The sequence below is a fragment of the Thunnus albacares genome, chromosome 21 (genome assembly GCF_914725855.1).
Source record: "Thunnus albacares chromosome 21, fThuAlb1.1, whole genome shotgun sequence".
NCBI classification, from domain to species: domain Eukaryota; kingdom Metazoa; phylum Chordata; class Actinopteri; order Scombriformes; family Scombridae; genus Thunnus; species Thunnus albacares.
Genome location: NC_058126.1, coordinates 12362084 through 12433528, shown reverse-complemented (window position 1 = coordinate 12433528; position 71445 = coordinate 12362084). Strand labels below are relative to the sequence as shown.

At 40.3% G+C, this 71445-nt stretch overlaps 5 protein-coding genes across 7 annotated transcripts in view; 2 read left to right on the top strand and 3 right to left on the bottom strand.

The window, feature by feature from the left end:
* Window positions 1-12242: 12242 nt before the first annotated feature.
* On the top strand, window positions 12243-15647 carry slc35g2b (solute carrier family 35 member G2b). Its single transcript, XM_044339908.1, has 2 exons — window positions 12243-12651; window positions 13854-15647. Exon 2 carries the CDS (start codon window positions 13882-13884, stop codon window positions 15130-15132), a length of 1251 nt encoding a protein of 416 aa, XP_044195843.1. The 5' UTR covers window positions 12243-12651; window positions 13854-13881; the 3' UTR covers window positions 15133-15647.
* A 2739-nt stretch (window positions 15648-18386) lies between these two features.
* On the top strand, window positions 18387-43809 carry nck1b (NCK adaptor protein 1b). 2 transcript variants are annotated; one of them, XM_044339389.1, is made up of 5 exons: window positions 18387-18669; window positions 31349-31401; window positions 31870-32110; window positions 42518-43272; window positions 43370-43809. In XM_044339389.1, the coding sequence occupies exons 3-5, from the start codon at window positions 31885-31887 to the stop codon at window positions 43568-43570; spliced, it is 1182 nt and encodes a 393-aa protein (XP_044195324.1). In that variant the 5' UTR covers window positions 18387-18669; window positions 31349-31401; window positions 31870-31884; the 3' UTR covers window positions 43571-43809. The 2 variants fall into 2 exon arrangements, with proteins under 2 accessions (XP_044195324.1, XP_044195325.1); XM_044339390.1 differs by lacking the exons at window positions 18387-18669; window positions 31349-31401; window positions 31870-32110 and adding an exon at window positions 35145-35266.
* Window positions 43810-47920: 4111 nt separating this feature from the next.
* On the bottom strand, window positions 47921-52757 carry bdh1 (3-hydroxybutyrate dehydrogenase, type 1). The gene is made up of 5 exons (XM_044339391.1): window positions 52097-52757; window positions 50777-50887; window positions 50348-50489; window positions 50116-50268; window positions 47921-49199 (listed from the first exon to the last, which is right to left on the bottom strand). The coding sequence occupies exons 1-5, from the start codon at window positions 52307-52309 to the stop codon at window positions 48733-48735; spliced, it is 1086 nt and encodes a 361-aa protein (XP_044195326.1). The 5' UTR covers window positions 52310-52757; the 3' UTR covers window positions 47921-48732.
* A 488-nt stretch (window positions 52758-53245) lies between these two features.
* LOC122972163 (glycogenin-1-like) lies at window positions 53246-68289 on the bottom strand. Of its 2 annotated transcripts, XM_044338964.1 has the most exons (8): window positions 68161-68289; window positions 66023-66158; window positions 65721-65895; window positions 65453-65615; window positions 57490-57616; window positions 55150-55366; window positions 54491-54565; window positions 53246-54207 (listed from the first exon to the last, which is right to left on the bottom strand). In XM_044338964.1, exons 1-8 carry the CDS (start codon window positions 68165-68167, stop codon window positions 54058-54060), a joined length of 1050 nt encoding a protein of 349 aa, XP_044194899.1. In that variant the 5' UTR covers window positions 68168-68289; the 3' UTR covers window positions 53246-54057. The 2 variants fall into 2 exon arrangements, with proteins under 2 accessions (XP_044194899.1, XP_044194900.1); XM_044338965.1 differs by lacking the exon at window positions 54491-54565.
* A 1949-nt stretch (window positions 68290-70238) lies between these two features.
* cpb1 (carboxypeptidase B1 (tissue)) overlaps window positions 70239-71445 on the bottom strand; it is a 5689-nt gene continuing 4482 nt past the window's right edge. The window contains exons 10-11 of the mRNA XM_044338954.1: window positions 70893-70977; window positions 70239-70607 (exon numbers count right to left, since the gene is read on the bottom strand). Coding sequence (XP_044194889.1) covers window positions 70420-70607; window positions 70893-70977 — 273 coding nt within the window. The 3' untranslated portion in view covers window positions 70239-70419. The remainder of the gene's footprint in view (window positions 70608-70892; window positions 70978-71445) is intronic.

Sequence of the window (71445 nt, the reverse complement as noted above, 5' to 3'; positions counted from 1 at the left end):
TTCCCTGAAAGTCAAAAGTCAGGGCTTCAGCCTGCTCTGAACACTCAGTTTGCAAATTTACTTCTACTTCGCCTTCGGGCATCCGTTCCACAGCCTTTGTTGCTAAAGTTGATGCTAAGGTTGTTCACGTTAGCTACTTGCATATATCGGATTGGATTCTGGCTGGAACATGTACAGATATATTTGTGAAGTTTATATTTTGAGTAAAGAACAGCAAAAAGAAGCAAAACCTGACATTTTTTTAAGTAGCCTCCCGAGCTGCTGGAAGTCTGCCAAGGGGAATCTTCTGTAATCTAACCAATCACATCAGACGGCTCATCGGGAGGGGGGGCCTTAAAGAGACAGGAGCTAAAACTGTCTGTTTCAGACAGAGGCTGAACTGAGGGGCTGCATAAAGAGCCAGTATAAGATAAATAAGGAGTTTTTTCAACTATTATTCATCACATAAAAATATAGACTTGGAAATGTGCATGTTATGTCCTTTTTAATCACATTAATTCAAAGAAAGAGAGCTTCTGGCTATTGCAGTAAAAAGCTCAAATATTAAAGGTCTCTTAGTGGGTCAACAGGAGCATTATCTGCTTTTATAGCTCTATTATTATCACTATTTATTATTATTATTATCTGTATTATTCATTTATTTGTGGAGATATACAGTAGGGGTGTGTGGGGTGTTTAAAAGTTAAAAATGTTATAAGAAATGTTAGAGAGAAAACCTCTTGATATAAGTATGAATAATAAAAAAGAAGCAGAAAACAGTCAGAGACAATAGCACAGAGGGATGGCTCATTTGTTCAGGTTGATGACAGCTCAGTGGGCCGGCGTTTTCTGTTGTTTTGGATGTGCACCTCCTCCGGATGTGACCTAACCATATCAGTCCTCATCTGAACATATAATTGCCTAGTGTCTATTCTCTGCTTTTGTCATTATGCTGCCTTGTTGCACATGGTCAGTGAGCCTCCCTCTATAATTTGTGCATCCTTGCTCATCGCCCATCTCCTCATGGTCCATCTGTTTGCACAAAGGAGGTGTTCGGGTTTGTTCTGTGTGCCAATGCTGACCGGTTCCATCTGGTCACAAGGCAGTAAAGATAATGGCCACCGAGAGAGGTAGCTGGTCAATAAAAGCTATAGCTTGTTCTGCGGGTCGATGAGGTTTTCTGCTTGGACGCGTGGGAACAATGACAAACTACAGTGTGCCGTGGTGGCCCTTCAGTGACTGGTTGTAAGCCTGCAGGGGGAAAATGCATGACTGGAGGGCTCCAGTGTCAATTTATTCAGGCTTATATAATGTACAGATATTGATAAATTCTTTCCTGTGACACCTTTATCTCAAACTGCAGCTTGAAATTCACTTGACAAATTCCCAAGACATCCAGGAGGGAATCAATTAGGCACAGGAAAGTTACTGGGACTCTCTAAAATTCACCCATTTTTAGGCACATAAGCTCTCCCAAGAGTGTTATATAACACACTGAAACTTTTCTTAATGAAAATTTCTCTGTGCATGAAAACCCTAATTCTTTATTAGGCTACTAAAATTTACTCAGTATGATTTATGTCCTTCCTCTCATGACATTATTCACTGATTAAAATGCATCAGCGCACAGAGCTATTATAATCTGTTTCAGCTTGACATAGTGGTGACATTTGTGGCTGTATTTTATACTATCAGCATCCCTGACAAGACATATGTCACACGTTCATGTTATGCCTGATTGAAACATTACTCTTTACACTGGATCTATTATCTCATGTCCTTTACCTCCTCTTCTAATTTGCAGTATCTGATTCTTGTCAACCTTTTCAGCACAAAAGCAAAATTAGCTTAGCAACAGGTTTTATGTCATGGCAACCGTGTTTGCAGAGATAAATGCAATGGGGTGATTGCTGCTCAAGTCAATATTCTGTGGTATCCAGCGACAGAGAGTGTTTGAAGAAAATGTTCCCTTCAAACCAAAATCAAAACAAACTGCCCTGTATGGATTAGTTCACTGAGAGAACATGGTGAGGGGCCATTTCAAAGAAGCACTCTGAGAGTATAATGGAAAATGCAGGAAGTCTTGCTGAATTTAAAAGCTGAATTGCAAATACATGTAGTCAGGGGTAATGGAGAAATGGCATACTTGAGTGCTCTCTACATTTCAGGAGAGGAAAAAATCAGGAGCTAATAGAAAGGGAGGTAGAGTTGTTCTGATTGACACATTTAAAGGATCAACTCAGCACTATTCAGTATTTTTCTTATTGTCAATAAATCCCATGAAGGTCAAAACCAATAATACATGCATGTACTTTCTGACTTCCTCACTGTGGTCCATCAACCTCAAACCCATTACTTCCTGCTAAATCTTTAAAAACAAGTCACAAATGTGCAGGCTTTATAATGTTTCTTTTTTTTTGATGGCTCCATAATTTCTCCAATAACTACACTCTGGTCATCTGTGTGCCAGAAGCTACTGATGCATTTATAGCACTCTGCCACACAGAGAGAGACAGCTAGACAGCTAAAGCAAGTTAGCTAATGAGATAGCCACAGCTAGCGAAAGATAAAACTAAATATATTTCTTTTTCTATGGGATTAGATTTGTTTCATAATAACTGAACAAAATCTCCCAAGAATCAAACAAAATGAAAATAATTGAAAGTATATAAAAATCATTTGAAACCAAAAAATTACCTCAAAGGCAAAACTGACAATAAAACTATACAAAACATTTGATTATAGTATTTTTCACATTTCTCTCACTGTCTTTTCTTTTGGTTTCAAATCACTTTTTATTCACCTTCAATTCATTTTTTGTTTGATTCTTGGAAGATTTTGTTCAATTATTATGAAACAAATCTGATCCCATAATTTTCTTGAACTGTCTTCAATTGAAAAATAAACGTTTTGATGAACTGACATCCTGGTAATTCAGTTAGTTATTGAATATAACTACATTAAACGAATCAGACACCTAGCAAAAATTTAATCCCTATGAACTATGAACTGTAAATAATATAAGAATTTTTTAAAGAAACTGGTTAAAATGGACAAAAGTTGATATATTTTCCCTTGTATTCTTCGAGTGCAGTATCTGCACTTTTAGATATTGTATATGTTAACTGGCAGTAGGTTTATGGGTAAAATAATCAGCATTGCAAGATTTGTATCTGTTAATCAGTGTCACTGCAGTGCAACAGTGTAGCTCATTTATGTGTTTTTTAATAGTTTTTGGACAACAAAGGTAAAATGGAATAAGTTATATCAAGCTTTGTCTACACTGGTTATACTTGTAGTAGGATCAATTTATTGACAATAACAAAAATATAGACAATCACAGGCCTTATCCTTTAAATCTAGCAATTGCAAGTTTTTATATAACTTTAGAAACACAATGTTTATACTCAATAATCTGGTTCTGGCTATTCCTGCCCATAAAACAGCTTGTCTTTGAAGTCTGAGCTACATCAACATATATTCTCATTTTATGGAGTGGTGATATCATTAAATGTAAACACTGTGATGAATGGGAGGATTTTGATTTAAGTCTCTGCTACACATGGGAGCTCCCGTGAATCCATTATCACCCCTAATAAATCACTTTGCTCTCTGACCTTCTTCACTCCCGCTACTCCATCTTTAGACAACACTACTCTGATGCAAATGATGATTCATTCCCTATTAAATAATGGCTCAAGCTACACTAATAATATGGCCCCGTATTACAAATTAATTACTGTGTGTGTCACAGTGCTGTCGGAAAAGTGATAGGCTGGTTTGGGAAAGAGGACATTACATGTCACAACATCCTCCATCTCTGCTCTCTCTCTCTCTCTCTGCTGCCCCACATCTGGTACTGAATATGATAAATGTATCAGATACTAGCACAGCTTGTTTTGTAGCAGACTACGCAAAGGACTTTGAAGGACACATTCATTCTCAGGTGCTGCAGTCAATCTGATTTTCATTTACTGTTGTTTGAGATTGATTTTATTCAAACTCCTTGGTGGTGGTGGTGTATTTCTCAGTGAACTTTCTGTCAGACAGTTAACAGAATATACTATTGATCCATTTTCCTCTTTCGTGGGTTTGTACAAGGACAAGAGTATAGTGATACTCACTTCTGATACCAAATAAACCTTGGTTATAAGCATTCTCATTGTTGATGAGATTAAGTTTCTGACCGAGTTTCCTTATAAGATGAAGTGAATTCAGACAGAACAGAAAATAGAAAGGCAGCATGAAAACATCAGTGATAGGAGCCAAATCTTATTCTAGGTAGTACAAATTAAGTTATAAATTGAATAATTTTCTTATTTCAATGAGAAATTCACCTCTCACTCAACCAGCATTTATAGCAGGAGTAATGTCCTTCAGGTGTCTGTAACTTTTTTAAATTGAACAAAAAGTTTATTATTTACTGCAATGACTTCTGCTCTTCCAACAGTCAAAACAAATTAGCATGATAGACTAAAAAGATAAAATGTTAAAATGTAGTCCCAGGCAGTCTGAATTGTCTGAGCATCTCTCCCCCTTTAGATAAAGCAAGCAGGCAGAAACATTTCACTTAAAACTGCAAATCATAATCTGTGACTAAAGAACTGGCTGCAGTCTGGTGTGTGAAGTGTTCTCATCAAATGTGTTTGCATATCATTCACATCAGTTTCACAGTTTTTTCTTTCAAGTCAAAAAATCAAATGAATGCGAGCGAAACAGAACAACAGTGAGCCAGGGAAAAACAGACGGATATTTAGTCAAATTACAGAGATCTGATATGCTTGTCTGTGTAAAAGAAGACGAGTAAAAAGCCACAGTTTTATGTACTTAGTTATGCATTAAGTGAAATATCTGGTTGCCATTGCAACCAAGGGAGACGAAGAGAGAGCAGAAAAAACACATTCAATATTCATTTTCAGGAAAAGAGGAACAGTCAAGACAGTTTCTACAGTAATTAGAAGTATTGGACACATACACCCTTTCCTGAGCCAGTTGCTGACCTCGTAATCAATACCACTACTGATGTTGTTTAAACTGCAGGTGTGAGTTGGCGACTTACTGTACACCATACAGCCTTTGCAGTACCAACTGTCATGACACACTTTCATCAGTGTTGTTGTTCTGTGTCTCTACAGGAAACTAGAGCCTGCAGTGCTTTCTCGCAGAGTGAAAGTGTGATTTATGCAGTCACAGTTTAGTTAATTTTACACCTCATAATTTGACTGAAGCACCCATCACTCTCTATAACTGCATGATGGATGCATCCTGACTTTAAAACATGCATTATCTGCTGCACTGTGGTGAAAATAAACACACCACAGCTTCCTGCAATGTTTGCATACTGCCTACAGTCTTTATCATGTGTCTATATTGGAGAACAGACAGTACTTTCAACAAAACAGCATCCATGGCAGTGAAATGACCCATTAAGCAGCTGCATGATTGTAAATCTCATGAATTGTGCACAGCGTTTATTTATGAATCTGAATTAGAGGAGATGTCATGTTTTAATGGATGGACAGATGCAAAGAAAAGGGCATTCTCATCAGCGGAGGCATCTAGTCAAATGCATTATGGATCAGCACACACACACACTCTCACAAAGGCTGCTGTATCAGGCCTCGCAGGCCGCTCAGTGGCAGAACTCTGAAAGGGTTGAGGCATAGGCTAATCAAAACCAGAAATGGCCATGTCTTAATCACAGACTCTGACGTAAGGTTAAACCACCTTGGGCAAAACTGGGGGTTTCTGTTCCAGATGGGGGTTTTTTTCTGATGTTATTTTATTTTCAGAAAAAGAAAAGGAGGACATGTTTGTGTTCAAGTAAGGAAATCATTTCATTCTCATCTGACAGTTTTTCTGTGATTTTGGATGTCACCTCATAATAGATTTTATTTTATTTTGTCTAAATAAGGGTATCCACTAAAACAAAACAGAAATATGAGCTCTTTTGAAAAGTCACTGAGGTACAGCACCCATGCTGACACACTCATATGCTTGACTTGCCTTATGTGTATCCATGGAGAAAACTGAAGACATATCCTCCACATATACTCCGATATGATGCTTTCAAGCGGTAGAGTTAGGTTTGTCAAGCTTGCTCACAACAGCAAACAACACAGCTTGCTGTCGTTCCAGGCCTCTGCATCACTTCAAAATGTCACTGAGCCTGACATCTGAACAGACCCCTTTCAACTCAAATCTCAGACAAACCAGTGGTGACGGCAGTGTGCTACAGCAGCTCACACAGTACAGATTGTCACCTGTCAGAGAAATGTGTCTTCTGATCTGCTTCCCTATGGCTGGAATTTGAAGCTTGCTGATCGGTGTGTTCTACGTTTAACTGTTGCGTCTTAAGACCCTCAAGCATAATTTTCAGTCTTACCTCACCACAATGTCTCCCATGCATGTCTATCCCATATAATCCAATCTCAATCTGTTTGATTCAAGGGCATTTATAGCTCTATAACTAAATCCAGGCACGTTTCTGAAATCCCTAAAGCATAAAATGGTGGAGTGTGAAGGTGACAGGTTAACTAATTAACTGCAATTGAGTTTGTTAAAAACACTGTATTTTCCCCAGACAGCTGTTCAGGAGCTATCTGGTCTATTAAAATAACATTACATGGATTGAATTTGTGAAGTGTCCAGGTGATTGGTGGGCAATCTATTAATATTAGTTTAGTGCTTTGAAGAGAAAAAGCATCACAGGATACATGTACTGTACAGGCAAAACAGAAATATACAATATATGCATTGGGTATTGGACAATGTTTCCACTCATGTATTTTTATGCACAAATTAACAGGTGGATGGAAACGGATTTAAAGTTTAAAGGTACAACCACAAGCTGTTTTCAAGACAACTAAAAGTAATGAAAGGCCAAACCACATTTCTCCCAAATTGTGCTCTGATTCAAAATTCCCTTAGAAAAGGAATGATGAGCTTTACTGACTATTGAGTTATGAGGTGTTCTCACAGAACACGGCGAAATCTCACAGCAACCCAGCTAAAAAAAGAAGAACAAAAATTAACAGCTGCTGGAGCTTCAGCATCCAATTATGTTCGGTCTCGGCTGCTCTGAGGAGCTGATAATATCACAGTAAGGGAAAAAAAAAAGAATGTGTTAAAACTTATCATACGCTACAGTGGATACAAGTTTGATTGGGAGTATGGAGAGGGTGTTGAAAAAGCCTGGAAAACAGCTTTCTCCATTATAAAAAGCTTGCCACAGTGTAACGGTTTAATAATTTAGGGTAAGTGTAGAACAATAATTCCCCATGTATAAGCATAATGATTGTATTTGATTGTGTTTATAGTGATATTTATGTTTGATCTTCCTTGATTGCACAAATTGTACCAATCTGGCTAAATGTAGAGCTATAATCCTCATAGGTACAGTATGTGCTCCCTCATCATTGTCTTGTTCAATTCAAATGGATTTCCTATATGGTCAATTAACTCCTCCATGTGAGGTGTTCCTTTGTATGTTTTGGTTGTATTTGGGGTGATAAGAGCTAGAACCAGAGTCATATCTCAAGTCATCCTTTGCGTCTTTGGTACCGTAATATACTGATGTCAGTGCATTTGCTTCAATATTCCTTACATGTAATCTACTTAGTGTTATTTGGGTTTAAGTTTAACTGGTAATCTGTGGCTACCTGTCTCTAATGCTGCACCTGATGGAGGCCTTTGGTTGTGGGAGTGCATCAGTGTAGTGGCCTTGCTTTTGAAATATCTATATCCCTCATCAACAGTTCCGGGGTTCAATATACGTAAATAATGTACATCTTTGTTTTTCCTCACAATATGTTTTTCTATCAGGACAAAAAAAAGGAAAGGAACGCTATGAAATGCATGATGTTTATCACATGTTTTTTTTTTTAGCCACACTAGTCAGTTTGTTGGTCAGTTGCAGGTTGACATTATTGGCTTTTGGTGAAATACTGTATCTTGACAGCTATTTGATGGATTGCCGCCATATATGGTACAGACTTTCATGGTTCTCAGACGATGTATCCTAATGATTTTGGTGAGCCCCTGATTTTTCACACAGTTGTGGGTTTTTAGTGAAACGTCTCAACAACTGTTGGATGGGATTGCTGTGACATTTGCTACCCCCACAGGATGAATTTTAATCCTTTGGCGGATTTCAAATTGTCCAATACTTTGGTTTATAGCTAAATAAACTACAATGGTGAACAGTGTAAACCTTAAACCTGCTCAACATCTTAGCATTGTCATTGTGAGCATGTGAGCATTTATCTCAAAGCACCACAGCTTCTCAAATCATTTCTAATTAGTCTTATCTCTTCATCAACTGTAGATACTGAAATAATGCATATCTTTCATTACTAATCTTCACAATATTTTCAGAGGTTTCTCTCTCAAGGCAAAAAGATAAGGAAAGGAGCATTATAATATGCATGATTTTGTATATACTAAGATTACAAATGTTAATGCTTTATGTTGTGATCACATACTTGACTGCTTTTGAACTAATAGACAGAAAGGAAGATTAACCAGACTCCTGGTCTTTGCTATTTTTTGTCAGGGAGGAAGGGAATATCAAAACAAAGGGATCTCCTCTATAGGGTTGTAGGAATCCTCCTGTGCTCATACATAATTAAAAAAGCTCAATTTAGAAACTGCTGAGTTGGCCCATTTATGATTCATGGAAGCATGAGGTTGTATTTGATTTGGATTTAGCAAACAGAGAGAAAACAAAAGTGCTGATGGCTTGCCGGCAGGAATGAATTCTTATCAGAGCAATGTTAGCAGGTAACATCATGCTGGGAAAAAAGTTTTGCTTGGTCTTTGACAGCCGCAGCATTGTGCTCTCTCAAACATCCTTCAGCTTATCACTGAAATTCATTCATTTCCAGATTCTTGCTCCGATTCCTTTCAACATCAGATACACAAACAAGCAAAAATTACTGTTAATGCATGAATAAACTGGCAAATATTGTGTGTTAAATTATGCATGTAGATGTTTATCACTGCTCTTGCTGGTTAACTCGTAGGCATGCTTGAACAAATTCACTATGTCATTTGGCTTTCTCAGCCCTAAAAGTGAACAGAGCAAGAACCACACACACTCTCCCACCACAGTCTCACCACCCACTCACAAATTGCCTATTTAAGCCACCATCTTCCATTCAGTGCACCTTATTTGCTCCATGTCAGTGACAAGCCTCCTCTCACCTTCCCTATTCTCCAAATCCTGAAACTGCTATATAAGCTTGTCATCACGGCCATTTTCTGCTCTGCAGCCAATAAAACGGAGATACAACTGCTTAATCAATGACAGCTGGCCAAAGCCCTAGACGGATGATTAATGACTGAAATTCTATCTAAATCTAATGTGAAAGTCTTTTAGAGGGACCAGACAAGCACAGAAAAAAACACAGATGATCAATACAAAACACACCTCAAGGTTTCAATATTTTTTCCAATATGACCTCATTGCTCACCAAAAAGCCAGTAGAAGTTCTACTTTTTCAGTAGAAAACAACTAATTGAAAGAAAAGGAAGAGAAGAGTAAGAGAAATATGAGATGATGTTGGCAGAGACAGCAGTAAGGCATCATAACTTATACTCCTTTGGGTAACAGGGCTGCAAAAGTTTAGCCACCACTGACATATGTGAAAGCAATCAAAACGCTTGTAGATACAGACATGAAAATGTTAGAAATAGCAGCCTTGTCCACAATGTAATTCTCAGCACTCTTTCTGTGTAAAGATCCCTAAAATCATGAACTCAGTGAGATGCCCTTTAGGATTTCGCCAGTAATTGGTCTTCATTATGTGCTCACATCTGTTTAAATCTGTCCTAGTCCAAATATCGAGCTATTGATTTTAATAGAATCATGGTAATATATTCTCTCAGGTTGCCAGTGGAGCCTCTGCTAAAGCTGTCTGACATGAAATTTGGTGTAGTCAGGATTAGGGAAGCTTAACATGTTGCCATCTCTCTAGAGATATTTAATGGAGCAGATTTATTCCCCTGTTAAGTGAGCTAATAAGGAAAACTCCAGCATTTCACTTCCTTGAACTCCTTCTCAACAGTCTGAATTTTTTTCTTCGAGTAAATCAGGGAAACCCTCCGTAAATGTCTTCCCAGCTAAATTGTGGTTCAATGAGCTGTGAGGCAGTTTAGAGTTTACTGTGGTTTTTTCATCCCTTGACTAATTCCAGTGGTTCAGACACTGAATGCTTAAACAGTTACAACTTCATGCACAGACCAGTCGTCACTTGTTTTGGGAAATTTTGGTGTTATTATTAGATTCTGAAAAAAATATAACCAACAAATATTATCTGAAGGACGGCAGAAGTCCACAGCTATTAAATATATATTGTAATTCATTAGATATCGTATCATTCTGCAACATCTCAATCAGAAACACATTTTGTGAGGACAGCAAATATAGCTTTTTCTTTTCAGCAAGAAAATTCACGCAATATTTATTGATTTTCACATAATGCTCACATAAAGATTACAAGCCAAGGTAATAGGCAATAAATAAAATGTCTATCTTTAACGGCTCTAAAGAACACACTTACTGTTAGATTGTTTTATTACCTTGATACTTTGTGACTTAATGACTAGTTTTATAAGAGTATTTTTAACTGATGATAGATGTCAAAAGTCTACAGAGACACTTCTGTTTGGGGTCTCAGAGACGGCAGCTGTGAAACATTGTTAAATACAACAGATTTTCATACTCTGTATATCTGCGATTGATGTTGACAGTACTTTTTATGTAGCGCTCCATCTCCCAAATCCCAAGTCTATTTCAATTTCTGTAAGTGCAGCTTTATAACTATTTGTTCATATGAGGTCTAACTGACAGTAAACATGCATTAAGTAACTGCACCATGTAGGATAAAACTCACTTCTTTGTCTTTGAATAGCTTTTTGGCAAACAACAATAATATACAGTATATTTATTCATGTATAGCCCATATGACACATTAAACAATGTTTCCCTATTTGGTGTAATTACAATGCTTTATGCTTCATATTTTGTCACCTTTGTGAAATATGAAGCCCATTTTGTGGCAAAGGTAAGGGCTATCGCTTCGATGCCTTTCTACAATTTGATTTTTAATAAGGTCACAAGAACAGAAAAGAAATCTTTAAGGGGAAAAAATAGCAGATTTTACAAGTATCATTATTATTTTTACACATACAGCCGTGGAGTCTGTGAAGAAGTAAAGCCAAAATCAACAAAACACAAGGGTTAAGCATTCACTTTTGACAATGTAATCCTAAGAATTATTTTGGTGTGTTGGACAAACAGAACATCCTCAAAACTTAATTGTTTTGTTTAGGCTAAAATTATAAGTTAACGAGACATGATGAAATCTATCTTACCTCACCAGTACAGTTTTTGCACTTCCAATAGGTCCAAAGATGAGCGAAATAAACACATCCGTCAAAGTTCATGTTCCCTGGTGTCTGATTTGTGGTGACTGCAAATAGCAAAATGTAAATGTTGACACAGAGTTAAATGCCACAGCATCACAAATCAACGTCTATGGTGCTCTGTACTAATTAATATCAGCGTCATGTAACAGACGCAATAGCAGTGGCAGCTAGTGGCAGTATGATCTATATTACCAGCTGAGGTTCCTGTTGCATTGCCTGAGGGGTAAACTCAACAATCTAATTTTAGTGCTTTCAACTTCCCCATCTTGAAGGGACTATAAATTTATGTCTGCCTTTCATCAACCTGCAGTCAGCATATCACCTCTGTCATTATCCTTCCCGGCATACTATTTTGCATCGATAGTAATGGTTTAAGTTTTATCTCCCTAAAGAAATGCAGAAATTCAATGTTCTTGGGAAAGTGCTTGGTTAGGAACAATTAGTGAAATGACTTCTGCACACAGCTGGTCCCATGAGATTCTTCTTGAGTTAAATGAGAGCGTCAAGGGGAGGATTATGGGAATCCCAATCACTTCAAGCTGTGACACCAAATTAAAGAAGTAGTGAAGTTCATCCACTGTGTTCATCCAGTAAACCCCACCCTTTAGGCGTAAGCTGCACCATAATAACGCAAAATATCTCATATAAAGATGCAGTCTTCCATTTCCTTAATTTGAAAATCAAATGTTCTCTCTGAAGTGAATGAGTTGTAATCTTATGAACATGATGATGATGATGATGATGATGGGGATGATGATGATGACTGACCGACGCACATCCTTTTTTTTTCCCCTCCTGAGAGATGACGAATATAAGCGGGTCTAGGTGGGAAGCAGTCTTGGGGAGGAGGAGAAACCACTGGCTGTGACAGTGACAGTTGCTTCTCTCCTCGGCTTTGCCCCCCCCTCACCCCCTGCTTCAGCTCTTTTAGAGTCTATGCTTCAGCTTCATCACCATCATCATCATCACCATCATCATCATCACCATCATCATCATCATCATTTTCTTCAGCCTAAGCAGCAGCTTCAGCTTCAGCAGAAGCAAGAAGCAGCGTCCATCGACAGCGTAGAGAACAAATAAGCAGCACGCATCTTCCAGAGGCGCTCCGCTCGAAGAAGAAGGAAGATGGGGAAATGGCAGTTGCAGCTGACCAAATGTAAGGATCAAGAAAGCAAACGAAATCTTCATTTATGACACAAACACGGGTCTATGCATCAATAGGAACTATTTAAAGAACAAAAGGTAAGACATGTTATGTTTTCTTCTTGCTGCAAACACCCCATTCTCCACTGATGAAAATGTACCTTTTTATACCAATTTTAAACCTAAATTAATCTAAATTATTTTTAATAATTTGCATGACAAAATCTTGCATGTATCACCGTAAATGACAGTCTAAGAGAGAAAATAAGATTTTAAGTCTCGATTTTCTGTCTCAAATTGTTCGCTTATGCATGAAAATAACCTTTTTTGACTGTTTTTCTCAGCATATTAAGCCATCGTTTTATTAGCTGTAAACGCTCACATCACTACTGTGAGCTTTTCTTTTCATTAACACATACATGAAACGTTTTCTTAAAGCATCATTTGATATGGAGGATTTTTAGTTATATTAATATATATTTTTAAAAAGGAGGAGCAACCGCATGTTCTAGAGGAAGAAATAAGGCAAATAAGAGTATCTATCTGCCCCCTTGTGGCTTTGATTCATGCAACTGACACAATGAATGGGGTAGTAATACAAATCTCAATAAGATTTAGTAATAACAATAGTAGTTGTAACTACTATCTGCAGACTTTTAATGTTTTATATAAGTTGATCATTTTATAGCAATGGATAATCAGTAATCTTAATTTTGAACGCTAAAGCATCAGAAATCTTTCAGGAATGAAGGGACCATTCAAACTGTTCAGCACCATTTACCCCTTTAACACAATCCTTTTTTCTTTTCTTTTCTTTTTTTTTTTTTTTTTTTACAGGGGGTTTGCTAATTTATTTTATGCAACTCCATTCATCTTATAAGTGGCCCACATTTATGTATCTTCCCCTCTGTGGTTTCCTGTTATGTAATTTCATCCCTATCAGACTGAATCAGCCTCAGAATGTTTGCTGCTTGGCTTATATGAGCTTGCATGGGATATATATAGAAGTAACACAACACGAGTGTAAGGCTAGGCTAGAGTGAAAAGGTGAGTGAGATAGGGGTGATACAGTAAATGTGTGCTTTATCTGTGTGCATGCATGTGTGTGAGTGTGTCTGCACATGTTTTTTTATGACTGCGTGGGTTGGGGGGCTGGCTACTGAGAAAACAAGTGATGAATTATGCAAACATTGCTCTCTTTCAGAAAACAAAATCAGACCACAGGGCAAAAAAAAAAAATAGTTAAGTTTATTTTAGCACTTAGCACTTTACACTGTAATGATCTTCACTTCACTTTTCAGATAAAACCCCTTTGACGCCTGAAGAAACATGGATGTATCTTCATCCTCGCTGCAGTACGGATCAAAAAAGCGGGTTAAGATCCACCCAAACACAGTGACAGTGAAATATGCCACTCACTTCCCCCAGCCTGGCGATGAAGGGTATGATGATGCACCCTCTTTTGAGGACTTTGGCGCCTTTGCAGAAGCTAATACGGGAAAGAGACTTGTGTCAGACAGCAAAGGTGGCAGGACTTTCTTTGGAACCATGGAGACCCCGCCTAAGCAGCCAAGCGTGCAGAAAGACAAGGGGGTTGGGGGCCAGCTGGCCAGCTTTGGTGAGGCGAATGTGTTGGCCTCCAGGGTGACCTGGATGGCCTTGTTTGGGGCAGCGGTAGCTCACGGTTGTGTGGCACTGATCACCCGTCTAGCAGCCGACCGCTCTAAAGTGCCCTCCCTTGAGCTGCTCTTCATTCGCTCTGTGATCCAAGTGCTGTCCATCCTGGTGGTTTTCTACTACCATGAGGCCCCCTTTGGCCCTAAGGGCTACCGGCTACGTCTCTTCTTCTACGGCGTCTGCAACGTAATCTCAATCACCTGCGCCTACACCTCCTTTGCCATAGTACCACCCAGTAATGGCACCATCATGTGGCGCGCCTCCACCACAGTCTTCAGTGCAATACTTGCCTTCCTGCTGCTGGATGAGAGGCTGGGCTACACAGATGTGGTCACAGTGGTGGGAAGCGTGTTTGGTCTGTGCCTGGTCATGGTGCCAAACGTAGCAGATGAGGAGAAGTCCAGGCTGGGGTTTTGGAAGGAGGCCTTTGGCTACACAATGACAGTGATGGCCGGCTTGACTGCCGCCCTCTCCATGATCGTCTACAGAGCCATCAAGGAGCGTGTCAGCATGTGGACGGCACTCTTTACCTTCGGCTGGACGGGCACGGTGTGGGGTGCCTCCACCATGTTTATCATGCAGGAGCCCATCATTCCTCTAGATGGGGAGACCTGGGGCTATTTAATTGGGATCTGTATCTGCTCCACCGTGGCGTTCCTTGGAGTCTACTATGCTCTAAACAAGTTTCATCCAGCCTTAGTTAGCACCGTGCAGCACCTAGAAATCGTGGTTGCCATGTTCCTCCAGCTCATTGTTCTGAGGATGATCCCGTCTGTCTACGACGTCATCGGAGGTCTGGTCATCATGGTCAGTGTGTTCACCCTGACAGGAGTCAAGCTGTACAGGGTGAGCAGGGCCATTCGGCAGGATTACCAAGAAATCCTAGACTCGCCCATCAAATGAGTTTAGATATATCAGTCTATTTGTTTACAATGTTGCTTGGTTGTGCAATTTAAAGAATGTCTGGATCTTCATCTGATGATTTTGTATTGTTGTGTTGTTGGAAGAGTGCCAGTTGTGTAACTAATGTCTTAATATTTGTGTGTGAAATAAAAGACAAATGTAATATGGTGACCTTTCCCCCCTGATAGTACTGCTTTAATGTCAAATTGTGTCAAACACCAACAATGTCAGTAAAAAAAAAAAAAAAAACAATTTAATTTTTGTGATATGTTTTTCTCCGACATTTGAAACCATATTGAATATGGTCTTGTGAGTGGCAGTGTATGGAGATCATTTTAATGATATGCACCTTTTATAATCAAAACATCAACAATGTGTGGTGTATCTCTCTGTTACAGTGCCACACCTGTCACACTGTGTAAATGTCAGCCCAAAAATCATTCATACTACATACATAGAATGAAAGAATAAAAATAAATACCACCCATGTTTCATAAAATAACTGGTATTGATTTTCTTAGCCTTCTCTCAGGATGGTGCAATTTCTTTGAATAAAATGCCAGGATAGAGTTGCCAGCACACAAATGGCTGAGGCTATGTCGGCTTTTATGTGCTGTCATGCAAATTATAACTAGGATTATTTTGTGCACAGTGAGACTTCACGCTCTATTATCCCATATACTATTTTCTCCCAGTGTTACGGTGTGCACAAACTGTACCTTTTTTAGTGCTTTCTAACTGCCTCTCACATATGTTCGGGCCCCAGCAGCTGGTTGATATTTAACACTAGTGATTACATCCCAGGACATTGCTTCTGTTTACTTTCAGACGCATATCAGACTAATGCCTAGAGGCAGGTGCACTGTATTGAATTAAAGTCCCCCTTAACAACATGAGACCATCTGCTTTCTCTGAAGTGGACGATTCAGTGGCCTACTAGCGACATTTCCTTTCTCTGCGTAGAAAACCCAGCCGAGTCAGTCTTTGTGGTTTCCCCGAGGCGAAGCAAACAGTGAAGGAATGAAATAAGGACATAATGATGATGCAGAGTGGATGAAAGGGGACATGTTGCATGTTGCAGTTCAGAACTGACATAACATGGATGTTTCACAATCAGCCCAGCAGGTGGCAATAACAATCCACTTCATCACTCAGACAGCCACAGTTAGCAGAAGTTATACTTTTATTACAGTAAATCATGAAGGCAATTAGTGGTGTATTCAGTGGTTAGTAATATACTGCTGAATACATTTATTGAGTATAAACTATTTTAAAATGACATAACACTTCATCCAAACCCTTTTCATTTAGTCAGCAGGCGCAGTTATGGCTGGTTGTACATACAGTGCATCAGCAGATGAAGTGTCTGTGAACAAATGTTAAATATATTTACACTGAGGCTTGTGGTTAAGCCACACGCATTGCAGATGTGTGTCTAAATGCATTCTATGTAACAATCTGCTATCACTGATGTAACAGTACATAAAATGAGAAGTAAACTATGAGACCCTGTCAGTTATAACCAACCAACATCTTAAACCAATAATAATAATAATAATGTGAAATTGTCCTTTACACATTCTGTTATATCACATGTTTTCTTTTAAAGTACTATGGTCAGTGGCCAAAGTTTATTTTTCAAATTAAAGAGGTGAATAAACTAAGATAAAGTGGGTTTAATCTCCACTATACATACTGTATTATAGTCTTGTTTTGAGATGGGGTTTCGGGTGCAGAAAACAGAATACATGTAGAGGAGGCCCATCTGTTTGAGCAGGAAACAGATTGCATCCTGCAGCGAGCTGCACAACCTTCCAAATTACTCTGCAACTCTCTCTTTACCACAGACATGTTTATTAAAGTATCATCATTTCCCAGGAGGAGCCTGAATGGAATTTGAGTTATTGTATGTATGTGCGTGAGTGTCTGTGTGTGTGCTGAACCGTGTAAATGACTGAGCATTTTTCTCATGAGATGCTCATAAACGCCGTAGGCTGAGCAGAATTTTATATCATATGTATGATCCAGTTCATCATATAAGGCCATAGGCTACTTGTTGAAGACAACACAATGTAAGTTGCAGCCAACACTGCAATATAAATAAAGAACATGATTTGAAATTTGGAAACGGTTACCCTTTCAGTTTTTATGTGAATCATCCACACCTTTATACATTTCCTGCTTCTTTATCTGATTGTCTATTTAAGAAAAAGTGGCCAAAATTACAAAATAGCAGTTTCACTAGATTATAAAGTATGAATAGGGCTGGAGTCCCACTCAGTGCTTTAGAGAAAAATACAGCTTTTCTTTTGGACAACTGATTGTGATATGTCTGTGGATGGATTAGTCGTACATTAGTCTCTCTCCTCTTACAGGGTGAAAAAAACGTGTTAGATGCTTATGTGAGTGCAAAAAATCAGCAGCTGCAGTGTGATTTTTCTTTTTTTATATACTTTATTTACAGTTTTCAATTTTACAATGACAAAACACATTGAAAGGGCATACAAAACAGCACAAAGAAAATTTAACACAAAGTAGAACACAAACAGAACAAAACAGCTGCCACACAATTTACAAGATTACATGATAATAATAATAACATTATTTATATAGCACCTTTAAAAACAGAGTTTTGACAGACAACGCATGGATACTCAGAAGGCAACATAACAACAAAAAGCCAAACAGTAAGGCTAAAACAAAAGCAAGACAAAATGAAGGTTAAGTTAAGACAAGAGGACAAAAAGACAATGAAAAAGACAAAAAGGTAAAAAAGATTAAAAAGACAGTAAAAAAAAATATGAAAAACATATATAAATAAATAAAAGGAATACAAAGCAGCTACACAAGCTGTTCAGACTCCATAAATGGACAGTCTTTCAAAAACAAGGTAAAGTAACATGAGAGAGCCATTCCAAAATTGCAGTCCAGAAGTTGTACAGTGTAAGGCAAGAACCAAAAACAGATGTGCTAGTGACCTTTCAGCAGAGCAACACTTGTCGCATTCAGAGGACACAGTTTTGTTTTTGAGTAATGCAGTCTATGCATCTCCTGGTACTGTATTAACGTGTAACGCGTGTTAATAGAACAATGAGCCGGGGACATTGCCTTTTCCCAGAACTCTGCTGATATCTCTGAAGTCAAGTCACTGGCCCAGGCTTCAGCAAGCTGCAGCAGTGTGTGATTGACTTACAATCCCATTGTCCAATCAAAAGAGAGTCTACTCCTCTGCAGCCAATCGTGTGCGAGTGGGCGGGACCTAGAGTCTGGTCTGAACAGCTTGTGTAGCTGCTGCTTAGCGAGCCTAGCTGCGCTGCTGAGCAATGACATGCTTTGATATAGAAATGCTATTCCAACGGGGCACACAGTGTCTCATCAGCTAGGCTAGCTCCTTGGAGTGGGGGAAAAAAATAACTGGCTGCTTGCTAGGATTCTCTGGATATCACTTGTGTGTATCAAACTCCCCAGTTTGTGTGACGCGTCTACACGTTAAGTACATCCTAAAGGACACAAGAAAAGGTGGCTATCAGCAAGCAGGTAAGACGTGGTAATGACTGAGCAGTGTATGAATCTGTGCTGCCACTGACGAGAAAGCTACAGGCTAGCTCCGGCTATCTTTGAATTCACCGTGTAACGTTATAAGTCACGTCGGCTAACAGCTAACTGTTATCCCAGACAAAAAAAGAACAGTTGTCGCCTTGCCAACATGGCCAACATACGGTTTCCCAGCTGGCTAAACGGCTAGTTTCCATACCACCGTGGTATTTGTTACAATTAAAAAGCAATTAGTGAGTATTCCTAGCCAGGTTAGCCAAGTTAGGTGGCGTGACACGCTGTCAAGCTTTAAGTTAAAAAAGATAAACGCTCGGTTAAAACTGCTCTACAAGCTATTCATGTGGCTGCTCTTCATTTTTCTGCAGTGCACCACGTTAACGTTGCTTTTTTTTTTGTCTGAGATTGTAAATGGAGAGGACGCCTAAACGGTAGCGACAATACACGGTTTCCAACGCAAATAGGCAGCATCTTCCACATTGCCTTATTATATTTAACCTATATTTTCTAATGTATCTAAAGCTCAAGTTGAAGTTGTTGCACTGATATGACCCAGCCTGGTCATGGTCACGGTGGAGGCATTCCCTAACATTAACTTAGGGTTCCCATTACTTGTGTTAAGCAGCTCTCTGGCAACACTAGTGAATGGACACACATAAATGGCTATTGTGGTCAGTCTATCACCATGGCCTTTTGTTGATGCATAAAAATCAGGGTTGCAACAATTATCATTGACAATGAATCTGTTTTTTCTTAAAGATTGAATAATGTTTTCAGAAAATAGTAACAAAAAAAAGTCCATAATAGTTTTCCAGAATCCAAGGAGATGTCTTCAGATGTCTTGTTTTGTCTGATCAGCAGCTTAAACCCCCAAAATATTCAGTTTACAATGATAGAAAACAGAGAAAAACAGCAAATCGTCACACAGGAGAAGCTGGAACCAGAGAATGATCAGTGTGTTGCTACATAATAAATGATTTAAACAGTCTATTGATTATTAAACCAAAATAGTTGCAGATAAAATTTCTGTTAATCAACTAGTATATGGACTAATTGCTTCATCTCTAATTGGAATAGAGAAACACGCAATCATCATACCAAGAGGAAAAAGTCTGGGAACTTGCATCTACCTTGGAAGACCTGTAATAAGTAGGCAAATGTACTGTGTAAGTGAGACCAATTCTGTTTTTGGGCAAGATTTTGGGTAATTGCTCCCTCTGTTTATCTCTTGACATTGTTTCTACCTTACACAACCAAAGCCAGACTAAATGCCATGCTTCAGTAGCACAATGGGTGATAAGGCTGTATAATTGTTGGCAAGCTCTTGTGGCTTATATTTGTGTGGTCTGCGCCAAAACTTGTTCAACAGTACAGTTTGAAACAATCAACAGATTAACATAGCTTGAGTAGTTTTATCTCAATGTTATTAATTTGAAGATATATGGTTAGTTGGATCTGAATGATTTGAGGAGAGGGGAGGGGGTAGCCTGTGTGTCTTTCCGAACGCCAAAGGGACGGGGGTGGGTGAGTGGGGTGTCTTTTGCAGCTGCTGAATAGTGTAGTTTCTGTAATTATTGTCACAGTGACAGACCTCTTCACAGTCTCTCATTAAGGTTGCAGGGAGGTGAGAGGGGGTGAGGGACATTTGGTCTGCTCTAGCTCTGTTCTCAGTGGGAGTCAGAGGGAGGATAGTAGCAGCTCTCTAGGAGAAAGATAGTGGAGACCGGCTTACCAGCATGATTTTTTTGGAGTCTTATTTACATTTTCCATTGTGCGTTTAAGGCCAATTCATGAAAATTGCTATTAAGAGCCCTGCGGAGTTGACCTACTCCCATCAGCTGCTAGTTCCTGACATAACTCACATAACTTAAAAGATGAGAACTCTCACTAAACTAAAGCTTTGACTTTTCAGCTATGCATGCAGACACTGCAGTGATGTGGCCTTTTTGATACTTCATCTGTATCCTACTCATAAGCTACTTTTGATTCACATGCCCTCTAACACCAACCATTCTTTGCTTGTTTGGATGTTATGACAGTATAATCTTACGGATATGGAGTGATGGGCTCTTTCTGTGTAAGATCTTGCCCCTGCCTCCTTCCCAGAGCCTGGCTATGTGCTACCAGTGGCCTCCAGCAGCCAAATCTGTCCCCGCAGCCTAGGGGAAAATACCAACTGTGCATTTTCATGATAGCCAAAAAACTAATGTGGCTGAAAATTTCCATGGTCAAATGACAGGCTCTGGAATCTCTATTGAAGTTGAGAAACAGGGGATTTTCTTTTTCTGCAATCGTGTCTCTTCTCTGTTATCTCTCTAATCTTAGTTATTGCATAAGCTCTCTTCCATTTCCTCATTTTCTTTTATGATTTTTTTTTTGTAAGAAATGTTTTCCTATGACTGCCCATGCATGCAGGGCTGTTTGAACAGTCAATAACAAAGATACTTTTTTATACCTAAACCAAGTTCACCTGCTAAAAAAAGGAACTTAGCTGTTTTTTTAAGAGCAGGAGCAACAAGGGGAAGGATGACAGGTGCACTTTTTTTTTTCTTTTTTTTTTAACATCATCAGAAATTTTCACACCTGAAACATTTAAATTAATGCCCTGTTCTGCTGTTAATGTACACCCACGCAAAGTCATCAAGCCCTGCGCAGTTAATGGTATTTATAATGTGACAATATTTCTCCCCACTTCTGCAAAACTTCATCATACAGGCAATCTGTGGTCTAGATATTTGCTATCATTTCTAATTCGGAGTAAGTGATTTTACTTCCTCATGATGGGGAAGAGAAGTGTGCGCTTTCCTAGGTGTTTTTTGTTTATTACTCTATTATGGTTCGGGGTTTTCTTTTGGTTGGTTTCACAGAGTAAAAATGAGGATGTGTGTACTAGAAACCGTAGCTGTCATTGTGATGACAGGCATCTTTCTGTTTCCATAACAAAAAAAAAGCAATATCGTGAAAATACGTTCTTAGAAGTGAAATGTAGACTCTTGAAAGGCAGGAAGATTTTCACTGTGATGCACTGAAGTTGTTCTTAGTCATATGAATTTGTTGAACCAACAGTAGGTGTAGCTAACAGATTGTCTTCACTCATAAGCCTCTTTCACACACAGTTCCCGGTAAATTACTGGGATAACCTTTCAGGCACCGCTAGTGATTATCACTATTCACACATGCAGCTACATTCAGGAACATTTCCATCTTGCACCTTTTCACACATGCCAAGGCAATGCTGGAATAGATGGGGCAAGGGACACTCCAGCAGATGTTGGTAATGCAACACTTACAGATGCCAACTGCCATAAAACTCAACAGAAGAAGAGGATGATTGGGCGAGGCCGGATTTATGTGTACGTGGCAGAAGACGTCTCTTATTTTTTTCAGAAACATGGTGGGCGAGCAGCTGTTTTTGTCCAGTGCCGATGTTCTTGTAATGTATTTAATATTCAACAAGTTTGTGAGACAAATCACCCGCAAAAGCAATGGCAAGGCAACCGTAAACAAGTGACAGATTAAAATACATCATCAGCGGAGTCTTTTGATTGGTTTGCTCGCTCCATGTAAGAGCGTCTTTAGTCAGACGGACGTAACCCTTTACGTACTTGTCCTTGCAATGTTACTGCTTTCATTCACAACACAGCCTGCATTTTCCCTGAAATGTTACTAGGTCTTGAGGTGGGAAATTGGTGGTACAGATTTCCCTGATTATCGATTCCTGCTCCCATTCACACATGACCCCATGCAGGAAAAGTTCCTGAACATTTCAGCGATAGACTGCATGTGTGAAAGGGGCTATAGTGTTGACCCCGAGCTCACCAAGTGAGACAACAGGAATATTCTTTTAGTACTGGCTACCTGAAATGGCATCAGTGATCATGACATTGGTGGTCCATGGTTGGCATCTGGCCTCCAAAGGTGTGTTCAGACAGAAGGAGAGTTTCAGAAGTTCAGTTAGCACACAGGATGCAATACAGCAATGAATTTGGCGCTGCTGGTGCAAGGCAAATTATTGCCTTGCTTTCTGTCTGACAACACTTTAAGATTACTTCACTCAAACTAAACAACTCACCTCTCAGCCTCTGATCCCTGCCTGACTTCTCTCAATGGTTTTGTGTGGAAACTGTAAGACGAGCAATTACATGCAGCATCATATGTGGAAACATCTAAGTACCTCTGAAGGATAGGATTTTTTGGAATAGCTCGGTTGTCCCATGTGAGGAACCATTAAGCTTCAAGAGGTTCTTCATGTAGCTGTTTTGTAAGACAAAACTGTAATTAAAACATCTGACGAACCATATTGTTGATAAATAATATAGACTTTGCATAATATAACACAGGACACAGCCATAAGATGCTTTTGGGAAATGGGGGCCAGAAATGTAAGATGTTGTCTGTTTGGCATTACAGAAACAGCTGTCGGCTTAAAAATCAATATCAAATTGATTCTTCAAGCTACTATGTTTAGAAGTTTCATGTGATTATAGCATCTTTAATTCAGTGGCAAGTCTTTGTTTGCAGAAAAACGTGACTATCCCAGTTAAAATGTGTGTAGTCTCATGTCCCACCCATTCACCCCAGTGTCCGTGGGTTCGATCCTTTTGAAGGGTGAACACCAGGCATTACTGTCTGTAAGTGTCTTTTCGGACGCTCACACTGGGGTGCTGAAGTTGTCAGACTTTAAGTAAAATGACACGAGAACATGAATTACACTCTCAAAACAATATTCTAAAAGGACTCACAGTTTCATCCGAACAGTCCTCCCAGTGTTTAAACTGTGTGTAGGCTGTCTCAGTCAGGCAGCACAGAGGTGAGGCTTTCTGAGCAAAAATTCTCCCTCCTATCAAACATCTTCTTGATCTTGTTGATTTGTGTGGACCCCAGATTTTTGTGGCATCAACATGCAATCTGGAATGCCTCCTGCTCTCAAGATACACAAGTTCCAACACGTGGCTCCCTCAGACTTCTGTCCCAAGTGGCTTGTTTAGTCCTATTGTGACAGCACCCTAGGGCTCACATTTGCCAGGATGTAGGAAGCCAATGTATTCATTTCAACTCTCTGACACAGGCTGTCTGGGATTATTATCTTGCGGTTTACAAATGATCTGCTATTTTGACTGCAACAATGGCTTTTTCCAGAAGGCTGCAGTTGCAACGAGCACAAACAGTAGTGTGGCCAGATTTAGATTTTATGTGTGTCATCTATTTTACTGACTCCTTAATGCTACTAGTAGTCTTAAGTAGCCTGATAGCACACGAGGCCAAACCACAACAACTTTATAGTACTGTAATCTTTAATGTTATGAATTCCTCTGCTTTGTAAACTTGGATTAGACAGTGTGGATTAGTCATTGGGAAATCCCCTGCAGCCTTCAGAGTTGGTGAGGCAACCTGAAGGTTTATTTTGTAGTTGTCTTGATGACAGATTTCTTGATGTGGCCATCACTGGGCCTGGTAGCTGTAAGCAAGTAGGCCACCCAGTACAACAACTGGCAACCCCAGCAACTAGCAGGGTGCAGATGCGGATGTGTAGGCTATGCTAATGTAGGTGGGGTCTGAGGAAATAGATCCTGTCTTGAGGTATTATATTCTGGTTGGTGTCTGCTTATAGAGAGGATGTCGGTATTGCTGTTCCCCAGCCAGCTGTCGACCACATTAAATACATTTACTGTATATTTGCATGTACTGGAAGGTGATAATTATAAGTTGTGTGAGTCTTACCTTCATTCAATTCATATTAGAAAATAGTAATACAGTGGTTTTATTTCTACATTTAGTCTTTTCAACATCGCTGTAGGCTGGAGGCCTCCTAATGCACTTTGATTTTGTAATTTTCTGCAGTGTATGATACTGATCAGGCTTTTCAGGGCTGATACTGATCACTGATTTACTATATTGCGACAAACTTCTTGCTAACATTTTTTCCAGCAACCACCCACATAAGAGACCCAGTGAAAGCCAGTGCTCAGTGTCACGCATATATAAAGCTGATCTCACCACTCCAAAATATTGTTGCCATTTACCCCTTTTTGGATGTTTTTGTGTATTAGACATTTGTAAATCCACTGTTTAAGACACTTAGCCAAAATTGTATGTGTATCAGCTGCTTCTTACTATGTGGCATCTCATCCAGTTTTCCAGCCACAAAAACAGCTGGACACACAAGGGCTGGAGGTGCACCAAGCAAGCCCCTTCACCAGCACCATCTCAAGTCTGTGGACAAGCCAGTTATATCCAGTCTCACACTTGCCAAGTGGCGAATATGCAGCCGTAAAGAATTGGGAAGTAAAAATGGGGAAGTGAAAATACTTGTGAAACCATGAGATTGTTAATGTTGCCTCAACTATATATATATATGTATATATATATATATATAACTATATTATTAAATCATGTAATGAGTATCCTCTGATAGGAAAGGGTGCCCAATCTTTTAGACTACATATGCCAGTTTGATACCTTATATTTGACTAAGGAATAGACTGTGTAAAGTTCAGTACAGGAGGTATTTGGTAATACATTATCATTTGGATGAGATTCCCCTGAGCGTCATAGAATGGTAAGTGCAGTAAGTCAGAGTGAATGGGCTAGATATTGCAAATGGTAGCGTTTGTTTTGAGTGAGCCTTTTAATGTAAAGTTGGTTTAAAAGACAGTTTGAAACTTTTGGTTGTTGCTATGAGAGCAAATCTCTGGAAATTCTCAAAGGACATGAGCCACGGTCTATTTTAGGCCACTCCAAACTGCCGAGGGTGATCCCAAGGGGTGTATAACCAACTGCTTTCACACAGTCATGAGTGTAGCCTATAACACTGGAGGCCCCTCTGTCCTTAATTAAGTTTTAATATGATAGTGGAAAAAGACAGTTTTCTAATGTGTAAAGCCGTGATTTCTCCCAGCAGGACCGGTGTCAAAGTTTGAATTGGTCCCAAACTTGATCTGTCATCTCTTAAATGAGGTTACATGCATCAATGCAAAGAAAAGATAAGTTATCTGAACTCATCTGAACTGAGGGGTCAGGTCTGCACTCTGTCAGATTGCATCACTTTCCCATCATCCGGTCACCCTTGTGTCCACACTTCCTGTCTCACAGCTGGCCTGCCAAGTCTCCCATGACCCTTTGCTGCTATGCTGCTGTTTTGTTTTGGGAGAATCTGGGACAGCTGGGATGAGATGCAGTCTCATGGGTTTTAGTTGCTGTGGTTCGATGTGAAAAGAGCACAAGCGTGTATTAATCGCGTCCGTCGCTGTCCTGCGCTGTCGGTTTGTGAAGCAGACCTGCCCTGTGGCTAAAATGTAAGTTTTGGTGTAAGTCGGAGGAAGTGCAGCAGTGCCAGAGGGGCTGAGTGAGCAGTGAGCATACAGAGCACATTCCAGAAGGCAACAGAGCCCTGTGATTTTAGCAGGCTGTCACAGGGATTAGGTTACTCTGTCTGCCTCTGTGAGCTCATGCTGTTGCTGTCTCAGTGCCTCAGCAATCCAGCCCAGCAGTGGTTCACTGTTAGCTCCCGCTGCGAAGAGAGACAAGGATCTATAGTCGTTCTCTTAGGCTCGCTTAGCTTACACAGTATCCTGTTGTCGTGATGTCATATTTTTACCGAGAACCTCTCATGTCACTTTGGTAAATAAAGTCAGGGCCATTCACTGAAATCCTTACAGTTCCAGTCCTACCCATGCATATCTCCAATATAGTATCTCTATGAAACGCATTGCCGCATAGGCCACTGGGTGTGCTCTTTGACTACATCTCCACAGCGCGAATGTCTGACCCTGACTGAGTGATGAAGTTACGCCATTGGTCGGCCGAGTGCCGCCACTTCCTGTACCCGTTTCAAATCAAAAGCCCTCATTAAGTGTTTCATACACGGTCCAGCCATATACTAGGTTTTGAACTAGTCTAGTTTTCCCTGCAGAGACACAAGGGGTTGTGGCTGCAGCTGTAGACTTGCAGGATGTGGTGAACTCATGTCACTGTTGTTTCATAGTAACATAACTCGCAAAGCTGCACCCTGCATCACTATTATACCACAGTTGTTGTGGTTTGCGGTTAACAGTGCCACTTAAGCATCTTAAAATTTTATTGACTACCTAACTAAACTTACTAAAATCTAACTAGAAAATGATTACCCTTTGCTGTTTTAAATATTGCAATGATAACAGTGCCAGATTTGGGTTACAGTTGTATGCAAAAGTTTTGGCACCCCTTGACAAATATATATATACCACATATATACGTACTTTGGGGATTTCTTTTAATTTAAAAGATGTAGACACAGTCTCTCTAGGATATGGGGAAAAACTCAATATTTTCAGCAGCATTAATGCATAATTACTTTTTAAGTCACATAAAAAAAATAAAAACATCATTGTGGTATGTGCGAAAGTTTATGGACTGTAAGAATTCTGAAGTCTCAGATTCGTTTTACATGGTCTCAGACCTTAATCAGCCCATTAGGCCTGAGATGTGCCAACAATTGTCATTAGGAAATGTCAGCTGGTGCCAACTTTGGCTCTTCAAACCTTGTGTGAACCCCCAGCAACCATGGGTTCCTCTAAGCAGCTGTGTAACACTCTGAAAATGAAAGTTGGTGCCCACAATGCAGGGGAAGACTACAAGAAGAAGTGTCAGCTTGCAGTTTTCACTGTGAGAAATGTGATAGAGAGGTGGCAGTTTAGGGGAACTGTGGAGGTCAAGATGACAGTTGGAAGACCAAGAAAACTCTTAGAAAGAACAGCACCTGCAGGTCAGAAAGGCAAATCAGAACCCCCATTTGACTGCAAAACACCAACAGGAAGATTTAGCAGACTTGGGAGTGGTGGTGCACCGTTCCACTGTGCAGCGATGCTTGCACAAACAAGACCTTCATTGAAAAGTCAGTAGACTAAAACCTTACCTGTGTCCTCAACATAAAGTAAGTGGTCTCCTGCTGATGGGAAGCAGTTGTGACCAGTGTTGGCACTCTTGAGAACATGAGTGGATTACTGATAATAACACTGGATGACCTGTCACTGGCCCACAGCTGCTGTCATGGGAGTAGATAAGTTGGACCTGCTTTATCAGCTTGGTATTTAGTAGTTAAGAGCACTGTATGTTCGAATGTCATAAATAGGCTCTCCTCTTGTACAAACATATTTCATCTTGCGACATGTATATGACCACACAGTTTACTCTTCTGTTGACTCCAGTCAGTTGAAGACTTTTTAGCTCAGAGCTATTTTTGCAGGTAAAATGTCAAATACTGGGTTGAAATGATTAATCAGTCAATCAATTAATTGTTTCCATGGCAAAAATGCCAATCATTCTCAAATGTGATGATTTGCTACTTTTCTCTTTGTATCATTGTAAAACTGAATATTTTTAGGTTGGAAGACTGTTGATCAGACAAAACAAGCAATTTGAAGTTGTCACCTTGGGCTCTGGGAAATTATTTTTTTTGTTTGTTTGTTTGTTTGTTTGTTTTTACAATTTCCTGACATTTTTTAGAGTAGACAACTGATCAACCAAAAGTTTAATGTAGAGTTTTATTGATATTCAAATCTGCTATCAGGTGGCCCAGTTCATTGTTCCTCTTTCATAGGGTTTGCTTGGTTGGCCACCTGTTTGATACGTTATCAGAGCTGTAATTCAGTTAACTGCTGTTATGATTGTATTAATGTAAACTGAATGTCTTCTGCTGCTGCTGCTGAGCCACTTGATCTTATTGTGAAGCAGCTAGAGGAAATATTGCATTCAATTGCCATACTTATTGGTTCAGTTAAAAGCAAAATATCAACATATGGACCTTCTTTTGGTGCTTCACTGTCAGCAGATCACTTGTATATATTGCAAGGGAGGAGTGGTAGCCACAGTGAGCTGGGAAAACCCTGCAGTTCCCACTGGCCACTAGATTTGACCACCTGTCTACCATTCCATGCGGTCTGATCGCCCTTGTTGACAACCACAAAGCTCGTGCGTACAGATCCTGCTTTGTTTTATGTCTGTTACTCAAGTTATTTTCGGAGTTGGACTGGCTTTTTTTTTTTTGTAAATATAAGTTACTCATTACAAAGGTCATTGGCTATTTGGCTGGGAGCAGTGATTCATTACGTCATTACATCTGTGACAGTCTCTTTAATGAAACCTTTCCAAATCAGTAACAGTGTCCTTCATACTCGCCAAATTCTGAGGAGTTCTCCCTCCCGGGCATGACCCTCTGAATAATCACAAAGCAGCTTGAAATGAAATTTTGACGCATATTTCGCATATGTCAGAAGTTCAGAATAGTCAAAAAGGGACTCATAATGCCGATGAGACAGACAGAAGATGAGTCAGCACCATACTTATTGCATCTTAGGTCCCACTATGGTCTGTTTTAGTGATCACAAAACTTGCAGCAAAGAGGCTGCTCAAAATCAGATTTTAACTTGTTTAACTAAAATAAACACAGGAAACTCATGCAATTATTTGGAAATACTTGTTTAACTAAAGAGAAGCCCGTAGTAATCGTGTATCAGAAAGAAAAGACAAATGGAGGATCTAGATCAGATTTGTGTGGGTGGTGATGGATTGGTGTTACCTGTAAATTGTGCCAGGCAGCAGGGTAAACGGAGATCTGTGGACGTGAATGCGACACCATTTTAGCAGTTTGACCTGTCTGACCTCGTGTTTAGGGCTTTGGGGTGGCGAGTGGCCTTGGCTCAGTCTGCAGCTGAACGATTAGCTCAGAGCATCTGTTGCCTAACTTTCTGATCCTCCCTCACATCTGCACTGTCGTAAGTCACCGCGGTGTTAATGTGCACTTAGTCCTCAGCCACCCTAGACATTGAGGAGGAGGGGGGGGGGGGGGTCATGGCAACTACAAGAAGTGAGATTGAGATGCGGTGTACTGACTGAAAATGAGAGATAACTGGGAAAGATATAGTTCCCCATTAATGGTTCTGTCATGCACTGTTGGGGAGAGAAGTGAGAAAAAAAGATAGTTAGGGAGGGATGTTGAAAATGGAGAAGGAGCACATATACACACTTGTCAGCCTCTTTGGCAAACAGTTATCCAGCCCAGCCCAGGGAGTGGAGAGATTGTTGCCTTTGTCTTGGTGAGAGAGGCAGCACTCGAGGAGAGTAAATCAGCTCTTTGTTTTTGTGTGCCGCTCCCTAACTTGTCTCCTAGTGTTCATTAATTTAATTAGAGATGGAAAAGGAGCAGGTAATGACATGCCAGGAGATAAAATCACATACACATCCAAATGTTCACTGGTAAACAAAGTCAGCAACACCCCACATGGAGAAAAATAGCCCAGACCACAGGTGTCCCCCCCCCTGTAAAACCTGCAGATCTGTATATTACATGTCTTAGCTTTAGACTGCACTCTTGTCATGGTCTTATCCGCTTGTATCCAATGAGGAGGCAGAAATGAGACTTGGCACTATCATCCACTGTTTTGTTTTCTGTTTGAACATCTCATCAACATCTTGACTTCTCCTCCAGAAAATCTTGAGGAGAGTATCTCTATCTCAGCCTATGCTTATTTATTTATTTTACTACTTAAACTCCTCCTACAATCGTGCTGAAGGTTAGCTTGGCTCCCTATGCTCCTTGTGTTTGCCTAAGATCAGGTTATGGGCCTATCTCAAGGCCAGCTGCAGCTGAAACCTAGACACTCATGCTTCAAATAAAAACCAAGAGCTCTCAATCAATGAGGTCAGTTTCTGGTCCCTTAAGTCAGTCAAGGGGGGAAAGGTGAAACTCCATCCACTCCCATGACATCAGAGAAGTGAAGCAGCCGCGTCAATAGCTCCTCACTCCCTCAGTGTTAATCAAAGTATCCGCAGTATTAACCAAAGCATAGCCTTGCAGTGCTGAAGGCTGTATGGGTCATAAGACCAGCTGTTGTGAATGTGCTCATTGTTGAACATAGACAAGTTTTCATAGTGGATCACAGTGCTCCACATCACAGTTTTAGAATGCCTCAGGAGCATCAAAGTTCTTGTGATGAGCAACATTGCAGATGATGAAACCGAGCCTCTAACATGGTTCACAAACGCACAGCATCTGCATAGGCTGCACACTTAGGAATATTAATAGGCCTGTGCTAAATTTAAAACAATATCCTGCATCGTCGGTGTTCAGTGAGCGCTCTGCTCACTGATGTAGCCACACTGCTGATGCAGAGTGCCCCTCTTCTTCGCTTCCCTGTTACATTAATCTTTGCCATCTTCCTGGCTCCCTGGTTCACGTCTGATGCTTAACACAATGGACAATCGTTGGACGGCTCCTGGGAGGAAAATCATCCTCTGTGTAAATTTCTGAAGAATGTGGGTACTGATAGATTAGCTCTACACTCTCTGGCAGCTGCTAGTGTTGAAGCCTGAAAAGAATAGTCATTTACATCTGTTATTTCTAGAAGACAATTGATGGGGGGAAATTGTGTCTGAAGAGACTAAACTGTTGAAATGGTAGCTGGCATTTATTCAGGATTCTGGCCTTGCTGTGGTGTATTTGGATGAAGTGGTCCAGTTCATGTCAACGATGTCTGTAATGTAGCTGATATGAACAGTGGCTCTGTTGTGCTTAGCAATTAGGACTCGAAAACAAAAAACAGATTGAGTATTATCAAAAAAAAATCTTTGTGAAAATCTTGAAGACATCATTTGTAATTCTCTCGTCTTGTTTTTGTTCTTTTTCTAGGTCAACACTGAAGTATCAGAGCCCCTGAAGTTCTCAGCTTTGATGCAGTACAGGTACAGCTGTCTATTTCCAAACAGTTTCTAAATTAACTTTTGGTGTGTCTCTTACCTAATCATTGTTGTTTGGGGCAAACAGCACAGTTGGAGGATAGAATGTGTATGAAGCCCGGCAGACAGAGAGGAAACAAATACTCTTGGTTTGTAGGAGGCCAGATATGTCAGTTCAGAAAGACATGTTGTGAAAAAGAGGTACCAAATATGTTTTTTTAACTTAATTTCTTAGTTATGATCATGTAATCAAATGCTTATAAAGTTGTCATTATTGCAAAAGAACAAGAGGATAAATGTCATGTCTGTCCATATGCAAATTGGCAACACATAAGAGACACTAAACACTTGTTTAGATGACACAATTTAAAAGACATCCTTGGTTTTATCAGTTGAAATTGTCTGTTATATAGAATATACATTTTGGTCACTCTGACATCTGTTCTGTGTCTTCTCCATCTTTCTTTCCAATAGTGTACCCAGTGCAAGATGACGGAAGAGGTGATTGTCATCGCCAAGTTTGACTACATGGCCCAGCAGGACCAGGAGCTGGACATCAAGAAAAATGAGCGCCTCTGGCTCCTTGACGACTCCAAGTCCTGGTGGAGGGTTCGAAATGCCACCAACAAAACAGGCTTTGTGCCGTCCAACTATGTGGAGAGGAAAAACAGTGCCAGGAAAGCTTCTATTGTCAAGAATCTCAAAGACACGCTTGGTAAAAATCTGTTATTTCAGTTTATAAGTCAGTGTTTTATTCAGCATTTGATGGTTTAACAGTCTTTTGCCACAAGGTTCCAGTTAGCCTGCATAGATATTTGCACTCAAACATTTATATATCTTCAGTCACACCTAACATCTTTTTGACTGTAGGAGAACTTGCTTTATGTTTCATGCACAGTTTTTGTTCTTCAACCTAAACAGAGACAACATCTTTTATGTAGGCCAGCCCTATCTCTTTGTCTTTGACCACAATGTTGTGGCGTGTAATATACTGTATGATGAGCCACCACAGGAAGGTGGTCCCTGATTGATGTAGGATTGGTTGAAACTCTGAAAGCTCCTTTTTCTCACAGTGCACTTAGACTAAAGCTTCAGTGTTTGATTGGAGTGTCTACTGTGTAGTGTCTGATGAAAGGAGGTGTTTTTTCAATTTTCCCTTGAAGCATGTACTCAGGTAAGGCATTTATAGATTTTTTAAATGTTAAATACAAATGCAAACAAAGTTGGGCTATTTTTGTCTTACAGTAGTGGCTCAATTTAACACTATATCTTGTGTTAATAAATCTAAATATCTCAACTTTCTGTTTTTGTGTGTGACCAATCACAATAGAGGATTTCCTCCTGCACTATTATCGCAACCGGAATAGATATGGCACAGGTGTTGTCTGCACTGTCAACGCAACAGTATAATTTCAGGGCGCTGCCATTTGCCAAGGGCCTTGTACTGCCAAGAGCACTCCAAGCCAAATGTAACTGTGTATGTAAGCCAAGGTTACCATTTGCCTTAGCTTAATTCTACTCGACGACAGACATTCATGATATTTGGGATACAAACTCTGACCACTGGCATCCAGTCTGGAACACAGCCATATAGCTCCGAATTTATTTTGGCTTTGATTTTTACCATCTAATAATTTCCTCTATGTGTTTTCATCAAATGAGAGGGCATTGTCTTTAGGGTCTGATGCTTTTCATACTTTAATCTCTAATCTGTTCTGCTCTGCAGGGCATCATTCTCAAATAAGAGCATGATAGACTAGTCTTGTTTGTTGGTATGCTTCTGCCATGCTTGTTTAGCCCGGATCTCATTACATAACACCTTGTTAAAGGTTGTACACCAGCATTTACCACTGTATTAAAGGGAGACTCACACATGATATTGACAGTAAATCACATTGACCTTTTTTATAAACACGCACAATACATTTCTCCCACATTATTTTTAAGTTTTAAAGAACTGTTGCAATAATTTCTTATCAGAGAGGTGGCAGTTTGTCAAACATCACAGTTGTCAGTGTACAGTAGTTTCATCAGATGTATTGTCTAGCTGGACTATGAAGCCTAAGCCAGCCCCTCGCTGTTTATGGGCGTATGTGACAAAAGGAAAACATCAAACCACACTTATGAGACTGAGAAAAGAGGTAGCCTTATCTCCTTTGCTCAACTTTGATGTGGTGATGATTATGTACTGGTGCGTAGGGTGACTTTGCAAGCAACTCATGGGCCCCAAAGTGGCTTTTCTTTGCATAAAGGACTGAAAATGTGGGGGATATTCTGGGTACAGCTAACCCGATGTGTGTCATCCAGCTATAACCATCACATACTGCAGTATAAGCAAAACACAACTGTTAGACACGTGAACTGTGTCTTCCCGTTAGCTGCGCAGTGTTTTTTGTTTAAATGTGTGTGCGAGCGTCAGGGTGAGGGGAGACGGGTGACATTCAAGCTCTGAAATGCTCTGATGACAAATGCTCTAACAGGAAGAAACCACTTGAAGCTTTTTTTTTTTTTTGTAAACACCTCATTCATTTTTTTTTCACTTTCAGTCGTGTCTCCTATTGAACTGAATTCAATTGACAAGACTTTTTCCATTTGTTGTCACTTTACTGCTGTACTGGAAGCCTGTCCAGTTTGTTTTGCCCTGAAGTGTGTAGGTTTGTTTGCCTGTCTCTTACGTGTAGTGTGTGTGTATCGTGTGTGCGGTTGGGTGGGAAGGCGTGTGATAATGCACCACAGCAATGGAACCTCCCAACAATTTCCACCTGTCATTACTTCTATTGATCAAATAACCTCAGGTGAACAGCTGCACAGATGACACACACAAACACAGGCTCAGGTCTCACTTCACTCGCACACATACACCCAATAAAACATGGGCTAATTCAAAACATGAGCTAAAGCATACTGAGCGGCCTGTAAAACACTAATGTAATCACAGAAAGCTTGTAAATACTTCACCTCCATGTATACTATTTATGATCTAAAAGTAGATTAAGGACATTTAAACTTGGGGATGGTGGGTGGTAATGTTTGTTGTGTGTGTGTGTGTGTGTGTGTGTGTGTGTGTGTGTGGGGAGAGGAGGGGTGACAATAAGAAAAGCAGCCTGATGACCACACTTTCATATGTAATATGGGAGGAAAAATCTATCTTTTTCTTCTTCTTCTTTTTTTTTTCTTTTTTTAAACAAGCCTGTTGCTGGGTGTGGAGTAGTGTCATCGACTGAAAGAATGCGTGAGGGTATGATCTGTCTGCAGGGCTGTGTGTGTGTGTGTGTGTGTCCGTCTGTTTCTGTGTTTGAGGATTCATGTTTCCTGGGTTTGTTGTAAAGTTATGAGTGTGTCTCTACAAACAACTGCAGTCATGTGACACTGAGCACTTACTGACTCACTCAGCCCTTGCAGCGTCCCCACAGATCCCCTCAGAGTTTATCTTACTTAGCCCGGCACCTCGTTACAAATATCAATCCGCAGCTTAAACGTTAATGAAATAGCTCTTTCACTTTCCCCATATCTCTGTTCTTTCATCTCCTTTTTCTTTCTCTCTTTCTCTCAGTCTGAGCTTCAGCCATCCCCCCCCCCCCCTCCCCTCCTCCTCCCTTCTTGCTTTCCCTCTCCATGAGGCCTCTGTACTGTGCCTTCCAGAGCTGGACTGGAGGCCTCTCCATCCCGCGCTCTCATTGGTTAAGCCTGACCACATGGTCAAGGAGTGGGCTGCCCTGCTCTGCTATCCGCCCAACTCTCTCTCTCTGGGTGTTCACATGGAATAACTCTACAGCTGCAGTGGGAAGCGAGCAGGGGCCGGGAAAGAGACAGAGAGGGAGAGACGGCGAGCCCAAAATGGACATGGCTAACCTATTCAAACATTTCTTTCGTGAGTTTTCAACTTTCTTAGTCTTCTGTCGCTGCTTAAAGTTGTTCTGACGTGTTCTGTTGTTTTACAAGTGGTGTGGAAATCTGGCGTCTGAAGTTTGAGCTGTTACTTTTTTTTTTTTTTTCCTCTTTGGTCGTGCAGCAGCAGTTGTCAGAATTTTTTTTTCATCTCTCTTGTTTGATTTTTCACTTTGGTCGTGAGGCGGTTTCAGCTTCGGGTTAGCCAAAAGAATGTGTCATATTTAGGCGGAAACTGATTTCTGTGCTAACATGTTGTGCTGGCGGAGAAGGAGAGCGGGTGTCTTAACAGCTTTTGAGGCTGTGTCTGTTTGAGCGGCTGCAAAGACTGGGTGGATATGCTTTTGAAAAGCCTTCTGCTGTGCCGAAGCCTGTAATTGCCTCAGCAATCCTTCTCTGTCTCTTTCTTTTAAACACACATACACACACACACAGTAATCCTACTCCATTTTTTTCTAGCGTTTGTCCTAGTGAGTGGGCTGCAACTCAGTGGATTACATTATCATACTTGAAGACCTCCTCTCCACCCTGTTTGGGAATATCTCAAGACATAGCCAAAGTCTGTTTTCTTTTATGTTACCCTCAGGGTGAGCTCGCTCATACTGGGAGGGTCCCCCCACCCCCCACCCCCACCCCAACACCCCCACCCAGCCACCCGCCAGTCATGAGCTACAGTTGAAGGAACGAGGGGTGCTCATGTAGAACACTGTAGTCATTGTGCTGAGAGGAGGAAGGGGTCTCTGCTGATTGATGGGACCCGGACTCCCATCTCCTACACCTCGCTCGGTTATCAGAGGAATGTCATTACCCAGGCAGCTCCGTGGGCCGTGGATACTTTACAGCCACACCGACACATTTTTTTTCAAAAGGCCCTGGCGCACACCCATTCTGTAATCTCACCTTGTAACTGTTGAGTGGTATCTCCTGTCTCTGTCTATCTTCCCTGTTTGTGTATGTGTGTGTGTGTGTGTGTGTGTGTGTGTGTGTGTGTGTGTGTCCACTCTTGCCTTAAGACAGATTGTAGTCTAAGGGTCCAAAGAGTGTGGGATGAGAAGCTGCAAAAAAAAAAAAAAAAGTAGAGATGAGCTAACAAACCTTCTAACTTGTGTAAACTGAGAGCTGTTAGTCTCTCCTCTCTCTCTCTCTCTCTCTCTCTCTCTCTCTCTCTCTCTCTCTCTCTCTCTCTCCCCTCCCTCTGTTTTCCTGTTTCTCAGCCTCCCCAGCGAGCGGAAACTCTAATTTGAGCCACATTTCTCTCTGAGTATTGGAGGAGAGCAGGCCAGAGAGGAAGTGAGAACTTAGAAGGAAGTTGAATCATTGTGCGGGGTCTGTCTGTTGGACATTCTGGCAGTCTCTGTCCCTCGTTTTTCTGCATCCAACTCCCGCGTCATTTCTCCAAACCACTGCTCACTCTTCCTTTTACCAAAAAGCAAAAGACGTAATCATAATAAAGAGATTGGCGGGATCAACGTCACTTAGGCCTAAGATGTTTTTCTCCACTAAAGCCGTCCACTTGTCTTTGTTTTCTGGAGTCTTCTGCCATTAGGAATTGCTCAAGAGGAAGTGAGCTTGTTAAAGAGTAGCCATTGCCATAAACATGTTGGAAGAAGGGATCAATGGAAACATCTACAGCACAGCTTTCCTTGTCTATTGAATTTAATGGTCTCTTAGGCTGCAAATAACAATTAGTTTCATTATTGATTAATCTACAGATGATTTTCTCAACAAATCAATTGTTGATCAATTGTTTGGTCTATAGAATGTTGGGAAATAGAAAAAATGCCACAACAAGTTCCCAGAACCCATGGTCATGTTTTACAGATATTCAGTTCATTATCATAAAATAAGAAAACCAGAAAATATTCCTATTTGACAAGTTGGAACCAGTGAATTATGGATTATCAAAATAGTTGCTGATTAATATTCAACTAATTGATTAATTCTTATAAAGGTCTCATTTCTAGTTTTTAACGGTTGTGCTGGCTCTCTGAAATAATTAGTTTTAAAACATTGTTGTCCATGTCATGAGTAGCGCTGGGTATAAAATCTCAATACTTTTTTGGCACCGACCACTTGACAGTTTTGACAACTGTCAAGTACAGAAAGCTGGCATCAAATGTTAGTTCCAGTTTCAGCTTTTTTGACTGTATTGTATAAGGCAAACGCCATGTGTGGCAGCATTTAACATTTGAGAACTTTGGCATCTTTTGTGAAATGAAATAATAGTTTTGTAGAAAAACATGTTTGTATTTCTCAGTAAGTAAAGCATCATCTCAGTTCCAGTTTTGTATTGGCACCAGTATTGAAAACTGTCACAACCAGGCTGACTCATGACACAGATTTTTGAATTTTTTTAACATTACCTTTAAAGACATGTTTGATTCTTCAATGAACACATCAGTGTGCTGACATCTGTTGCTGCAGTTCTGTATCTGAATGCTGCAGTCATAAAAAAAAATGATTTAGTTAGTTAGTGAGTTCAAAAGGACGCTTTTGTTGGGTAGAAATGCTACAGCTGGAGTTCCATTCCTGACTGTGATGCTGCACTGTCCAGATCAGTAAAAACCAAATGGAGCTCTGTGCTTCTCTCCCTCCCTCCCTCCTTCCTCCCTCTGCTCTGCTCCATCACAGAGACTGATGGCTGCCTGCTTTTGATGTCTCAGACGGCTGAAGTTAAAAGAGCTTTGCACGTTTCCTGCGCAGCTATCAGTCAGCCATGTTAGCAGTTTGATTGAAGCTGTAGTCTTTAAAAGGGCTGCGCCAGTCATCCCCATTGAAGAATACGCCAACACACTCTTGTCATTACCTTTAATGTGTGAGTCTCTTACTATTCCATACGGCTGAGGGTTGCTGTGTTGCGTCTCATGTCTGGTGAACACGAGTGACACACGCTTTCTACATATAGCTTTCATTTCCGTGTGAGTATACAGTCTCACCAGCGACGGCGCGACTTGCTAAATGATAATTAATCAATGTAGCTAAAATTGCAATTAGGACATGATGGTGACTCATCACAGACCAGTGCTCAGACCATGTTGTGTTTAGCTGTCAACTAGCAAATTCATAACACACGTTTTCTGAACAAACAAGCCATTCCACTGTGGCTGAACTTCAAATGTCTAAATGATCATGTTCTGTTCAAGTAGGGGGATGTTCAGGCACTGTCAGACAGCCTGACGCGGGGTGTTGTCGTCCACAGAGGAAGAGCCCTGGAATGGAGGGAAGCCGAGAGGTCGAAAGGGCCCATGCAGACAATGGACAGCCAGCCAGCGTAGGGAGGCCAGAGTTAAAAAACAAAACTAGTTCCTGTCTGTCATTGGTCGCTGAACAAACTGCCCAGCACTTTCTTCTCCTCCTGCTGCGGCCACCTCATCTATAAACAAAAAGTGAAGTTTTTTGGGAGTTGTTTAACATGTGCGTGGTAAAGTCTCTTCGTCATTGTTTGCAGTGATTTACTGCCATTTGACGCAACGTGGCTTCCTTCCTCCGCATCCTCCTCTCAGGAAATGCACAGGAAAAAGCATCTGACGTCGAGAGAGTAAAGTTTCCAGCACACACTGGTTTTTAAATTTCACCCCCTGTTTTGTAGACCTTTCCCAGGTAGCAGTAAAGCAGTGGCATGGTTTGTGGGTTTCAGGGGAAGCACTCGGCTATCACAGCTGCGCATACACATGCAAAAATTACGCAGTAGGCAGAATTTAGGCTTACCTTCAGATAGAGGGATCACGTATATCAGCTAGAGAGGAGTGGGGGGTTACAATGGAGCATATTTTTTTAGTTTTTCACTCGCTACTTCTCCTGTACATGCATCTAAACCCATAAAATCTATCTGTTGTCTGTTGTACACTGTATGTTTATGCAAGTCATCATGGAGTTTAAGCTAATTTTCCCTTTTCATGACACAGTATTTTAACACACATTTGGCAGACTCTATCAATTGCTGACAACTTACAATATTTTCCATTTTAATTACATTCTGCTCGTCCTCACACGGTTGTGTTGCGGTAAAGGTGGCAGGTCTGGGTGGTACGGTGGCTTGCTGGTAGGGTAGACAGTCCCATAATTAAAGATTCTTAGCTTCAGTCCTCATAACAACCAGTGATGTGTCTGTCATAACAGCTATGAGTCCTGTCTGAAGTGCTCGACCTCAGACTGCTCAGTCATTGTAGCTGGGTTTATATATCATGCAGCCAGACAAGGGCAAGCAAAAAAAAAAAGAAAGAATATAATATTACTTTATAAATATTGTACTAAATTCAGCTTGTTGTTCTAAATGTGAACCATCTGGACCTCCTACTAGTTAATAAATGTTTATGATTTTCTGTACAAATCTCCTCATGATTCTAAATTGTGTTGAATAGCTGAGTATTCAGTGTTTGTGTGTGTATACATTTTTTCTTTTAAGATTGCTTAAATTGCCACTGTATGTTTATTACCCTGAGTAGTCGGCACACTCCCTTCTTCTTGTTTGCCGTTGCTACAAAGTCTCAGCTTACTGAAAGATTCAAAGATCATGCCCAAAGTTCACCTTTTAAAAAACCTCACTGAGTATCAAGGTAGCGCTCGACAAAATCGGTTAGCATCAGTTGAGCAGATTGCAGCTGTGTCCAGAGCCCTTTTCTCTAACCAGTGCCACGTTTTGTGTTTGGTGTGAAAGCCCTGTAAGATAAGAGCTGCTGATAAATTGTAAGAGGAAGCACAAACTCAGTTTTCTTCTACACTGCCACACAAGTGAATTCTCAGCAGTAAACCCACAACAGCATGACAGATGAGCCCTCAGAGAAGCAGATGCTCTCAATAACAACCCCTTATCTTCACCCAGTATTGTCTACCTATACTATAGCTATACAGGCAAATCCCAACTTCCCTTTACTACCTTTGCTTAGATTGAGCATCTAGTCAAATGCGTGATCTCTGGTTCCATGTTTTTTTAATGCAAAGCCTTTGTGTGACTGCAGCAGGAAGCGGCAAATAATATCCCAGACAAGGACGGTGATAACGGCTGTGTTACCTGGCCAGAGAGATAAAATATAAAGCTCTCAATTGTCAGAGTTGTCAACTGGAGCCAAAAAGTACTTTATTTATGCAGGGTTGACCCCTAACCTTTGTTTGGAGCTAACTAGGTCATTTCCAACTGTGCAGAAGACACATCCTGGGGCTTGCACCTGCACGAACATGTTTCTCTTTTTTTTTTTTTTTTTTCCCTTTCCAGAATGCACATGTGATATTTTAGCTGTTGTGGATCTAGATTCAGTTATTATGTATCATTTCAACACCTAAGAGAAGTGAGGGTTTATGTGTATGTAAACTTTGCATGTCATATTTTCAATATTTATGTTGTTGTTCTTTTCTTTTCCCTGTTTCTGACATATAAGAGATTGAAATTAGGTATAAGTAGACCTAACCTCCACATACAGACATCGGCTCTTAACACCCTGTCTGGAGTCTGTAGTTATGTACAGTGGTGTGACTAATAACAGGGTCTACCTGGAAGCAATTTGACACCGGACTCTGAGCGCTACCATGAAATTTGTCTCCACTCTTTGAGTCACGGCCACCTTTCAGTAACAATTTATCTGTGGTAAAGCAGATTCGGGATTGTGTTATGACACATTAGTCACGTTCCCCGCGCAGATAACAAACACACACCGTCCTCCCGGAGACTACACCCTGCCCTGCTGTATAATTTCACCCAGCTGACTTTAGCAATAGCCTTTGCAAACGTAATCAGAAACAGTCACTAATTAAACAGCTATCAGTGTCTGCCTAGTCACGGCTTTAGTCTGGTTTTCCCCACATCATCAGTCAGACCTGTCATAATAACAGTAATGTCATATTAGTGCAAGATCTAGCAAAATGGTGGAATGTTGCTTCCCTTGTTTCCACAGCAAAAAAAAAGTCATGTATAGGTGCATAGGAGCTGCTTTCTGGTCCTTTTTGGAAAGTGGGAACAAGGCGTGATTACACCACTGGGTCCTCTGCTTAGCTGTGCATGTGTTTCATACAACTGTTAGCATGCCAGGCTGCCAAGTGGAAATTCTTGTCCAGTAAGACGATGACCACAGGGGCTGCCAAAGCTCAGGCCTCAGGGCTCCATAACCCAGGAAAAGGCTAAAGGGCCCGGTAATCCCCCTTCTGGGCTCGTTTTAGAGGTGGTGCAAGTGAGTGCAGGTCTTACATTATGCCAAGAGGTTGAGTGAATGTATCATAAAATACACCATTTCGCTTGTGGTCATTCAACCTGAGTCACCGGCTGACATTTAGCCTGCTAAACAGAAAGACTAGTTGATAAAGTCTTGATAAATACGCTCTTAATCATCCCTGCACTGAAGTCAAATGGTTAGCTCAGTGGGGTGCTTGGAAAGGGAAGGGGTCAGGAGGGATCACAGAGCGGAGAGTCTGTGTGAGTGGAAGGGAGGAACCAGAGCGAGGGAGAGTGTTGGCAGAAATCAGATGGACTTTGGTATCCAGCTGTAGTTCAAGCATGGCTGCAGGTGTCGGGGCAGCTGAGGTGATTAGTGCAATGTGATTAGCAACAATGAAATGAGCGGTCAGCACAGTCGAAAGCTAACAATTAGGACATTACTTTTGTTTTTTAACTTAGTACCGGTAATTCATTTCATGCACGTTTTTTTAAATTTCCACTGGATTTAGAGGCCCATGCCAAAACAAGTTTTCATCCCACTCATACTTTTTTTTTTTCTCTTCAACCACACCAGCATTGCTTTTTTGTTTCCTCAGCACCTAGACCTAATCCCCAAGAATGTACTTGGGTTTGGAGTGGGGAGTGGGGGGGGGTTAGGGCACTGTAATGTGGACAAGGAATGATATTTAGCCCTGCTTACCCACCCTCCCTGTATTTCAGCACAACCCCTAATGCTTATTATCGCTGCCTGGTATTTGTCTGGGTTTTTTTTTCTTCCTCCCTTAAATTTTCAGAGGTGTTTTTTGGTGTATGTATGTGTGGTTTTTGTTTTTCTGTTCAGACTTGTTTAACATCAGTGGAAGGGTTTGAAAACTGAAATTCCAGGGACTTTGGTGGTGTTTTAGTGAAATTAAAGTGTAAAGTTTCAAATGAAGACCTAAAGGCCTGTCTGTCTGCTCATTCAAGATGTCATCTGGCTTGTAGTTAAGTTTCTTACCTCATTAACTGAACTTCATTTCTGATATATGATGATGATGATAATGTTCTCTTTGCAAACTTTTAACACCTTTCCTTGATTATTTTGTCCAGGAATTGGGAAGGTGAAGAGCAGAAAGGGGGGGATGAGAGACACGGCCTCCAATGCCGACTCAGACATGTATGCAGATAACGGTGAGCGGCTGTACGACCTCAACCTGCCCGCCCTGGTCAAGTTCAGCTACACAGCAGAGCGCGAAGATGAGCTGTCTCTGGTTAAAGGCACGCGGGTGGTGGTGATGGAGAAGTGCAGCGACGGCTGGTGGCGCGGAAGCTACAACGGACGTTCTGGCTGGTTTCCGTCCAACTACGTGACAGAGGACGTGGATGGGACGGCGGGGGGAGGGGGAATGGGCGGGGGAGGGGACCCGGCTGGATCGCTAACAGAGAAGCTGGCGGCTGTGATGAACAGCACCACGAACGGGAACAGAGTGCTGCACACAGTCCAGGCACTCTACCCTTTCAGCTCAGGCAACGACGAGGAGCTGAATTTTGAGAAGGGCGAGGTGATGGAGGTTGTGGAGAAGCCAGAGAACGACCCGGAGTGGTGGAAGTGCCGCAAAGCGGACGGACAGCTGGGCTTGGTGCCTAAGAACTACGTCAATGTGCTGGACTCCACCTCCCATAAACCCACAGCAGGGCCTGCGGGGCCGCCCACACCTGACTGTGATTACATCTCGCCTTCAGGCAGCGGGCGCTTCGCGGGGAAGGAGTGGTACTACGGGAAGGTGACGCGCCACCAGGCGGAGGTGGCCCTCAACCAGAGAGGCATAGAGGGAGACTTCCTCATCCGAGACAGCGAGTCATCGGTCAGTAAGCTCACACCTGCTCACCAAAACCACCAGTTTCAATAGCTGTTGTGTGTGTTTGCCTCGAATTCTGATAATATCCTTTTTGTTTCTGCAGCCAAACGACTTCTCCATCTCCCTGAAGGCGCAGAGCAAGAACAAGCATTTCAAAGTGCAGCTGAAGGAAAACCTTTACTGCATTGGACAGCGCAAGTTCAACTCTATGGAAGAGCTTGTTGAACACTACAAAAAGGCCCCCATCTTCACCAGTGAGCAGGGAGACAAACTGTACCTGATCAAGGCCCTGGCCGCCTCCTGATCCCTCTGTTGCACACTTACACTCTCACACATGCACACACACACACATACATACATACACACATTCTAAACTGCATCCATATACAGTATATACACACAGATACTTACACCAGAACACACACTAACATTTAAACTCCAAGCCTGAGGACTTAACACATCATCAGGACTTAAATGCCCGATTTGTGAGCATTCCAAGAGGAGGTATGGAAAAAGCACGGGAGAGACACAGAGGAATGGAGGCGGGGGAGACAAAAAGACTATGGACTCCTGAGAGTTGACTACAGACCTCTTGGTCACCTATTTAAAATTATCCAGATGTGTTAGCTCATAGGCAATGCCATGTATTTCCACCTTTATCTATTAGATTTGCATTTAGTTTTCTTTTTTTTTCTGTTGTTGATAATATATAATCTTTTTAACAGTTTCTTTTTAAAATGTGATGATTTTTAACTGTATCCAGTACACAACAAACACCCGTATGAGGCATTTCTCAGATTCACTCTAGCCTAGAGTTCTACATTTCAACTCATTTTTGTGTTGTCTGTCTTAACTCGTTTCTTTATGGTTGTGGACACGCTAATCCACAAACTCCTGCTAACTGCTAATCATGAATAAAAAACTAAGTGACCAAAATATATTTATTGATATAATTCTGTTAGGATCATGGTTGTAGAGATTGGATATCACACTGTGCATCTGTTTTTGAGGATTTGGAGTATTTTGAGGATTCCTCTGCTCGGTCAAATTAGACACTTCTTTTTGTACAACAGAACTGCTTGTCTCACATATTGCTGTATCCATATCATGTGAATGTTACAAAGCCGGGGCACCGCTCGCAGTGGGTGCTCAAAACGCCATGACTTTGCACGCATGCATGCAAACAAAACAGAATAGTGTTCAGCGTCCTCACACCTTCACTTGTGTCTCCTAAAAGAGAAATTGACAGTCCATGGAGAGTTTATCCTGGTGTTTTTGGAGGCCATGTGAAAAGTCAAAAAAGTGTTTTCCTCTCATGGTCTGGAGACAGACAGCTGGCGCGTCCTCCCAGTGTTGCCAAAGGGGACTTTTCTCTGGAGGAAGGAGGGCAGTTGGGCTGACAGCGGTGCAGCTTCCAAACACCCGCCAGTTCTGTGGAGCTGGGAGGGGAAATGGAGGGGCAGTCCAGAGGATGATGTCACTGCTCTTGAATTAGCGATCGCTGAAGGGAATGGAGCAGTAAAAGGTCACCCAGGGGTCATGTTTGTGCCGTTGCATAGCATATACATCAAGCATGGAGTACGCCTTCTTCCTCGCAAAGGATTAGTACTAGTGAAAGAAATTGATTACTTGGTGACATTTGTGCATTCATTTCTGTGACTTATTTGTCAAAAAAAGCAAGTCTAAGTGTTGGTTAAGTCCTAGTTTTGTGTTTTTCAAATCTATGGCCAATGTCAAGTTAGAATACAGTGAAACACATGGTTTATATTTACAGTAAAGGTCTCTAGTGAATGGGTTATTTGTCAAGCGAGAATGGACCAAGTAGTGTTTGGATCTGAAAGTGAAGGGCAGCTACAAGAGTAGCAGCGCCTGCAATCAAGCTGCAGCGGCGTTGGCAGGGAGCTGCTCCAGCAGCGGGCTCAGGGAGATGATTACGATGCCTGCGATGATGAGTTCTCCAGCTGTGGCCAGTTGGACCTGAGCACAGAGAGAGAGAAGGAGAGAGAGAGAAAGAGAGAGAGAAGAGGGATTTCACAGTGGAGGAATGGAAAAATGGACCCTAAAAAACAAAAGCGATGAATTAGGATCTAGGGAGGAGACTTGGGGAGAATCTATTCCGCTGGATCTGGAGTATCTGGAATACCGCTCCCAGTCATATTTGGGTGGGGAGATGAACAGAGGCCAACGCTGATGTATCACAGTGCAGAATAAAAGCTTTTTGGGAGGTCAATTCAAGCATGAAAAAGTCAGTCATGCCACAAAGAACACAAAACATGGGTGTGAACCTTTTTTTTTTTTTTTTTTTCCTCTCCATTCCCCAGGTGACTGACAGCTATTCATAAAAGAGCTGAGTGTATTTTCTCTGTTTTCGGAGCTGAAAAATATTTAATGAACAGTGAAACATGATTTATAATGGCAAGTTCTACTTTTTCGCCTGAAGTACAAGTCAAGATCTTAAGTGAACTATGATTACACCTTATTACACAGTGAAACAGTTTATATATTGAAATAACATTCCAGGATGAAAGGTCAGGGTGTGCGCAGGGTTGGAAATGTCTTGATTTAACACGTAAACAGATTTCTGTCCACCTGCTCTCAAGTGTGAATCACAGTATTGTTATAGTTACACTTCAAGTGATTTCTGTTCATTTTGGGTCCCCGAATCTATAAAAAAGATTTGTTTCAATTTTACCAATATTTCAAGCATATTTGTGCCTGTATTCTTCTCTTCACTTTTGGTCTCTGTATCGGTCATCCAATAAGTATTATTGGGTTTCAACATTTCTGTTACATGTCATTTTTATAGCACCTGATCCCTGGCTGTTGTCTTGGTGCCATGTTGCTGACACTTTAAGCGAGATAGTGTTTTGCCTACAGTCGTAACCAACCGCTATCAGCATCTCACATTTTTGTGAAATTTCCTCCCTGACTTCCAGTTCTGCAGCATCTGCAATATTACGCAGCATTAAAGTGACAAACGCCAACGCAACGTTGCCCCAGTTTGAAGGATTTAAGAGGAGATTTAAATGTGCCTTCACAGCTTTCTGTCAACCAAAGGTTTAAGAGTCTTCTTTTTTTTTTTTTCTTCTTCTTCTTCTTCTTCTCATCCCGTTCTTCCCACTTCTCTTGTCACCGCTGTGTGCTATTTGGTTGAAGCTTTGCATGTGCGTCAGTTGAGTGTGATTAGTGAGCAATGTGCTGGGGGTGTCTGAAAACATCCTTATAGGGAAGGGTATTTCCTCATTGAGTGCTCACTTTGTTGATGTAGGTTGAAAATGTCAATGTCATTGTCTAACTTTTTTCTTTTCTTTTTTTTTTTTTTGTCATGCATAAAATGCCCATTAGTTGATATTGTGTGTAGTATCAAGTGACCTTACCATAGCTGATTTCATTAAGTATAACTCCTTAAGTGAACAGTGAATGCCTAAATGTACAATATAAAAATATGTGCTGATGTTCATTCAGAAACATAATCCCAGGTGTGATGTAATCATGACCTGAATCTCATGTATGAGCACCTCAAGTAACGGTATCACATATTGTTGGTTGTGAAGAAACTGTCATGGTTTCCAAGGAAATAGTTTTTTTTAATGTCTGTATGTATTTCATATAAGACTAGTGTAAGACATTCACTTTTGCAGTTTAGCCACTTAAATATGTAAAAAAAAAAAAAAAAAAAAAAAAAAAAAAATCTCAATACTTAAATGTTTTACTTGATATTCAAATACAGAACTACAGTATCTCCCTGCATAGATATTGTTATAAACTGGGATCTTTTTCATCTTACACCAATGGAGGCCGCATGAGCAGAGCCTTGTAGCTGTACAGAAAGGGTTTTAAATCTGCTTAAAAAGACATTGAAGTCAGTTGAGGTAAATATTATCAAGAGATTGTTTATCAAACTGTTTTTCATGAACTACAGCGCAGCTGGAACTCTGTTTCCTGACTGCTAAACAAGCCTGAGATAATCTTGAATCTATGATCGATTTCTTGATAATATTCAGATCAAATGACCCGTGTTAACTTTGGTGCTTTTGTGCTGCTTACATTTCTATGGTGTTCTTTGTCTCACAAAGCTTTTTTTTTTCTGTATGAGAGAGAGAGAGAGAGAGAGAGAGAGAGAGAGAGAGTGAAGAAAACAGATCCATGCTGTGGAATGATAAAAGGCAGTGCTGTGAAATTTAATGTCATGCTCTTAATACTGTTTTTACGGAGGGGAGATCGTCTTCAGGTGTAATAATTTAGAAGAGTTTATTAGAGTGTTCAAAAGACATAATAAACGACATAAAAATAATGCTGTGTTGTTTTTATCTGCCAGAAGATAAAAGAAGCCAAATTGTTAAATGTTGGTACTTTTATGTTCATTTTTTTCTTATTGCAATATTTTACTGTATTACAAAATATAGCATTTGACAAAATGTTTGGTTATAAGCTCTATGTGAAAACTGCATTGATGCACTTTCACATGTGCTTTGCTGTGATGTGGTAATAATGCAGTTTAAATGATGTGATAGCAGAAAATTCATGCTTGGTAACAGCAGTGGTAGTTTTGTACGGTGCTTGTACGCCACCCGGTGGCTATTTGTATTATTACATTTACTGGAACCACCAGCTTGCAGGCTGATCTCACATGAAATCTTCAACAAAACTCAAGTCAAATTTTGGTCACTTTATTTCAAATCATTCTTGAAAAAAAGGATAATGTGATTGTAACATTTTGCAAAATATATCAATGCTCTGTTCATTCGTATCATTCTATACACAAGAAGGAGACAACCTTTTAGTTCAAGCATGCCCATTAATCACATCAATCAACCGAACTGTTGAAGTAGCACGCAGGACCTCATGAAGCATGCGAGACAAAAGTAGGCTTGTGTTGTTGTTGCATAACTTTCGGGCGACTCGAGCCAAATCTCACCACGGTTGTACAGTAGCTGACCTTGGTTTGTTCCGGCGTCGGTCACAACAGAGCAGCAGGAGCCTGCTCTTGAGTTTTACCAGCTTTGGTCCTCATGCCAGTGGGGCCCAAGAAGATTCCCATCAGGCAAAACATTATAAGTATCAGAAAAAAAAAAAGATATAAAGAGACAAGCACTTTTTTTTTTAAGATTATACCACAGCAAGCAATACTGATATAGTGTTTATAGCTACGGGTATGTCATAGCCCTGCCTATATCCAACACAAAGTAGTTACTACTTATCACGGAATATTTCTGTATAGATAAAAAGTTATGGTTCTTGTCAGACATAGAAAAAGCAAAGTGCAATAATTTACTTACAGTTTACAAAACCATTAAGTTTTAAGGCTTGATCAGTGAATGATTTCAAGTGCTGAGGAATACAAAGCAGAGACCCTTCTTCAGGGCAAGACTGTAGATCTGCATAGTGCTACATAGTTGAGAAATAGGCTGCTATCTGTGATCCCGGGGTGAAACGGACAGAGCTAGTACAGACACGACTTCTCTTTTAGAAGTAGAGGAAGTCGGATATTGCAGCAGGCAGATGGGTCATCAGCTGCACTCTGATCCACCAGTGTGGTTCAATGGGGTTGTATCTTGTGTAAGGACGCTTGGATATGATGGCGTCTGTGATGTCATCCATCACGGGGGCCACATCCTTCTGTCCGCTGTTGCAATATGAGCGCACCAGAGACATGTGTCGCTCAAAGTGGGTTCTCCCGTAATCCTCCTTCACATCTGAGGGCGCCTCACTCCACAGCTTGTTGGCCGTGCTGGCCACAATGTCATGGGTCAGGATGCCGGTGGCCACGATGAAGTTTCCTGGTTCGATTATGGACACTTTAACTCCCCAGGTCTTCATCTCGTAGCGAAGGCAGTCAGAAAAAGCCTCCACGCCGTATTTAGATACACAGTAAGGAGACCGCAAGATGTTTCCCATCCTCCCATACATACTGGCCAGGTTCACGACACGGCCTGCAAAGAAACAAGGATTTTATACTCCTCTGTGACCAATTATATTTAAAACACATGCTGTATTATGTATATTGTATATGATGATACAATGACAGTTTTATGCAGCACTACCACTAGTTAAATAATGTAAAACCAAACAAAAGGTGAAACTTCAAACTCAAAGTCTCCAGGTCCGTCGTTCAATTGTCTTTAGAGACATTCTTAACAAGAAGATGGCCTGAAGCTGTGCTTGGCTTAGCAAATAATTTTACTACAACACTCTTTTTTTTCATGAGTCACTCTTTGGCAACTTATTAACACAAGGAATCCAAGTTTTTCAGTTGGACAACAATACCTTTTTTTCCCATGACAACATTTTTTTTTTTTAACGTCTGAAATCCCAAAACGCATATAATCAAGTTTCCTGTTTCCTCTTTGCAACACTTTTAAAGTGATCTTCTACTTGTTGTACTACACTACTACTTTTGTATTGTCTTTTAAATGCAAGCTAAAGTAATGTCAGCTTAAAATATAGTCCTTTTTTCTTATTTAATCACTTTGCAACTATGTAAAGAAAAGTGATATACAAACATAAAGTTTTCAACAAAGATTGGGGAAAGGTTTTACATTTGTCTTTCAGTTTCAGTATTGCTTGCATTGTTACTATTCCTCACAGAAATCATGAGACACAACTACTGCGTCAGCTTCGCTCTTTTCTTCTGAATGGGAATGCTAATTATGCTCATAATCCCACACAAAGAATCTTGGAAGAAAGGTTTAGTCACAAAATCAACCAAGTAAAATCCAAAGTACAAAGGAGTTTGTTACTTTAAGGTTTTTTCAGTTTGGCCCAACTGTTCTTGACACTATATAGCTTGTTTATATGTCAGACTGATAATGTGTAATATACAGTGTGACTTTCCAGCTGCTGGCTGACCTTTGGCCCTGCGGATTAATGGCAGAACAGCTTTGGTGACCCTGATAGTGCCCCACAGGTTGACCTCTGACACTTGCTTATAGGTGTCCATGGAGGTAAACTCTACTTCTCCAAACGTTGACACACCAGCGTTGTTCACAACCGCCCACAGACCTGTGAACAGTGACAGGATATAAAATGTGTGAATGAACATATCTTCTTCTATCAAAGTTAGTGCGGTATCGTTATTCACCTCTCTCTGAGTCCTCCAGGTTGTCTTTAATATATTCCACAGCCTGGTTCACCTGCTCGTCACTGCAGACATCCAGCTGGACTACCTTCATGCGATCTGAATGAAACTCCTCCAGCTCCTTTGCACCTTCTCCACCTTTATCCTGCAAGGATGACAAGTCTCCTCAGTTACACCAGCTCATGACTTTTACATGAAATGTCCTAATTTAACCCCAAAGCTTTGAAAAATGTGTTCCAAAAGTCATACTAATGATAATAATTTGATATTTTATTCAACCTCAGATAAATTAATCTTTTTGCTTGCCCCCCTTTATTAAGGTCAGAGGTCAGATACATAACTGAAGTTATTTTATTTAATAGGATTTAACACAGGACTGTTGTTTCAGACTGCATGAGTGCCTACTGCAAAAATGTGTTTGTGCCAACCTACCTTTAGAAGACATCCAGCGAAGACCGTGAAGCCAAGTTTGTGCATATGTTTGGCAAGTGCGTGACCAAAACCACTGTCACAACCTGTAATAAACACAGCTTTCCCCTTCACCTGCAGAGAGCACAGGATACAGTTAGGCTTGTCATTTTTTCCAGAAGAGAAGCAGAAAAAGATTTACAGGAGAACCATTGAAAAGCGTTACAAACCCCAATACCTGTGTCAATGTAATATACACACACCATTTCAGTATTTACTGTAATATTCTTAATATATACTTATAGTGGTGGAAAGTAACTAAGTACATTTACTCAAGCACTTAAGTACAATTTTGAGGTACTTGTACTTTACTTGAGTATTTCCAATTAATGCTACTTTATACTTCCACTCCACTACATTTCAGAGGGAAATATTGTACTTTCTACTACACTACATGTATCTGACAGCTTTAGTTACTTTTCAGATGAAGATTTGACACAATGGATAATATAACAAGCTTTTAAAATACAACACATTGTTAAAGATGAAAGCAGTGGTTTACAATCTTTTTGGCTTTTGAAATCTTACAAAAAGCAGTGTGTAGTCAGGGTCACATTTCAGATGTCTGTGAGTTGTTAACAGATTTTTCCCTCTAAACTTCTCACATGGTTTCATTTCAATAAATGTTCAAATGATAGAAAGTTTTACTGAAAAATCAAAGATTAGAGAGAAAGTCCAAAAACTGAAAACACATTTGTGTATCAAAACTTTGTTCTTTCTTCTTTCTTCTCCCATTAATCATCTCACGACCCCTCAGATTTATCTGGTGATCCTCTGGAGGGGCCCGACCCCTAGGTTGGGAACCACTGAACTAAACTTACTGTATATAAAGTAGTTAAAAATAGCGCCACCTCCGGCAGCTATAACAGTAACATGCTGCCTACACACTGATGCTTCAGTATTAATAATCTAATGATGTCATATATAATAATATATCAGTCAGATGGACCAAACCATTACTTTTACTGCTGATAATACTTATATACTTTCACTTTAGTAGGATTTTTCATGCACGACTTTTACTTGTAATTGCGTATTTTTACATCGCTGCATTGGTACCTTTACTCAAGGATCTGAGTACTTGTACTCATTAATAGTCTTATTCCAGTATCTCCTGTAGTGTTACTGTATGCATGTCCTATGCATGTCATTTTCTCCCGTAGGAACTACGTACATTAAAACGTTGCTGTGATATTTGCATCTTTCTATCGTGTTTTATAGGATAATAAATAGGACATTCATTCATAGTTCATGTTGAAAATACAGTCCAGATTATAGCCTTACCTCCACCAATCCTCTGGGAATGCGAGGCATTGCAACATACACAACAAAAACTAAATACAGCACAACTATGCTCTCGGTTACACTCGTCTCCGGTAATCCCACCATCCTCATCGCCGCGTTCAGGAGGGCAGGTAGTCCGAAACCCAACACAACAGTCAGAAAAACTGAAAATGACACCAGGAGAGCCACTCGGAGCATGGGGAGCGGGGCCATCTTGACGGAATGGTGTGTTTACTTTCCTGGCGGAGCGCTCTACATTGCCCACCACAGGGTCGCGTCACACTCCCCCAGTGTCAAATTACCAATTAATAATTTATCTGTTATAAAGTAAGCTAGAAGACTTGTTTAGTTCTGTTGCTGCTCATGTATGGACGTCAGCTAAGTCACCCCGTTAGCCTTTATCTCCTTTTTTTTGTTTTGGCAAAACTGAAGCTAATTTAACGGTTCTTGTAACGTTGGTCCGTACACTAATGTCCGACGAAAAAATATAGCGCTAATAGTATCCAAACACTAAGTTATAAAACGCACAGATTATATTACGTATCAATACAAAGTCATAGTTCTGATGAAACTGTTGTTTTGATTTTTTAAGCATTAAGTACCCTTCAAAATTTCTCACAAATTTGTTTTACTGTGAGTCCAATCTGGCTGTTTAAGCGAACCCGGAAGTACGTATGATTTAAACCTCTTGGCTCGCTGAACGACTCTGGGAAACAATTTTTCTCATGGGAAATAGGCTTAAGATAGTATGAGGCTCACTCATACTTAATTGTAGTCTTTTGCAGTACACTAAACACTTACAGTACAGTAAACTAAAACAGGCTACTGGTAGTGTTCTTATCCCATCTGACATAAATGGCGATTTCATTTAAGATAAACACATTCATTTCACCATAGCTCATCTTGAGAGAACTACTGAATTGTCAGAAGTGGATCTGTAACAGATGTATCCAAAGGGGTTGGTTTTCTATATGATGATACTTCATCCAGCCATCCTTGAATCTGACAAGTAGTATGAGCATCATAGCTACCTAATTTTACACACACACACACACACACACACACACACACACACACACACATATGAATGAACACATTATCCACTGGTATCACAGATGTTGAATCAAAAAAAGAAAAAAAGACACCTGAGCCAATTCAGTGTTTTTAATGTTTCCAGATGAAAGTTTTTGTGGTACAGCCAACATCCTGGTCAAGTAAAACGCCAGCAAGGTAAAAACCTAATCATCTACAGAAAAGGACAAGAAGTGCTAGTCCAAGAATAGATGGGATGATGGCAGTAGAGAGAGCAGTAGAGACACTAAAGGCACAGAGGATCTAGTGTACAGTATATGTATGGCTCCATGACCATACTAGGTGGCCTCCAGAGGTGCTGTAAACATGTTTTACGTCTATGTTAAACAGAGGCTGTTTCAATTCAAAAGCAAGAGAAATTAACTTCTGAGAAAAGAAAACATTAAAGCTCAGAAGACTGCTAGATGACTGCATAGTAAAAAAAAAAAAATTAAAGGAAAAAAGGAAAAATGAAGAATGTACATGTAAGAACTGTGCAAATCTTAGTCACACAGATATAAAGACCCAGTTCAACTCTTGTTGCCATCTCCGTTTTACAAAAAGAGCATTAACATGAACAAAAATAAAGTGTTTAATGCAAATGAATTTATGTTATCATAAATCTTGCTTAGCCTTCCTCGCAGTGTAGTAATGACAGACTTGCATAGATAATTTATAATATTTAACTTTTCATTTCACATTATACCATCGCTGTCTTTGGAGTGTGGAGGCGGTAGTGCTGGTGGAGGGAGAGATTCAACTCATTTCTGGTTGAGAAAAATTTATAGAAAGGAAAAATGCAACCTGTTTTACAGTATTTTCTTGAAAGACCTGTGGTGACCGTTTGTTGAACTGCAAGTGCTCTTCTGATACCCGGCTTCATTCCTTATTTATTTGAGAAAAGAATCAAGCTTTCTTTTGATATTGTCAAATGAGTCCATTCCCATGTAGTCTGCCTGACCTTGCTCCCATTTCTGCTTCCGTTCTTCTGAGGTCGGCTGGGGATGGACTGCTTGTGTGTGTGAAGTGGTGCTCGCCCCCTGTGAAAAATTATAAAAATAATGCACAAAGAAAAAAAAAAAGAGCAGGAAAACATAAAATTAATGAATGACAAGAGATACAAACATCGTAGAATGTACTCAATTGCTTTTGGAAGCATTGAACTTGCCATACGTAGCCTTTCCAAATTAATGGCCGCGGACAAACACATGCGAAAGCTCTGCTGTAATTTTAGAGAGTAGCATTAGCATTAGCATTAAACAAAGTGTCAACAAACAGCTGTTGACTGTTATGGCATAAAAATCAAACCCTTTTTCTCCATACCTGTACATTCTCATAAGTGACCGTATCAGTGTGCTCGAACTTTATCAGATGATTAGAAGGACAGTGGGAAATGTGCTATATCATCCAGAATCAGAGAAAATTAAAATAAAAAGATGTAAAGTATAATTTTAAAAAATGGGGGAAAAAACAAACATTTATGAAACAGGAAAATATATGGTCCTACATAAATACAACATATTTCCAAACACACTTACCTGCATTCACAATGCAAACATCAAAATCAACTCTGTGAATTGTTTTCTTTTTAAATAGGGCTGGACAACCAGGGAACCATGGTCAACGAAGTAAAAATCTTGTAAAAATCTCAAATAATTGTGATCATGGAAATCCTAAAGCAGTTATTCCGATAGGCTGTGATTTTCCTTTAGATTGTATGATTGAGTTTGAGAACATGTCAAATTACAGCTCAAAAATAATACATCTGTTGATTTTCTTGCTAACTAGCCACATGAATGTAACACAATAAAGTGACATTATAAAAAGGCAAATCCAGAAAAAAATGACATGATTTAACTGTTTGTACCCTCTTGCTCTGCCTGCACTCAATCAGAATAAACTTCTTCAGTATATTGACCAAGCTGAATGTAGTGTAAATGTAGGACTGCTGGTCGAACCAAACAAACATGATGTTGATTCACCTCAACAAATCCGGAGTGGAAAGGCTTCTCTCCATATTGATCCTGCAGCATGGGCACCACGGCACTTGAGTACAGATTCCACCAATCCAGAAGGAAGGTGGGATGTGTGGTGGCCTCATGCACATCTCCTACAATCTGTTTGGCTTGGGGGTCATATGTGTAACTCCATGGCTTGGTCTTCCCTAGGAAATGGACCACCTTAGCATTGCCACCATATCTGAAATGAGGAAAATAGTACATGTCGGTGAGAATTTGTTTCATCAGAGTTATGGTTAGTAAATTATAATAATTACAGTTTTTTAAAGTTATTTGTCTCCTTTAAAAATTGTAGCTACATGTTACATAATTTGCTGTAGGAAACATAATGTGAAAGTTATTTATCAAGGCAATTGGACAGTTTAAGTGGTCCACTTAACAATACTGTGGTTCCAAGCTTGTCATTAATCAACACCGTATTGGAAACACTGCTCAATTTAAAATTAGTATTGGAGGAAAAACTAGAAATATTGCCTTGCGGTTGTTTTCCTCCATCAACCAGTCAGGTTGTGGTTTACACCCATGTCTGTCCAGACTCATAATATTTGTAGTGAAGACTTTGCCAATAAAGCTGATTCAGATAGAACACAAAGTTGTAGCCATGACAGTAGACGATGCTAGTAATTTAAGTTAGCACAATAATATTTTTATGCCTCTGCGGCGATGACAGCTGTGGCAGGAGGCATTATGTTTTCAGGGTGTCTGTCCGTTCCATTCTCGTGAACGCAATATCTCAGGAATGCTCGGAGGGAATTTCTTCAAATTTGGCACAGACATCCACTTGGACTCGAGGATGAACTGATTAGATTTTCATGCCTAAAAGGTCAAATGTCAAGGTCACTGTGACCTCACAAAACACATTTTTGGCCATAACTCAAGAATTCATGCGTTAATTATGACAAAGATTCACACAAATGTCTAATAGGATAAAATGATGACGTGATGACATTTTATATCCAAAAGGTCAAGGGTCAACTTCACTGTGACATCATAGTGTTCTGCTAAAACACTTTTCTGGCCATTATTCAACACCATATCTAAGGAACAGAAGGGGAGATTCGGTCGGATTTGGTCGGATTCTGAATTGGTGACACTAATCTTGGGTCCCCACCTTGAAACTGTGATTGTATAGATCTGTGCTGCTGGGTGGGAGATGTGTGTGAAGCATCCATGTTTTAGCATTTGTAGCTTCTTTGAAACAACATCCATATTTCCGGTCTGTTAGCACCGACACCCTTCATGTTATCATCATTTTAAACTTGAACTTTTGAAACTGAAAAAAAAAAAAAAATGTTTGAAAAACCTGTATTGTGCGACCAGCTGTATTAAACAAAATGTGCAATCACAAGGGCGGAGGCAGCAGAAAGTTGGTGTCTACATGTTGCTGGCAAGCAGGAGTACATGTTTAAACAAGACATACAAATCAGAGTTTTAGAAGAGCTCTGCTGTCCTCAAGAATATTATGATGTGTTATTTTAAAAATCAGTCTGGCTCAGTGGATGAAATAAATCTATATAGACGTGTTGCTGTGAGGCTGGACTTTGTGTTTTTGTATTGTTCTGCACTACATAAAAAGGTGTTTATATTAGAAATGCTGCCAACCCCACATCAATTTAAATCTCTTTTTAGTATTGGCAAATCACATGCGAACACAAATAAAATCTTGTCCTAAGGGGTTTGTTTTCTTGTGTAAGTCAGGCCGCTAAGTACTTTTGCTGACAGCCGTCAACGAGTAAATTCATGTTTATCATCCATGTCATCCTGATTTGGTTGCCAGGAAATGCCAAACCTAAGAGCTTGTTGATGAGGTTTGTTTCTATGAGGAGAGAGGTTTTGATGCAGTAAGAGTGGGAGGGGGACAGGGGGGGCTTAAGACAGAGTACACAATGACCAGCCCTGGTGGCGAACATAAAAGGTCTTTAAATAAACTGCCCTATTTTGGGATTTGGTATCAGCTGTTGGGAGATCAGGGGGGAAATCCAACCCAGAGCTCAGGCCTGCTGGGGGACGCTACGGCAGAGCCCCTGGAATCTTCCTGCTCATCTCACTCGTAACCTGATGTCATATCGCCGTGTGACTACACGTTCATGTGATCGCGTATCTGCTTACATCTTGACTTGCTGGGGATTTCAGTCACATTGAGAAACTCTCTGCTGTAGTACAATACACCTGTCTTTTGAAGGATATAGTAGCTTAAACAGTAGAAGCACATCAAAATATGTTAAAAAATCACACCTCTAACTACTGTGTGAATGTTTTTTTGTTTTTTTAGAAACATGACCTCATTAGAAGACTAACACTTACTGCTTGAATGCTGGAAGGTAAGTATAGATGGCTATGCTGCTGAGGTTGTAGATGAAAGGAAGGTGTTTTGATATGTCAGCTGTTGCCCAGTCGCTGAAAAAGCCATTCAATACACCTTGGTCTCCTCCTGCAACACAGAAGAGAAAAAAAAAACAACAATCAACATTCATTATTACCTAGTATTCTGTGGGAAATGTACTGTACTTATCAGGAATAATTCTCTACAAATCTGCAGTTTCAGAAATATCCATCAGATGTGGTTAAATTCTGTGAAACCACTTACAGCGATTTCTCAGTACTTCTACAAGGTTTTACAAACAACTTATTCAGCTCAGGTTTTCTCTTTAGTTATGCTAGAGTTGAACTTCAGAGTAGATCCATATTGCAAATTACACTATCTGTTTTCATTTGTTTCTTAAGTTTCCACTAGTTAAATCAGATATGGTGCCTAAGATGATGCTTATACGTCTCTAAAAACCCAATAAGCAGCATTGCAAGACTGGCACTTTATAAATATATCCAATCCCCTTTTAGAGGGCATCTTCGAAAAACTTTTGAAAAGTTAAAGATTTAGTGTTAATGGATGGTCACCATTGAGAGGAAGAAGGCCATTTCCTCAATTGCACATGCATTGGTAGTGTGGACACTCTCGGCCAACTTACGCAATGCAGCTTGCGGAATACTTGGACAGGTTTAGTGCATAACTGGATATCTTCACAGAAAGAGGAAAAGCTGAGCAGAGTGCAGTCAAATGACCTGCACACCTGTATGCCAGTTTAAAATGTCTTTCTGCTTACGCTGGTCTACATTAGTCAGCAATCCCCTGAGAAGACAAGTCATTAGAAATGTTCCCACAGATTCTGTATACAGACCTAGATTTCTCTCTTTTTTTAAGTTGTTATGATTATTGAAATAAAATCATCTGACATGCTAGAGGGCATTGGTGGTTTGCCTCAACTGGTTTTCTAAAATCATACCATATGAAGCGATGCATGTGCACAGAATAGATTTATTGTGATCACAGTAGCTGCACAGAAAGTTAAAGGGACATCATGTACATACCATGTCTGTCACACATGCATTACTGCTGACACCCAACTCTCCACTGACAGCAAAATATCAAAGAGCAGTGTGTTGTGGCAAGGCTCTGTGGTATATATGTACATATATATATATATGCGTGTGTATGTATATATATAGGAAGGCTGGGCTAATATGCCACAATGCTGAGGGTTTATTTGACAGATATTTGACAATGATGGATTGCCTGCTGATTACTCACTGACCTCTAATACTCAAATCCGAAATCTGCTCAGCAACACCAGAAGGCTGCAGTATTTGTAGCCCATTAATAGACAGCTATGCAAGTGTGAGTGCTCTATTGTGCACTTACATCCCTCATAGTGTTGTCAATCAATGGAGCTAAATGATTAAATTCTGTTCTGGGTGTCAGAGGTGCATATCAAATGTGTGACTATACATGATGTTGTCTTTTAACTTCTACGCCAATGCAATGTTGAAATAACTGAACTCCTCTGCAAGTGAAAATTGTTGCACAAGTTACACCACCCATTCAATTAAATGTAGGTAGGTGTAGAAGTAGTGTGGGAAAGCAAGCAACCATAATTCAATTTCTTGAAACATGCAGGAGTATTAAAAACAAAGTCTAAAAAATTGTGAGTGAATTAAAATTTTGAGTGAACTTGCTGTTATTAATCTTACCACAGTGCTTGTGATGCTAATTGAGATAGTGGCAACACAGCAAACGACAGCAATATTTTCACTCATTCCCTGTCCAGGAGGCATTTATAATTTGAGTGTTGTGTTGTCAACTGCCAGGAGTTTTCAGTGAATGTTAACTGCAACTGCTGCCATCCTTCATGTCATTAATTTACCCTAAGTCAATGAAAGCAGTAGTATTTCATGTCTTTTGGCCACTTGGGGGCAATGGTACGAGCTGTAAACACAATCAATCAATCAAGTTTATTGGTCACATGTGATCATAAAGGTACACAGTGAAATGTAATCCTGTTCCTTCAATTTGTGGATGAAAAAGAGTTTAATAAACTCGGAATAAAATATGTGTGTATGATTGAGGGGGCGCAGTCTGCGGCAGTGACCTCATTTAGGATCCAAGTGGCCTGAGGGTAGAAGCTCTTCCTGAGCCCATCAGTGCTGGCTTGGTGTATTGCCAACCACAGCAGGGAGAAAAGGCAGTTATTCAGGTTAGCCTCATTCTTACACGACTGGTGTAAATATCCTTTAGGCAGGGTAGAGCACCACCCATTTTATGTTCAGCATGAACCACTCTTTGCAGGGCCTTGCCGTCCTGTTTGGTGCTATTTCCATATGAGGCAGTGATGTCAGGACACTCTTGATGGTGCAGAAGAAGAAATTGCTCAGTCTTTGAGGGGATACCTAGAATTTCCTCAAGCGTCTGAGATGAAACAGTCTCTGCCTTGCCTTTCTCACCACTGAGTCAGTATAAAGCGCTCAGGTCAGGCCCTCGGTGATGTGGACACCAAGGTACTTGAAGCTGTCCATCCTCTCCACCAATGACTTGTTGATTAAGGGGGGCATAGTTCCTTCCCTGCTTCTTCCCAAAGTCCACTATCAGCCCTTTACTCTTGCTGACATTCAGGAGTAGGTTTTTGTCCTGACAACAGTGAGTCAGATCCTCTACTACATTCAGATAGGCCTTTTCATTTTTATCTGTGATCAGGCCCACCACGGCTGTGTCGTCAGAAAACTTGATGATGGTGTTGGAGTCGAAAGTGGCTCCACAGTTGTGTATGTACAGGGAGTACAGCAGTGGGCTCAAAACGCATCCCTGGGGTGCTCCAGTATTAAGGATGAGGGTAGAAGAGGTGTTTCCACCGAACCTCACCACCTCGGGTCTGCCCATCAGGAAGTCAAGGATCCACATGCACAGCCTCTGTGAGGCCTGCCAGTCATTCAGGTAGGCTGTTTTTGTTTTCTTCAGCACAGGAATGATGGTGAACTTCTTGCAGCATGTGGTATCACAGACTGAGCCAGGGACAGGTTGAATATCACTGTGGACACCAGTGCTAGTTGGTCAGCACATAGTTTGAGGACCCGCCCACTGATACCTGGTAATGCTGCGTTCTCGGTATTCACTTGGTGTTGAAGGCCCTTCTAATGTCACTCAGAAAGGGTGATAGGTGTGAAAGGTGTGCCCACCCATCCATTAACCATTGCTTTGGCTGTTCAGGTGAGCAGGTGAGCAAGAGCAGGATAGGATTTTAATATTCCCGCTGTCACACCAATACTTATTCCCATAAGAACACGCCTCCTCCTTTTTTCTTGCCAGAGTCCTCTGTTCTGTCAGAACTGTATACAGAAAAAGAGTCACCTGGGTGAATAGCACTCTCTGGTTTTGCAGGATTTAGCATTACACATTACATTTCCTCATATCCCCTTTGAAACTGATGCGGACACGGAGGTCGTCCAATTTATTATCCAACATCTGTACATTGGCTAGCAGGATACTTGGCAGAGAAGATCTATGAGGCCGGGATTGCTGCCAGTGTTTAATTCCTCTACGTTTTCCTCAGTGTTTTTCCAATGTTGAGATGGATGCAGAGGTGGACACAGAGATGGTCTTGCTTTTCTATGTGGTCGGGATCATAGCCGGTGTTTATCCCCTCCGCCCTTTCCTCGATGTTTACATTTGAAAACCTCGACTGGCCAGGTAGCAGAGTCGGCAGGAGGAGGGTTTACAAAGTGATGAGTTGACAATTTCCCTATCCTGATGAGTGACTTGTAGTCATATGTTATTATTGTCCAATATTGTTCGCAAAAAGTACATCTTATATTGTAAAAATAAATGTAAAGAGCATAAATTTAGCAGCGCTAACGGAGAGGCAACTGAATAGGTCTGCGTCTTATAGAACAAACAAGAGTGTCCTATCATCACCCTACAATGTTGATATGACTACATATCAAGCTTTTGATCTCCACCAACAGGTACTCATCAATCTTGTCTGTCTGCTGTTTGGTGCTAGGCAGGTAGCATAAAGAAGGTTTAGCAGAGCTTTTTTTTAGCTGAAAACAGCTGCCTGCTGCATCTTGAAACCACACTGATGACAGTGGTGAGGGTGAATCAGAACAGTAAAGTTGCAGGTGGAAAAATCAAAACAATTTGCTGACAGATGCTAAAACAGTCTGTAGAGCTGGGTTCGTCTTTCACATTACACATAGTCATTTGATCCATTGTTAACAGAGAAATATTGATTAGTGCAGCTTTAACCCTCATCACTCAAATTCAAAATGTCTGGTGAAATGTTTTATTTTGACCTGACCTGAATTCATATCAAACATTCTTGTATATTAACCAAAATATTCCCCAGGCAGATGCCAGTCTGCACACACCCACACAGTCATGAGAAGACAGCTAATCGGCCTAAAGTGAAAACACCTGTGTGGGCACACCCTAGATGTGTACTGTAGAAGCTCCTTTTGATTTTTGATAAGTTTCTATGATTCCTTGAATTTTTGAAATTGTTTTACTTTAAACTTGGTTACACTATGGATTTAAGATTATTTAACAATAAATAAGAATTTGTTTAAAAGTACTGCACATTTACATGGATTTCTCCTACCAAACATGTCGGTGATAAGTCTTTAAACACACTAAAATGTCTTTGTTAAATAGTAATATGGGTACATCATACAGCACAAGTATACAGTATATTATGCATATTTGCATTTGTGGCTTGTTATTTCTTAAACTATAATGCATTGTGTATTATGGTCATGACAAAGGCTTGGTATCAAATACCTTCTTTTTGTTACTGACTGAAATGTGTCCATAGTTTCAAGTACCAAAAACTGTTTACAACCCCTGCTTGTGGCAGCACTGAATGCTTGATCAGATTTATTATAAAAAATATATAAATTTTCCAATGATACCAAGTCCTATTCATGAGTACTCAACTTTAAATAATACAACTAGACACAAGTATTTAAAATCTTTTCTCTGTGCTGGTGACTTGAAATAGCATTGCCCTCTGGGTTCGCACTCTTTTTTAAGCTTGTACATGAGTTCAGGATCTAGGGGCCCGACTGGAGGGCTAAACAGCCACTCATCCTCGCACACTTTGGCTAATTTAGAACTGGGGCAGCCCTTGTCATGGCGGTGGCTTACATAAACAGAACTTAGTAGACAGTTTGGGGAGCAGGGATACATTTGACGTGAACTAGGTCACCAGTTACACTTTTAACTAGATCTGAATTGAGCCTTGTCATCTCCTCTGTAACATTGTAAAATTTGCGACTGACCAGCTGATTTCAAACCACCAGGACGCTAAATTCTGACACAAGCTCATTGACTATTCATGTTGAATTGCTTCACCTACTCGCCATTTAGTAAGTCACTGGACTGACACTGGCACAAGATGAGACATTATTGGTCTTTTGACTTTAACGTGTAGCTCTTATAAAGCACAGAACTGTACAGTCTGTGAAACCGCAGACTACTGCAGTTTAAAATAACACACATAGCTGCTGTTTGTCCGAACCCACAACCTCCACTGGGGATTTCAAAACTTAATATGGGGCCGGGTATCTTCATTTTGAGGGGATGAGCAGAGCTCAGCAAGAATGTGCATCTAACTCTGCCAGTTTGTCTTGGCAGCAGACAGTACTGGAACCACAGATGCAGAGATAGAGCCTTCTGGGTTCAACCAACACTTGTTGCCTTTTCCTAAACAGTTTTTTAATATAATCATTGATGTGCAGAGAGGCAGAGGGCTGCATGTGTACATGATGTATTCCCCATACTAGAGCGGAACAGAAATGCTAAAGGTCAAAGCAACTTCAACTCATGCCCCAGTGCACATGAAAAGACCCTCCATGGCTATAAATAAGACAGCTTTACCCATTAGCACGCCATCAGGCATACAGACTCTGCCATTACATTCAAATATTAGGGGTAAAAATATAAATCAAATTATCAATTACTTGAATTTTCATTCATTCAATTTTCATCATTTCCAGGAAAAATAAAGACAATACCGTCTTTTGTCTATGGTTGTGATTGTGATGGCAGACAGGCAAAATTTCTGCCAACAATGAGTCGGCACTTGAAAGCATTGGCCAGTATTAAGCAAACTAATTGGTTTTTCCATTGAACTCTCTGTGGTGGAGTTTCTTTCACAGTAGCAGAGGGGAGAACAGCTTGTCATTTAATGTTAAAAAAGGTTCACTGCTACTAACAAGGACAAGCCAGAGCCCTACTGTAACATACTTTCTGTTTTGTTTATTCCACAACTGTTTCCTTTGTTTACTGTCATTCTTTGAGGTCACAGCACCCAGAGTAAACTAGGATATTAATTTGCATTTGAATGATATATTTTCATGGCTGATTTTAGCATAACACCTATCATGAGTATGAATGTTTATTCTTTACTTTGGGAATAATTTTTTGATAAAATAATTTAAATTAAGTTCAACTTAGCAGCTTTTTGAGGATCTATAAACAGCTTCATGGAGTTGGCTCAGTTGATAACAGGTCAGATTTGGTCTTAGGCCATAATTAGACCTTAAATTAAGATTATTTTGTCAAAATGAAGATGTGTCGTAGTTTATGCTGGTGGATAAATAACAAGAAATTGCAGTAAAGAAATGCAATTTAAGATATGTTTGAGGTCATTTTAATTTTGGAGGTAAATAAATTACACACTTCCACCAGAGAGCACTGACAAGTTTATTTTTCAACTGCAAAATGTCCCACACAGTGCCTATCTTGGTCACAACAACTGAACCGACTACTTTTTTAAAAAGGTTTCTTTACTTTGGGTGTTTACTGATTTCGGTCTCAAGAATATAACCTGAGAAGTTTATAATCTAAAGTCAGAAAAGACTTAAATTTCACAATAATTTGTTTCCTTTTTTATAACCCTGCAGTTATTAATAAAGGTTGACAGGAGTGGGACACTGTAAGAGATGAGGACCAGCAGTAACCTATTAATATAGGTGTGATATATCAAAATATTAATAATTGTAAGTTAGTAAGTACAGCATTGTACTAAAGTTCTTGGCTATACTTCAAAATCAGTTTTAATCTCATAGTTGTATACTTTAGCAAGTCCAAGTGTTTAAAAGAATACTAATAAAACTCATGAATGAATGTTCTGTTATGATAAAATGTTTACCAGATAATTTTGGAAAGTGTCTTTTAAAAAAGGCAATAGATAACTCAAGTGTTAGGATGATTCAACAGCTGTAACTTTTTCTGGAAAGCAAAGGTGGTAAATCTACAGTATATAAGAACCACAGAACTCCATAAGTCTCGACCAATGATCTTTTCAGACGATGATTTGAGAAGAGCTGTTCAGTAAACCTGATATGGAGCCAAAATGACAACCACAATTCAGTTACAGTACGCCTCACCGAAGGGAGTTTTTGAATGTCAACTGGTGCTCTGTGCATAACAGGGCCTCTCAAATTTAACCTCCACCCCACCCCAGCGAGCCCCTGAGAATAACTCAGCAAAGCTAGACGGTCTGTGACAGGAGGGCCTTGTCTCAGGGAACCAGGCTCGATAAAGGCCTTACTTACAGGAAAAGATAAACAAGCTCGGTTTAACATCATGTTACCAAGAACTCAATGTTAACTCATGGCAGGTCAAACCCTAAATGTTTGAGTACTGACTGAAAAAGACTACTGACATCAAAACTTAACAAGTGGTTAACCAGACATACTTGCAGTTCTAGACCTTTAAATCCTTTCTTGTAATGCATTTAGCATTGAAATGTAAACAGTGTTTTCTGCTGAAGCCAAAACTTGCTGTGAATCTCACATTTGAGAAGCTGGAAATAGAGAACGGTTAGCATTTTGCTTGATAAATTACTCAAATGATTAATTTTCTTTTGACTGACTGTTTCAGCATCAAAAAGAGTAGTGAATATGGAAAAGGATAAGCATCTCCCTCTTGGCTTACCGTCAAAGCTGCCGTGTTCTGTACAGTACTGAAGCAGTTTGCCATAAGTCTCCTCAGAGGGACGAAAAACAAACACACCAGAGTTGAAGCAGTCGGGCCAGCCAGGGTCGGGAGCAGCTGACAATTCATCTCTGTCAAACAGCTCATCTATATTTGAAAGCACCTAAGGTGGAGACATACACAAATACAAAGATGTTCACACACCTATTGTTGGAGCACAACGATAAGCATCTTGACCTTTTCTTTACTTCCTCAAGTGAAGTCTCACCAGTGTGTCTGCGTCCATGAAAACACACTTGGAGTAATGTGTGAGGGTCCAGCAGTGGAGTTTGGTGAAGGTGACACCCAGGTCTGGCCTCTTCATCATAGCCAGGTGTGCCGTGTCGCCACTGTCAAGCACGTCCACCACTCTCACCTCATCAAAGATCCTCCTCAGCACAGACCTAATGATTGATAACATTATGCAGTGACTCACCATCACCCATCAAGGTGGAAAACAAGATGCGACAGTAATGCCACAGAGCGTGATTGTGAAATGTTGTGCCACTGGTTGGAGGTAAGGTTTCTTACTGGCAAGGCTCTGACACTTGCGGACCGATGAGTGCCACCAGCTTCTTGGATGTGTTGTGGTTGCGCAGGGACTTGCCCAAAACCATGGCTCCCTTAGCATAGTTGTCATTGGTAGCCAACGTCACAAAAGCCTGGTCTGTAGAGGAGAAGAAGAAACACATTCAGGGTTGAGGTAAACACTCTCACACTATTAAATGTATTACAAGAGTTGCTTTGTGATGATGTGCTGAAAATGACTTTTTTGAACAAAATCAGACATGTTTACTGTCCAACTAGCTAAAACTCTTTACCATGGTGCTGGAAAGTCATTACAAGTAAAAGGAAGAGACATTTGCACTTTAAAATTTAAAAATCATTAATGTGGTAGATTTCTTTTAAATTAGACAAGTGTCCTGTTTAAAGATTGTCTAATTTTGACTGTCACACACTTATTGATCTTCTGTGTCTTCTACTTCACTTCATGGAAACAAATACTTACGCAAAATCCAGTGAACTTGCTTCATTTCAGGGCATAAGTACAACATGTACAATAAGTGGAGCAATACCAGTGGAACAACGAGTGCCAAACAGTGAGCTCCAACCAAGAACTTTCATTTTCTGAGTCTAAAAGAAGCCTTTGTTATCTGACTGCTTGACACCAAAACATGAATTTTACCATTGTTTTAGATGGTTGATCATTTTTTCTGACATTTAACTCCACTGTAACTGTGCTGCAGACGCTTGACATTATGTCAAGTCTTTCACATTTAGCTGGTTTTCTGCAGGTAGCCTACAGTATATAAAACATATTACCAATCAAAAGGTGAAAGTTTTTTAAGGCTGAACACACTGTAAACGTAAAGACAAGGGCCTTTTTATATACTTCATTACGAGCTGAATTTTCACAAGTGATATACTGTGGCCTCTGTGGCACATTTCACACTTGTTTCAAGAAAAATACCCTGTAAAAGACGTGCCAGATTAAATGTCTCGTTAGGGTGAATTTTATTGCCACCACCTCTAATGGCAGGGAGGAAAATCTGTCAGCTACCTGCCAAGCCATGTCTCAGAACAATGACTTGCCTGTGAGAGGACATATAAATTGAGATGATGAAATCAGCCTTGGCAGCTGGGGAGGTTGTGTGACTGTACCATGAGGGCCAACATGAATCCCATTTGGATTGTATACTATACCCCCTTGTTGCGCTGCTACCGATAATGAGCAAAGAAAGCACAACAGCGGTATGTATAAAATGTTAACAAGGTTTGAGTTTCTCTAATTTTGGGCCAGCCACTGTTGGCAGGAAAAGATGTTCTGTTTCAGTGCCTGCCCTCAGCTAGTGCCACACCTCCTTTCCCTCACGCCCCCTTTTCAATTGGTACACCAGGGCTGTAGTATTTATGCATGTAGTTAACATGAAACACATGACAAAGAAGTTTAATAAAGAAGGGAATTTGTTCAACCACAGCCCTTGATGATCAGTGGATTCACAGTACAGGCTGCACACACACATCACTTCCACTGGGTTGAATTCACAGTAAGATTTTTTACCACAAGTGGATGTAAGTTATGGATAATCATAACATATATGTAGGATAATGCAGTGGTTCCCAAACTAAGGTCAAGGGACCTGGGTAAGTCACTATAAGAGGTCCTTGTAAAAGGATTCAATCCTGAGGCAGCCGTTAGAAGTTGTCACAATTAAAGAATATAAAAAGATGTTTTAAACTGAGTTTTAGTCCCCATATGCAGCATTTATGTCTGTTTTTCATCTACATGACAAATGTGGACCACACGGCTACAGAGGCTGGCTGGTGGTCAAATGACAAGTACACTGTGTTATATCTGTCATATATGGTAATCTTATTTCTGACACACTATATGCCTTGGAAAAGTCTCTGCTCACTCAAGGCTGCTGCCAAACAAACATTATACAACCAAAGTCAGGAACAGTACGACATTTAGAGTCCCCTACCAACGACAGACATTATGACGCACTAATATTTAAAATTACATTAGGTGGTAGAGTTTTCTGGTTTAGCAAATTCTCTTGGAGTTAATTAAAACTTTACAAAACACGTTTCTAACATGCATGCAGCGGCTCACTGGAAGCGATTGCGCAGTATCGCGGTGTTTGAAATGTTAAAAGGTTACATACCAGCCATGACTGAAGAATAGAAGTCGAAGCTACTTTGTAGCCTGGACTCGAAGACACGGCAGCTTTGCGTTGAGGAAAGGACTGACTAAATATACAGAGGTGGATTTATACCAGCATGACAGTAGCCCGACGCAGCGTCATGTGACGGTCTCCACACACCCACCTGCTCCCTACATGAGCCTCCCCATACACACCCCCAGTGGTTCAGGGAGTTCAGATACATTCATGTACATTTATAAGTATTTAGTGTAAATGTTGAGGTGAAGTTTATATTTCTGGAGATACTTTATAGTGCTTTTTCTGTAGTCGCTTTTTTTTTTTAACTGGTCTCGAGGAAACAAATCTAAAAATGATCTGGAGCCAGATATGATTTCACATGTCAAGAACAGATGTGACCTTTCAAACAACTGTCATGAACCTCCCATGGCTGGTGTCAATTTTACTCATGACAATGTAGAGATGATGGTGATGTTGTAACGAGGTTCTCAGAGAAGAACAAGATGTTCCTTGATGTGCATTTGGCATTTTGTTGCCATCTTGTGGAATAAAGACTGTACAGCAACACAATGGAAAGACTTACGCATTTGTGGAGGTCTCTTGTCCTCTTTTACTGTACTACACAACAGTTAAAAGATTCACATATACAGGAAGTTGGTTCACAATTTTTCAAGTATGTCTTAAAACTGATTGTCAGGGCCCCACATGTACACTGAAACACTGTTTACGGTGATCACTCCTCCTGCTAATAATAGCCATTAAAAGATCCCTTTCAAACGTGCCTGTAGCGATGGGGGACAAAATCCAGTCTTCATTCTGTTCAAAATGTACTTAAAAGTTGATCTAAAGCTAATATGATGCTTCAACCAAGTGGCTACCTTCCAAAATTATTTATTTCTAACCCTTTTTTAAAATAAAATTTCCTCTTCTTGTGTCCCTGGACAGTGTTCTCTGTTGAGCTGTGGTCAAAGGATAGTGAGAAAAACAGGGAATTTGGCGCTAAAGAGATGTTTAAAGATATCCACTTGATTTGACTAATTCAGATTAATGAAGCTTCAAATTAGCTGTGGTACTGTTGGAGAAGGATCTAATAATGAGACAAGGGGGATCAACTGTTGATTAACTGTGTATAATAAAGGATAGTCATTAGGAATGGATCTCTTAATGACCAGTATGAACAGGAAGAATGATCAGAACAGTTTCAATGTTCATTTGGGCACCTGAATATTGTTTTAAGACAGACATGAAAAAATGTGAACCTTTCCTTTATGTGGTGTTGTGGTACTTTTGGAGAAGGGGTTAATAGTGAGGGCAGGGGGATCGACTAAGTTTTATGTTTAAATATAATTAAGGAAAGGTAAATATTCTAATACTTCTTTGACTACCGTAATGCTTTTAGTAAATAGGAAAACTAAAAAGCCATGACTAAACATCAATAACAAAACTAAAAAATGAGATGAGATGAAACCATTCATTTTCTAACACAAAATTTAATTAATCATAATGTTACAAAAGCAATAACTGACAATTACCTCACTGCTTTAGAGATGTTTGCCAGTGTAGTTAGTTTCCCTGCTGATCTTTGGCTGCTTTATTTTCTACCCTCAGGCAGCTGCTTGACAGAGGGGTGACACTGCCAAGGAGTACTCTGTGGCTGTCACGTACTGTGCTGCTGGACTAAAACCCTTAAAGACTGGAACTCCCACCCGCCCAACCTTCACTGTTGGATCAGTGCCAGCTGAGCAAGAGGGATCACCAGGGTTCAAAGGGGCAGATACAGTAAATTAGTGAATCCTTTGTTTCTTTTGTGCTTTTTATGATTGGAAGCATTGTCTGGTAGTCTACATTGAAGCCAATTCCATGGATGGTTTGCATGATTCAATTGCAGTTTTTTTGGACATTTCTTGGCAAAAAAATCCTTAGAATTTGCATTAAATGCAGCAGACAAGTTTTCTGGTCTATTGGCAATGAGCTGTAAAGCATTATTTTATTCACTATCCATCACTGTTTTGTTGTATATGTTTTCCATACAAATGACAAAGGTATACTATCATATACACATAAAACATTGATTCAGCATGTGGGGATGGATCATTGATTTTATTGTTTGCACTCATCTTGACATTCTGTCAGGCACAGCGAGGAAACATGGCGGGTGGTGCCCGTATCCATGGATACGGGCTGGAGATGGCTGAGAGGTTGGTGGGGCTGGGGGCTGGTACAGAGGAGCTGAGTTGGCAGGGGTCCTGGCAGTTCCGCTCTTTAATAGAGGTTCTTCTGCACGTAGGCGGCGATGTACTTGACGGCCAGCATGGTCTCCTCACATGTGGGCTTGATCTGAGACTCGGGCAGCAGGAAGCCATAACGACCAGTGTCACGCAACTCGAAGGTGTAGGAATATTTCACTCCCAGGTCATAGGCCCAGTCGTCAGAGCCTCCAGCAGCAGGGTCTGAGGGCAGATAAGGAGAGGGGGGATATACTGAGTGGGAAATACTGATGACCTGGGAAAGTCTGGTTGCATTTTCAGACAAATACTGGTTTGGGGGCCAAAAAAAAAATCCTTTGTTTGCAAGAAATGGCTGCAGCCCCTGATAAGTCATTTCCTTTTGTAGTCTCTAGAGGTTATATCTCTCAATAGAGGTTTGTGAAATCATAATGCAAAATATTAGAGGAGTAAAAGAGAATATCAAGCTTCCTTTCTTTACATTATTTCCCAAATATGTGCTGTACTTACAGATGGTTGCAGCACCGGGTCCAATGGTGTAGGTGGTTCCATACAGACTACGCAGAGCTGCAGCAGCTTCTTTACCAAGCTTCAGCTACAATACAGAGAAGAAACAAAAGTAAGCAGTGTTAAAGGACCAATCAATAGGTTTGTGACCTCATAGAGTACAGGTATATTCACATAACTGAATATACTTGTATATGGATATTATCTGTTACTCCTGAATTTACAAACTTAAGTTAATCTTGTTTTTTAGTATCCACATATTAAAAGAGCCTTCAATCAAATATAATTGCACAGCAGTCACAAACAAATAACAAATGACAATGAGGATAATGGTAGATGCTTAAGTATTGAGTAACCGCAGCACATGCATAGAGGAGTTGTTATGTCACGGTACTGACTTAGTAATGTCAGTATTATGTCTGCAGGTAACAATAATTTACGTTTTAGATATCATTACATTATCGATTCATTGTTTTATCTATAAAATGTCAGAAAATGCCAGGAAATGCTATAATTTCATGTTGATGTCTTCAAATGTCCTGTTTTGTCTGATCAA

Coding starts and splice junctions, on each gene's coding strand:
- bdh1 (XM_044339391.1), bottom strand. CDS start 52,309: ATGGCCCCGCTCCCCATGCTCCGAGTGGCTCTCCTGGTGTCATTTTCA. Junction 50,490..50,776: donor TCGCTGGATGTCTTCTAAAG/GTAGGTTGGCAC, acceptor TCATCCTTGCAG/GATAAAGGTGGAGAAGGTGC. Junction 50,269..50,347: donor CCTGGAGGACTCAGAGAGAG/GTGAATAACGAT, acceptor CACTGTTCACAG/GTCTGTGGGCGGTTGTGAAC.
- LOC122972163 (XM_044338964.1), bottom strand. Junction 65,616..65,720: donor TCATGGACGCAGACACACTG/GTGAGACTTCAC, acceptor TCTCCACCTTAG/GTGCTTTCAAATATAGATGA. Junction 54,208..54,490: donor TCACTTATGAGAATGTACAG/GTATGGAGAAAA, acceptor AATTTTTCACAG/GGGGCGAGCACCACTTCACA.
- slc35g2b (XM_044339908.1), top strand. CDS start 13,882: ATGGATGTATCTTCATCCTCGCTGCAGTACGGATCAAAAAAGCGGGTT.
- nck1b (XM_044339389.1), top strand. CDS start 31,885: ATGACGGAAGAGGTGATTGTCATCGCCAAGTTTGACTACATGGCCCAG. Junction 32,111..42,517: donor GAATCTCAAAGACACGCTTG/GTAAAAATCTGT, acceptor TATTTTGTCCAG/GAATTGGGAAGGTGAAGAGC. Junction 43,273..43,369: donor TCCGAGACAGCGAGTCATCG/GTCAGTAAGCTC, acceptor TTGTTTCTGCAG/CCAAACGACTTCTCCATCTC.